Here is a 61,520-nt window from a genome sequence, read left to right as displayed (position 1 = left end):
TTCCATGTCATCCAAGCTTGTGGCTTTGTTTTGTTTTATTTTGCTTTTTATGTGCTATAAAGTTGTTGAAATATTTTGGTCCTTTTTCATCAGAGAACCTGGTAGTGTTCTGTCTGTAGTCTGATCAAAGTGAATATGGCCCATAGATCACCCTGCAGGATCACAGCCTGAGCAGACAGATTTTGAAACTTGGATTTGGAACTTTACCAAACTTTTGAAAAAAACATTTAATCACATACACACGCAGCTTCCACAAAGCAATTTACTTCCAACCGCAATGTGTTCGTTCAAATGAGTTGTTCAGACCTATACGACCACGCTTAGTTTCACTTCCCACCACAGCTCTCTGATAACCTCTGAAAACTCTGTTTTTGTGGTTATACTGTCATTCTTTATTCATCTTTTTAAACTACAATCAGGTCAAAATTACAATTTTTAACTGGGAATGTGGATTGGTGGTTAAAAACAGGAAGCTTGATGTGTAAGTCTGAAAAGCAGTGACAATATGTAAGAAACTCAGAAAAATTCAGAACCTGCCATTATTGATGATTGCTACAGAGTGTTACCACCTGGGGACTCACTGAAAACTTTCCAGTAGAGAAGGATGAGGTTACTAACCAGCCACAAGTGAATGAATATATAAACATGGTTGATCTAAAATCTTGGATTATATTTGCATGTCCACGTGGACGAAAGTTCAAGCAGTATCACAGACTGAACAGTGAAAAGTAAATATTCCTCTGCAGAAGATTGTATTTTCCAGAGAGAAAGGCAATCATATCTCCTCTCCCAAGTGTTATTCTGCAATGTGACCTTGACATTCCAACTGTAGAAAGGAAGAATCTAATTTATTTCCCTTTGTATCTGGGTTGTTTCAGTGACTTGCTTGAGTAATAGAATGAAATGAGAGTGATATTCTGGGACTTCCAAAGCCAGGTCGTAAGATGCCTCACAGCTTCCACCTGGGACCCCAGGAGCACTTGCTCCTAAGACACTTCCTCTTGAAGCCCGGTCCCTTGGCCGGGAGAAACCACATGGAAAGACACAGGTGACTGCTCTGGTTGATGAGCCAGGAGAGCTTCCAGCATCAGCTGTCAGTCACATGAGTGAACCATCTTGACATCCGGCTCAGGTGAGCTTACAGGTGCTGGCAGCCCTAGCTGACTGCCCGACAAAACTCAGCCATGCCACAGAACTGTTTTAAGCCACAAAAGTGTGAGTGGATTGTTATATGGCAGTAGATAACTGGAACACCCTCTCATTTCTTTTGACAAATTTATTTTGTATTCTTTCAGTGACATTTTATGCACACACATTCAATGACGTGTACATCTTCCCCTTTGCAAATAATAGCATAATAAACACACTACAGTACTCACTCTGCTTTCTTTTTTAACCAATAACACAGCTTAGAGATTATTCCATACCTGTTCATGTAGACCTGACTTGCTCCTTGACAGTGGGAGAGTACCTTCTATTTTAGCACCGTAAGTTATTTAAGCAGTCCACTATTAATGGACGTGTAGGGTTACCATCCCTGTACTTTGTTAGTACAGACAGTGATTCATTGTCTATTCTGCTAAAGTATCCTTTTGTACAATGTCTATTGTAAATACATAGGTTACCTTCCTAGAAGATATTTGTAGCTTCTTTAATTCTATTGTATGTGCATTTGATTTTTGGCAGTAAATACTGCCAACTCCCCAAAAAAGAGGTTGTGTCATGTTATACTCTCCCCACTCAGATTTAAGGCTGTTTTCCCAGAGACTTGCCAAAGCAATGCATTCATAAAGCTTTAAAAATTGTTTACCCTGAATTCTTACTCAAATTATGGATTTTATTATTGTGAAGAAAATGAACTTAATTTTTCATATCTGTTTGATATCTTTGTATTGCTTGTTTAAGAAACTTCCAGCTATAATTGCATCACTCATTCTTGTCAAAATATTAAAAACTAAAATTGTATGAATTTGGGAAAGATGACATGAGCTATTAGGTAAAAAGGTGAGTTGAAGAGAAATAACTTTTATTTTATTTTGGAGACAGAGTCTTGCTGTGTTGCCCAGGCTGGAGTGCAGTGGCGCCATCTTGGCTCACTGCAACCTCCACCTCCTGGGTTCAAGCAATTCTCTTGCCTCAGCCTCCCGAGTATCTGGGATTACAAGCGCCTGCCACTACTCTTTTTAGCGGAGACTGGGTTTCACCATGTTGGCCAGGTTGGTCTCGAACTCCTAACCTCAAGTGATCTACCTGCCTTGGCCTTCCAAAGTGCTGAGAATACAGGTGTGAGCCACTCTACCTGGCCAGAAAAATAAAGTTTAATGAGATTCCATTTTTTCCAGATGTGTGAAGCTGCACAAGAAAAAAATGTCTGGAGGTAGATATACAAAGTGTTAGTAAGAAGCACAGTCCTTCTTAATTATAAACCACAATGCATCTAGCAAATGAAACATTGCCTGCAATTTCCTTTAAGGCCAGTGTCACAAATGCTTTGGAAGCATTTATTTGTCTCAATTCTGCGAAAAGAAGCTAATATAATATTTAACTACTGCAGAGGGCATCTGCTTGGATAAAATCTGTCTAGGAAGCGAAGAAGGCTACAGTTATTATTCTGTAGAGGAGGAAACTCATGGGGCTGTTTGGAAGTTCTACAGTCATGAATGACAGATTACGTTATTGAAGATCAAGTTGTCCTCTCTACATCAACTTGGGTTTGGTTGCAAAACATAACAGGCTCCAAAACACAGCTGGTTGTTTCAACTTGGAGACCAGGAACTGTGTGGCTGCCATGGAGGGAGGGTCAGAAGCCTGTGTCACAGTGAGTCAGGTTACACCTGATGTTTATTCAATCCTTGGCAATGATGCAGTGCATAAAAAGGTTTCCTATAATGTTGTTCTTCTCCCAAGGCTGTAATGACTTCCCAAATGCAGAAAGCAAAAGGCATGTAGGGCTGGCTATAAAAAAACAGGATCTCAGAGCTTTGTGAGAACTGTTATTAAAGTATAAGTATCATCACAGCTAGGGGTTCCTAAAGTAGGTAGGAATACACATGCAGTCAATCAATAGGTGTCTGTTGATTCCTAATGAGCTGACCCACTAGGAAAATCAGGTTAGGCTCCTGTGCATGTGTGGATACATTAAGGGGCCCATTCACTGCTGGAGGCCCTGGAGGGAGCTCTACCATTTCTCCAAACCTGTGTTTGGTAGATTAAAAACAGGGTCTTATAGCAGTGTCTTAAATTTCTATAGAAAAGTACCTCCTGGGGCTAAGGTGGGAGGATCGCTTAAGTCCAGGAGTTTGAGACCAGCTTGGTTAACATAGTGAGACCCTATTTCTACAAAAAATTTTCAAAAGTTAGCTGAGCATTGTGGTGCATGCCTGTAGTCCTGACTACTGGAGAGGATGAGGTGGGAGGATCGCTTGAGCCAGGAGGTTGAGGCTGCAGTGAGCCACTGCACTCCAGCTGGGTGACAGAGTGAGACTCAGTCTAAAAAAAAAAAAAAAAAAAAGAAAGAAAAAGAAAAAAAAGCACCTCCTGGAATAAGATGTGTGAATGAATGAATGTGAATAAGAGAGACAGCTTGTCATTGACTTACAAAACAGAGACCTCCACTTGTTGACAATACATGAGAAAACTTCAGGCTTCATTTCTCAGACCTTTATTCTTCTAAACAAGGTCCAGCCCTCTGTGTGTTACGCTCTGTTAAGCACAGAAGCCCTAAGTTCTTCTATAACTAATTTGGACCTGTTATTTCTTGGCTCTCACAATCCTCTCCCCTCTAAGAAGCAGGGTGAGCCCACAAGAAGCAATGGAGCAGGGCAGCGGCCGCTTGGAGGACTTCCCTGTCAATGTGTTTTCCGTCACTCCTTACACACCCAGCACGGCTGACATCCAGGTGTCCGATGATGACAAGGCGGGGGCGACCTTGCTCTTCTCAGGCATCTTTCTGGGACTGGTGGGGATCACATTCACTGTCATGGGCTGGATCAAATACCACGGTGTCTCCCACTTTGAATGGACCCAGCTCCTTGGGCCTATCCTGCTGTCGGTTGGGGTGACATTCATCCTGATTGCTGTGTGCAAGTTCAAAATGCTCTCCTGCCAGTTGTGCAAAGAAAGTGAGGAAAGGGTCCTGGACTCGGAACAGACACCAGGAGGACAATCATTTGTTTTCACTGGCATCAACCAACCCATCACCTTCCATGGGGCCACTGTGGTGCAGTACATCCCTCCTCCTTATGGTTCTCCAGAGCCTATGGGGATAAATACCAGCTACCTGCAGTCTGTGGTGAGCCCCTGCGGCCTCATATCCTCTGGAGGGGTAGCAGCTGCCATGCCGGGTCCTCCTCAATACTACACCATCTACCCTCAAGATAACGCTGCATTTGTGGTTGATGAGGGCTGCCCTTCTTTCATGGATGGTGGAAATGACAGGTATGGCGTGTCTGCTGGGGGAATGCTCTCCTTCTAGCCATCTCTGTTAATAATATGTGGCTGTGTTTGGTCTATGAATAAGGTGTTGGGAGAATGTGAATCTCTGCTTAGCCTGTTGCCCACAATGGCAGCCTTGATTTGTGAGTGGTGCTTTGGACCATAATGTACCTGTGTTTTCTGCTCACATTTCAGGCCCAGTCCTGATGCTGAACAGCTAGAAGAGACACAGCTGGAAGAGGAGGCCTGTGCCTGCTTCTCTCCTCCCCCTTATGAAGAAATATACTCTCTCCCTCGCTAGAGACTATTCTGATACAATAATATAATGCTCAGCTCAGGGAGCAAATGTTTCCATCATTGTTACCTGACAACTGTGGTGCTCTATGTGACCTTCAGAAGTTACAGCAGCGCAGCTCGGGCAGCCTGATAGAGATCATTCAACAAATAGAAAGGGGAAATGGGAGGTGCAGGGTCTCAGATTGGTAAAAATTAGGCTGGGCTGGGGAAATTCTCCTCCGGAACAGTTTCAAATTCCCACGGGTAAGGAATCTCCTGTGTAAGGTTCAGGAGCAGGAATTTCACCTTTTCATCCACCACCTTTCCCCCTCCCCGGTAGGAAGGCACTGGTGGCTCAATTTTAACTCCAGCAGCCAATGGAAAAATCACGACTTCTAAGACTTTTGGAGTTTCCACAGAGGGAAGAGTCGGGTGGGAAGGAAGCAGGGAAGAGAAAGCAGGCTCAGCTGCAGATTTCCCAGTGGCAGTCCTCCAGACCAAAGCAGACTCATTTATCCCAAACAACTTGGCTGCCATCTGGCTTCTCTGAGGACTCTGGATACCTTAAGGCTATAAAACAAAACAAAACAAAACCAGTAAGCCAATGAAATAAAACAAAGCATGTCTTCTGTCAGAATGGTATTGGATAGTTGGCTAAATTATACAAAATAGATCATAATAGGATAAGGCTGTGAATAAATCCTTCCCTGATCACTGAGTCACAGTGATCCTTGGCGGCTGCTGTTCTCTTCTGCAAGGCTGAAGCTTGATGTGTGATGTACGTGGGTGGGCTCTTGGTCCACCCCAGATTGGGGCCTGTGCCAGGGTGCCAGGCATGAACTCACTGGGCCCAGAGGCTGACAGAATACAGGACTTCCCTAAGCACCCGCAGATTGGTGGAGTGAGACAGAGCAGAGCTGCCATGTCAACACATGGGCAATTATATGATGAAAACAATTCCTGTGACTAAAAGAAACTCATCCTCTTCATTAAAAAACTTTGGTGTCCTTAATCTCTCTGAATTTGGCTGTGTAATAAGCAACTGAAACTGACTCACAGACTTCAGAAGAGACAGTTTAAAACCACTAGGTTTTAAAAGAAAATCTTTGCTTTGGGTTTCAAAGGCAAGGCCACTCAAAGTAAGGTTGGCACATCCCAAAAAAGACATAGGATTTAGCAATCCTTTAAACAATGTTGATATCATGTATGTATATGGAGCGACTGTTGCTAACTTTGATCAGAAGTATCTAGCTTTCCAAGGATATGAGTGAAGTAAGCTTGGTATATTATTTTTGTCATTTATGTTATATCTTAGGGAAAAAACCTTTTCCCACCCACTTTCATGTTTGATGATAGGTGACAGGTGAAAATGATTCCATTTACACAAACTAGCTTTACATTCCACAGATCCCTGAGACACTGGGCCCCTAGCCGAGGGTCATTGGGTTTGGAGAAGAAGTTTGGTGACAAGGACCTGACTGAACATCACCAGTGGCATGCTGACCAGCAGATGACACTTCGGACCCCTCATGCCACCCTTACCTTGAGTGCCTCTCTCACCGTCTGCCCCCAACCCCTGCCATCCTCACCCACTCCACAATTTCATGTTCATGGATTTGGGTGACAGTGAACATCAAAAGTAACTCAAAAAAGAAGACACTGCTAGGAAAGGACATCCCCATGTGCAGCTGGGGAGGGAGGGCAGCCAGTTTGACTTGGAGATGACTGGAGTCAGATATGCAGGGAGGTGGCCTGGAGGGTTGGGGTGGTGGTTAGCTCTGGAAACTAACAGTTCTTGTTCCAAGACAGAGGGAAAAGTGCTGATGTAGAGGTCATTTATACTTTCAGAGAGAGGGCTTCAGGGCTAATGGCTTCTAGAGCTTGAGGTAGGAGTTGGGCCCACATCAGTCAGGGATCAGAAAATGGAAATTTGTCCACTAGTGCAACATTTATTTATTGAGCATCTATTCTGTGTCAGGCCCAGGCCCATCAAATGGAAATATAACTGAAAAATTCCACCAACAAGACAACAGACATGGCTTTGTCCTTGCAGAGCCTCTAATCTAGAAGTCTAGTGGGGGAGAAAGATACAGATTCATTATCTGTATTAATTATTTATTGATTATCCTCTGATGCCACTGAGAGGTCCTGTAGCCCTAAGAGAAATTTGGACTCATCAAAGGGTCACGAGGCTTCCTTGGGAAAGTGAAGTCAGGGTCACTGTCTTGCAAAATTCCAGGGAGCACTGTTCACAGAGACATCTAAGTGACAGGTGTCTGTGGACCTGTGGTGTCTGTGCTAAGAGCTAAAGGGAACAGTGGCTGTCTACCAGACAAAGAGGAGAGGGCAGGAGGGAGGGGCCTGGCAGAGCCCCATGTGGGAGGCAGTATTAGGAGGCATTTTGCAGGCTGTGTAAACCTTTTTATTTTTCTACTGCTACGACCCTCAAACAGAGCTGCCTTCCAGTAACCTAGAAATAACACCCACCAATTTTCTTGCTTTGAGACAATCACCCATGCTGTCTTTATTTCTTTATTTGGAAATTTCAGGGGCAAACCTGATGGGAAGCCCACTGAGTGGCTCCTGAACCCTGACTTCCAACCAGGTCCTTGCAATATCTCTGACCAGCAAGATTCATTCCCAACAGAGTTTCTGGTGTGTTGTCCAGATATTTGCCTTTTATCATTTGTTCACTCAGTATCTCAGGGTGAATCATGGGAAACTATGATCTGGGGACACTGATTGGAGTCCAGCTCCTGGCTATGCTCTTCTCCCTTAGATTATCAGAGGAGGCTCTGGGTGGGTACCTGAAGGTTTGGTGTCCAGGCCAGAACCCACGGGGCCTGGTCAACCTTGTCAGATTTGTCAAACATTTTAGGCTTTGTGTGAAGAGCAATTGGGAAGCCATGAAAGTGTTTTTCTGAAGAGGGAGCCGCGATCAGATTTTGCACATTGACTGGTTAGGGCAAGACCCAGAGGACACATACCAGTATGATAGTCACTTTGCTGGTGACATTCAGAGCACAGTGACCAGAATATCAGGAGCCATTCTTCCCCTCCCCTCCATCCTCAGCCTGCAGAGGGGTCATGTGGTGGGCATGCTCTGGGGATCTACACAGAATTAAAAATAAAGCTGAAAGTTCTTGTTGATTACAGGAAATGAATTTCTTAAGAACTTGTTATCTCCCAGGAGCAATTTGGGCTGGGTCTTTTGACTGGGCAACTGAAAATAGCTGATGGTTTTGATGGAGCAGGAAAGGGATCCTCCAGGTTTGAGAAATGAGGCCCAGACACCAAAGGAAAGAAGCTTTCACAATGCTCTTCAGAGATTTCTTTCCCCCTTTTGGGCCACTGGAGGGCCAATTTCTTGTGCAAGGAGGCTCTGGTTTCCCTGCCCTCTGGGAAGTGCCTTCTAGAGGTGGAGGGATTCCCAGATATCCCAGTCACGTTCCCTTCTGCTCTGCAGGCCAGCACAGGTGTAAGTTTCAAATTCACCACGTGGGTCTCTGCTACAAAACCAGCCCTTTGACTGCTCTCCTTACTTTTTTTTTTCTTTTTTAGGTACAGCATAAAAATAAAGCCTCCTTTTTTCTGGAGAGATGGCTTGGGTCTCTGTTTTCAGCTTCAGACCACTGGGGCTCCCCTGGCCTTGATGACTGTTAGATCAGTGGAGTAGATTGCACCAAGCTGAATACTGCTGGGTGGCCAGTCTCCCAAACAGAAGCTCCTCACAGTAACCAACAGGTAGACACCTTCTTACTTACCAAGAGGAGAGAGGCTCCCGCACACATCACAGAGGCTGCTGTGGTCCAGATATCAGTAGTGTCCCCACCTGTCATCACCTGCTCTGTCTGAAGTGACTACAGCTCACATCACTCAACATTCACTAAAGGGTCCCACTCAGAGCCCTTTACACAACCAATGCATGGTTTCTGTTGAATAATAAATGTGATATGAGTATACGAAAAAATGTCCAAATACATAATAAATAACCATTCCAGCTTGTTAGCTGTTTTTGTTGTTTTTTACATTGTAAAAAATTTCAAACAAATGTAAGAGTACAGGAAGACCTCATTTTATTGTGCTTTGCAGATTTTTTTTTTTACAAATGGAAGGTTTGTGGCACTCCCATGTGGAGCAAGTCTCTCAGTGCCATTTCTCCAAGAGCATGAGCTTACTTTGTGTGTCTTCATCACATTTTGGTAATTCTTGCAACATTTCAGACTTTTTCATTGTTATATCAGTCATGGTGATCTGCAATCTGTGATCTTTAATGTTACTGTTGTAAATATTTCGGGGCACTATGAACCTTGCTCATAGAAGATGGGAGCTTGCTTGATAAAGGTGTGCGCTCTGACTGTTCCACCCCCAGGCCATGCTCCCAACTCACTCCCTCTCCTTGGGCCTTCCTATTCTTTGAGACACAACAGTATTGAAATTAGGCCAGCTAATAACGACACAATGGCCTCTAAGTGTTCACGCATAAGAAAGAGTTGCATGCTTCTTACTCAATATCAAAAGCTCACTTGAAATTAAGCTTAGTGAGAAAGGTGTGTTGAAAACCCAGACAGTCTGAAAGCTAGGTTTCTTGTACCAAATAGTCAGCCAAGTTGTGAATGTAAAAGAAATTAAAAGTGCTACTTCAGTGAATACATGAATAACAAGAAATTGAAAAGCCTTATTACTGATGTGGAGAAAGTTTGAGTGGCCTGGACAGAAACCAGCTACAACATTCTCTTAAGCCAAAGCCTAGTCCAGAGCAAGGCCCTATCTCTCTTCAATTCTATGAAGCCTAAGAGAAGTGAGGAAGCTGCAGAAGAAAAGTTGGAAGCCAGCAGAGGTTGCTTCATAAGGTTTAAGGAAAGAAGCCATCTCCATAGCATAAGAGTGCAAGGCGAAGCAGCAAGTGCTGATGTAGAAGATGCAGCACGTCATCCAGAAGATCTGGCTAAGATCATGGATGAAGGTGGCTGCACTAAACAACAGACTTTCACTGTAGATAAAACAGCTTTCTATTGGAAGACCATCTAGTTCTTCCACAGCTGGAGAGGGGAAGTCAGTGCCTGGCTTCAAATCTTCAAAGAATGGGCTGACTTTCTTGTTAGGGGCTATAGCAGCTGGAGACTTGAAGTTGAAGCCAATACTCATTGACCATTCCAAAAATCCCGAGGCCCTTAAGAATAATGCTAAATCTACTCTGCCTGTGCTCTAGAAATGAAACAACAAAGCCTGAGTGAGAGCACATTTGTTGACAGCATGGTTTCCTGAATATTCTGAGTTCACTGTTGACACCTGCTGCTCAGAAGGATCCCATTAAAAATATTACTGCTCATTGGCCCAAGAGTTCTGATAGAGATGTACAAGCAGATTAAAGTTGTTTTCATGGTCACTAAGATAACATTCACTCTGTAGCCCATGGATCAAGGAATGCTTTCTATTTTTAAGTCTTATTACTTAGGAAATGGATTTTATTAGGTTATAGCTGCCATAAATAGTGATTGCTCCGATGGATCTGGGAAAAGTAAATTGAAAACCTTCTGGAAAGAATTCATCATTCTAGATACCATTAAGGACATTTGTGATTCGTGGGAGGAGGTAAAAATGGCAACATTAACAGGTGTTTGGAAGACGTTGCTTCCAGTCCTCTTGGATGACTTTGAAAGGGTCAAGACTTCAGTGGAGGAAGTAACTGCAGACATGAAGGAAACAGCATGAGAACTAGGTTTAGAAGTGGAGCCTAAAGAAGTGATTGAATCTCATGATCAAACTGGAATGAATGAGAAGTAGCTTCTTATGAATGAGCAAAGAAGGCGGTTCCATGAGATGGAAACTACTTCTGATTAAGATGCTGTGAACATTGCTGAGATAACAACAAAGAATTGAGAATATTTCACAAACTTGGTTGATAAAGCAGCAGCAGGGTTTTAGAAGATTGACTCCAATTTTGAAAGTTGAGTTCTGCTGTGGGTAAAATGCCATCAAACATCATCTCATGCTGCAGAGAAATCTTTCATGAAAGGAAGAGTCCATCTAGGCAGCAAGTGTCACTGTTGTCTTACATTAAGAAATGACCGCAGCCGCCTCAACCTTCAGCAAACACCATACTAAGTAGTCAGCTGGCTGCCAGCATCTAGGAAAGACCCTCCACCAGCAAAAAGATTATGACTTGCTGAAGGCTCAGATGATTATTAGCATTTTTAAGCAATCAAGTACTTTAAAATTAAGGTATGTACGTTTTTTTAGACATAATGCTATTGCACCCTTAACAGACAAGTATATCTTTTTTTTTTTCCAAGATGGAATCTTGCTGTGCAGCCTAGGCAGGAGTGCAGTGTATGATCTTGGCTCATTGCAACCTCTGCCTCCCAGGTTCAAAAGACTCTTGTGCCTCAGCCTCCCAAGTAGCTGGGATTATAGACGCCTGCCACCACACCTAGCTAACTTTTGTAATTTTAGTAGAGACAAGGTTTCACCATGTTGGCCAGGCTGGCCTTGAACTCCTGACTTCAAATGATCTACCTGCCTTGGCCTCCCAAAATGTTGGGATTACAGGTGTAAGCCACCATGCCTGACCCCTAAATACACTTTTATATGCATTGGGAAACCAAAAAAAAAATGTGTGTGACTAACTTTATTGCATTATTTGCTTTCTTTCAGTGGTCTAGAACTGAGCCCACAGTATCTCTGAAGTATACCTATATATGAAACGTGTGTCTGTCATCCAGCTTCAATGATTATCTACTTGTGGCCAATCTTGTTTAATTTATACCCCCACTCACAATTCCTCCAACTGGATTTTTAACAAGCAAATTCAAGCCATTAAATAATTTCATCCTAAAATATGTTGTTGTGTATATTTAAAAGATAGACTTGAAAAGATTAGAACACCATTATTATACCTAAAAAATTAACAATGATTTTTGAATGTCATCAAATACCTAATCAGTGTTCAAACTTCCCCAATTTTCTCCCTATCCCACGTTCTCTTATTTTTTTCTTTGTTTGCTTTGAATCACAATCCAAATAAGAATTGCATTTTGCTAATTGCATCTTAAACTTCTGTTTTACACTACATTTTGAGAGGCAGATGGTTGGCAAACTATTCATGGTAGCAGATTCATAATTATTAAATTTCACTTTCCTAAAAAATATATTTTCAAGATTTTTCTCCTTCTCTGTTAGTTCCCTGAAACTCTACTACTCCCCTGGAATTAGAAACTCATATTTTTCCTACTTTTGGCTACTATTAGAGATTTCTCTAAACCCAGACTTAGAAAAAAAGAGAGATCTTTAAATGACTGCTTAGCTGAGAATTATCTGTTGTAGAATAATTTCAAGAGTATCAGGAAACCTTGGCAATCGTCAACATTTTTGGCATGGTCAGTAAAGCTTTTCAGAAAAAAAAATTGTTTTTTTCCTTCAGGGATCATAAAAACCCCTTTGAACATCTCAAAAGTACGAACCAGAGTCTCCTCTTTCAGAAATACAAGAGCAAAGCCTCTTGCTTTGCATTAAAATATTACCTGATATAATTTAACTCTCAGATATTATTGACTGTGGGCCTCTTACCAATGAGCTCCCAATTCTTTTGAATTAAAAACGAATATATTTCCTGGACATACCTACGATTCCTCTTCCAAAGGTGGATATGAATAAGTGTGTGTGTGTGTGTGTGTGTGTATTCACTTACACCCTTATTATAAAATGTGATTTATGAATTTCTTGCCCACTTACTGCTTGTAAATCATCAAGAGTTTTATGTCCCAAGCAGTCAGAAGTGGTTATAAAATCAACAGAGGGCTGTACTAAATAACCCTTTACTGGATTGCTCCTAAGGAATTGATGACAAATCAGAAAGTGCAGACAACTCCACGGGAATGATTCTCACCTGCCTCTGGGAAACCACAAAGGTCTCAGATAGGGAATTTTGTTTGTCTTGAGCTTTTAAGATTCATTACCAGATGATCTGGTAAGGAAATTAGTTTTCTAGGTTCCAGAAGTTTTCTCTAACAAAAAAATTTGCCCTCTATCACAAAGCCTACACACGTGTAAATCATAGATGCAAACAAATATGTGCTCTGGAATCTGTGCTTATATACCAAGTATGAGAAGATAGAGATTTTCCTTTTCCAACCCTGCCATTCACTAGTTTAAAATAACTAATTTAAAATGGGATACACACACACACACATCTTATATCTATACCTCTATATATGTGTATGTGTGTGTATACTCATTTTTTTCAAATACATGAAATATCTCTTGAAGAATGCATAAGAACTGTGATAATTATTTCTGGGGTGGAGGATGAGAGACTCATTTTTAACTTTATTTGATGGTGATTCATGATTTTTTTACCACGTTCATTTATTACCTATTTATAAAATTACTTTTAGAATAAAGGAGGAAAAGAAGGAAATGATCTATCTCCGTGTACTTCTGTTAACCTCATCTTCTTGAGTCCTGAGGTTTTCATTGTGTCATCGTGCTGCCGCTTACATATATCACAGATAAACACATAAGACACATAGATACAAATGTGACATGTATGCAGACATCTATGTGGACACAAATGCATTGTAATATGAATAATACTTTTACATGGACACATATATGCAATGCCTCTTGGGAGGGAGCGGGGATTCATGTACATGAATGATATTTCACGTATATATGTTGTTGCTAAAGTCTTCTGCTAGCTAATGACGGCGTCGCAGCAACACACACACAGAATGTCGGCTCAGATTATCCTGTGAGTCTTTCTTTGAAAGATTTCCCAACCCAGCCCTCACTGCCACACCTAGAAAAAGTGCTCACTCCCGGCAGACAGTAATTCATTTACGGGGAGCCGCCACCTTTGTACCTTGAGAGCTAAAGCTGAAAGTAACCTAAGTAATCTGATTCCTCAGCAGAAGGTGACAGCAGGGAGGAACTCGGAATCAATGGTCACATCAGCTGCACCTGCCCCCTGGCCTCCTGGTTCCTTTGGCTTGGACTCCTCCTCCTCTCTCTGGGGCTGGTTCCATCCCACCTCAGCCATGAGGGGCACCTCAATCTCTCAATAGCCTGAACAGGACTCAAAGAAACATTCTGGGCCTGCCTGTGGAATGCCAGGACCGTGGTGAAGCCTCTTTGTGGGCTCAAGTTGCTCTCATGCTCCCCTGCAGGCTTTCTAGTCCCGATTCTCTTGGGCTCTGTTGGGCCCCAGCTCTTGTTCTCCTTCTTCCTGGAGGGGCCAGAGCTCTTAAAGAACCCAAGGAGAGCTCTGGTTCCTCCCCAGAACTATGCATATCCTCATCATTTTGGGAGCTCTGTGGATCCCAGGTAAAGAAGTCTTGTCAAAACCTCGATTCTAAAGGATGATGTAGTCCCGTGGCTTTATCCATTATTTGAGACAAGGGAGTCTTACATCTCCTTTTTTATTTCCCCCAAAGTGAACCCAGAAAATAATGGGCTCACTTTGAAGGAATGGTAAGGACTAGCCTCCCTTTCAGGCTGCTGAGGCAGAGAATTTTATTTGCATACCTAACATCTATTCCCTGACATCAGCAGTTAGCAACTTGTGGTCCATAAGTCCTTGGGACTCCCTGAGATTTTTCTTGGTTTGTTTTTGGCAGAGGGAATTAGGGTGCATGTTCTGCAAGGTCAAAACAGATTCAATAATAATTCTAAAGCATTATTTACCTTCTTGATTGTGTGGACATCTGCATTGATGGTATAAAAGCAATAGTGGCTGAAACTGCTGGTGTCTTAGCACCAATCACAGCAATAGCACTGTGGCAGACTGAAAAGTGCACACCAACCACCCCCCACCCCAACACCACAAAGATATCAGGACTTAATCTCTGGAACCTGTCAATGTTGCCTTATTTGTAAAAATGGTCTTTGCAGATGTGATTAGTTTAAGAAGATGGGGCGATGATCCTAGATCATCTGGAGGAGGCCCTAAATGCGACCACATGTATACCTAAAAGGAAACAGTAGGAGACTTTACAGACAGAAGAAGAGAGGGCCATGTAAAAACAGAGGCAGAGGTTGGAGTGATGCGGCCACAAGCCAAGGAATGCCGCAGACACCAGAGGCTGGGAGAGGCAAGGAACAGACTCTCCCCTAGGGTCTCCAGTTGGAGTGTGGCCTTGCTTACACTTTGACTTCAGGCTTCTGACCTCCAGAGCTGTGAGAAAATAAATTGCTGTTGTTTTAAGCCACCTAGTTTGTAACAATTTGTTAGAGCAGTCACAGGAAACTAACACAAGCACCAAACTGTCTAGCAATAACTGTTCCTCAGCACCATACACTCACAGTAAACACAACGAGGTACAATACAAACGTCCAGTTTTACTCTGAAATGCTCTTATTGAAGCAGTAAAAAGTTTTGTTAAATCTCAACCCTTGAGTACATAGCTTTTTAACAGTCTGCGTGATGGAATGGGAGGTACACATAACATGCTTCTGCTGTGTGCATGACTATAATGGTTACTGAGAGGGAAAGCAGTTCTGTGAGTTGCAGGGCTGAACTAGCCACATTTCCCATGGAACACCATTTTTACTTGGAAAAATGACTGCCAGATATGCCATAGTTATTCAGATACGTATACTTGGTAGATATTTTTTCAAAACTGAACAAAGTGAGCCTGCCACTTCAAGAGAAATATCTGACAGTATTAGTTGCCAATGATAGCATTCAACCTTTCAAGTAAAAATTAGAATTTTTGAAAACTTATATTTGTCATCATGAGCTTGACAACTTCTCGAAAGTGTTCTTTTCTTTTCAGATCAGTGGTGATATTTTAAAATGTGATTTAAAAAACTATACAATGAAATGTGTCAGCATATGAGAGATCTGCATAATTCATTAAACAAACATTTTCCATATAACTATTATGTAGTATTGCAATATCATGTGTGGCTAAAATCCATTAGCTGTGAAAGATACCCCAATGAATTTTATCATAATAGAGTACAAAATATTCGTTGACAGGTTTCAGATTCTACATTGCAACTAACCTTTAACTACCACATGAATTATGGTGTATTATCAAAGAAAAATATCCACAATTACCTGAAAAAAGTTTTTAAGACACTTTTATATTTTCCAGCTACATATCTGCATGAGACCAGATTTTCTCCATATAATTCAACCAAGATGTTGTATTACAACAGAGTCAATGTAGAAGCAGATATAAAAGTATGGCTGTCTCTTGTTAAGTCAGACATTGAAGAAATTTGCAAAAATGTCAAACAATATCACTCTTCTCACCTTTTTTTTTTTGCTTTGGAAAGTATATATTATTTAACATGTAAAAGGCACATAAATATACTTTTTAAATGAATAAACAAGTATTTTCAGAGTTGTGGGCTTTAATTTCTAATATGGCAAATACTAATAGCTATTACATAAATAAAAGACCTTTGGAGTCTTCGATAATTTTTTAGGGTATAAAAGGCATCAACCTTTTCTGAGACTGAAAAGGTTAAGAACTGCAGGCCTCTGTTATTAAGAAGTGGGGCAATGCACCCATTTGAAAGACTACATTTTCCAGATGTTTTTGCAGCTAAATTTGGCCATGTGGTGAGTTCTGGGTAATCAGATATAAGCAGAAGTTTGTAAAAAGGACTCCCTGAAAGCCTGCATGGAGAATGGATGGGTGAGGAAATTCCTTTTTTGACTTTCTGCTTTTTCTCATTCTCAAAGAGTACACTTGTATATGATTGTGGAAGCCCTAGCAGCTACCTTGAACTATGCAGTGACCTTGAGGACAGAAAGTACTTGTAACCAAGATGAAGGGACAAGATTAAAATAAATAAATAAATAAAGCAGGCTGGATCCCCAATGACAACGATGCTGCCTGATTATCTATTCCAGGCTTCTTTTAAATGAGAGAGAAAAAAATTTTTTACTCCTTGTGTAAGCCTCTATTATTTTCATTTTTCTGTTACATGTAGCAGAACCTAATCCTACTATCTCATTTAAATGTGACAATATGCTAAGACCAACCACAGCAGACCTAGTTTTAGGATGTGTATTATATAACGATTTCTTCTGTATTTTTAAGATCGTGTTTTCTTTCCATGTCTTAATGTGTGATGCTGAAAAACATTATTCTTCAGGATTAGTAATAAAGGCACTCAGAAATTTGTTCAACCCTAAGCAACAAACATTTCGGGAGCCCATGCTATTGTCAGGCAATGAGACAGGCTCTGAGCGCATGTGTCCTCAGAGCCCTATGGGCTGTGGAGAAAAATCACCTCCCTCCAGGGCCCAGCACTGTCCTCTTTCAGCCCTGCTGCAGGCCCCACTATCGGGTAACACACTATTCTCAGCATGGAGAGAGAAGCATATCACTTTGTCACTTAACTGGTGTTTCTGGGGTAGGACTTAAAATTATCTTGAGTAAATCTGTCAACCACACTCCTTGAACCAGAATGGCCCAGGTAAACAAAGAGGCTTCCCTCTCCTGAATTTTGATGGGCTGACATGTCTAATTTCCCTGATGAGCCACGTCAGCTGTTCAGTGTTCTCCCATGCTACCATGATCAATATAGGAACCAAATGAATTTGAAAGTACAGTTGCAGAAAGTCAGCAGACCTTGTCCATGGACCCACCCTGTAACTAAAACCTTCAAAGCAAAGATAATTTTCTTTCTTCTTTTTTTTTTTTAGATCATTCTTTTTTTTTTATTGCATTTTAGGTTTTGGGGTACATGTGAAGAACATGCAAGGCTGTTGCATAGGTACACACGTGGCAGTGTGATTTGCTGCCTTCCTCCCCATCACCTATATCTGGCATTTCTCCCCATGCTACCTCTCCCCAACTCGCCACCCCCCACTGACCCTCCCCTATTTCCCCCCAGTAGACCCCAGTGTGTAGTGCTCCCCTCCCTGTGTTCATGTGTTCTCATTGTTCAACACCCGCCTATGAGTGAGAACATGCAGGGTTTGATCTTCTGCTCTTGTGTCAGTTTTCTGTGAATGATGGTTTCCAGGTTCATCCATGTCCCTACAAAGGACACAAACTCATCTTTTTTGATAGCTGCGTAATATTCCATGGTGTATATGTGCCACATTTTCCCTGTCCAGTCTATCATCGATGGGCATTTGGGTTGGTTCCAGGTCAGCAAAGATAATTTTCTAGAGAACATCGGATGGTCTATTTCCTTGTATTACACAGAATCTATTGCCATTAACTGGGGGCATTATAGGTGAGGGGTAAGTAAATGAGAGATATCCAAAAGCTTCCCTCACAAAAACCAGGCAGATTCTGTAAGGGCAATAGCTTTAGAGTAAGCAAATCTCTACCATATTCCTTGGCTTCAGGATGGATTCAGGCTAGACCTAACCACTGCACAGCCTAGTGAGGCTAAAACTTGATAATATGTGATCAAAAACTGTACAAATTCTGCAGAGCTATAGTTCTTAACTTGTGCTCTCTTGAGAGGGAAATAAAATTCAATTAAAAGCATAGGCTGAATTAGAATACTGGCTTTGTCACTTGTTTGCTGGGTGACTTTAGGCAAGTTGCTTAACCTTGCAGAGCACAAGAAATAAGTATGTACAGTCCAGGGATGTCCACTCTTTTGGCTTCCCTGGGCCACACTGGAAGAAGAAGAATTGTCTTGGGCCACACGTCAAATACACTAACACTATGATAGCTTATGAGCTAAAACACACACACACACACACACACACACACACACACACACAATATCTCATGTTTTAAGAAAGTTTATGAATTCGGGTTGGGCCACATTCAAAGCCATCCTGGACCACATGCAGCCTGTGGGCCACGGGTTGGACAAGCTTGATGTACACCTTTTCAAATAATGATGTTCATTATAGCAGATGGACAAACATGGGTAAAAAGATACTACACAGTTTGAAAAATGACTTTTTTAAAGAAAATCAATTTTACCCTAATATATCATTTAGGATTAGAGTTGTTTTGTTTTTTCACCCTTTTTTTTTTTTTATTTTTAAAAAAATGGAGATGGAGTCTCGCTCTGTCACCCAGGCTGGAGTGCAATGGTGCAATCTCAGCTCACTACTACCTCTGCCTCCCAGGTTCAAGTGATTCTCCTGCCTCAGCCTCTCATGTAACTGACATTGCTGGTGTGTGCCACCATGTCTGACTAATTTTTAGTTAAGACTGGGGTTTCACCATGTTGGTTAGGCTGGTCTTGAACTCCTGACCTCAAGTGATCTGCTCACCTCAGCCTTCCAAAGTGCACGCATTAGAGGCATGTGCCATAGCACCCGACCTAGATTTGTTTTCATATAACTAAAAACTCCACATAACTTTAACTTAAACAAGAACAGTTTACTTTTTTGTCACATAAAGGAAGTCTGGAGGTAGGTATTAAATCACTGCTCCCTCTGTTCCCCATGGCCATGGCTATCTTCCTGCTGTGCCATCTTCCTTCAGCATGTGGCTTTCCTCTTGAAAGTCACTTCATGGTCCGAGATGGCTGCTGAAGCTCCAGGATTATGTCCATGCTCTAAACAGAAGGAAGGAGAAACAGAGAGGAAAAAAAGAGAATACCTCACACCTGATTCAACTCTCTTAAAGCCTTCCTGGAAGTTCAATGCCATACTTAAACTTCCAGCTTCTGACCAGAATTTGGCCAGATGGCCACACTAAGTTGCAAAGGAGTCTGGGAAATGTAGTCTTCTTGGTTGCTGTTGTTCTGTTATAAAGAATAAAGGGTAGAAGAGGTATTAGGTAGGCAACTAGCTGCCTCTTCCATACTTGGTTCTCTCTCTCTGTCTCAGTCGTGCACTCTCTCTCTCTCTCTCTCCCTCCTGTTTGGATTCAAATACCTGCTCAAGAATTTGGAATTTAAGAAAAAATGTTTGTTTTGAATCCCTCTGCTGAACCAAAAATATTAACTTTGAAATGCCAAGTATAAATACACATGCCAGATGCAAGGTTTTGGCTAAAAAAGTTTGACTTGTGACTTTAGAATAACAGATGCACTTATCAGCAGGAGAGCCGTCAATGAGTTCCAGAGCATCTGTGCTTTAAAATAGGCAAGGCTTTAACTAAACCAAGACACCAAGGACTTGTTTGTGTCACATATTTGTCTCATGTGGCTGGATTTTTACAGGATTTTTTTGGTCTCCCCCATCTTCCCACTTGAAGAACATCAGTTGTTATGGACACAGTGACATTAAAATCATATGGCAGGATTTGATGATACTGACATAAAGAAAATAAAATAAGTTCATTCCAGAGGCTGTGATTTAATAAGCTCAGATTTTCCAAAGTTTAACCTGGTCCCTGAGTTTGGTGGGGACAGGGTGCGAGGGAGGAAGAGAAGGAAACCAGACACCTTTGGGAGCTGCCATGAATTCTCTGGGGGCATTAGAACTATATTTGGTGCAATTAAGTTGCTAATTCAGTAAAAACTACACAGTTCCCTGTGGCCTGGGAAAGTAAAATGCAGCTGCTAAAGGTGGCTGATTTACAAGCAGGGAATGGCTGAGGTACCAGGGGAAATGAGCCAGATTCTTCCAAGAGCCTAAATCACTCTTTTAGTCAGGCGATCAAAACAACATGCTCACCCTGGGCAGAGCACCAGAGTTGGGCAGCCTCCAAAACTGGTCTTGAAAAAATTCCCAATTTTTCAGCAGGATTAGACCCTTGCCTCTCTGCATTCCTCAGAAGGATGCAGGAAGTGTAAGGGATTTCTCAAAGGATCAGAGTTCAGTTCCTACACTTTCCTCAACCCCAATCCCGACCCAAGGGAAAACAACATAAAAGGCAGAGAAGTATGTATTTAGTCTATGATCTGTTCCACTAGCAAGTTCAGGTCACTGGGGACTGCATCAGGCCAGTTGGGGTGGGCAGGGCTCTTCTGAAGGGCCATGTGGGTTATCTACCACACATCCCCTGTGGGCACCATTCACAGCATAGTCTAATTTAGTGGTTCTCATATTATTATTCTAATAAGCACAAGCTTATTAGAATCACACAGACAGCTTAAAAAGTCCCAAGCCAGGCTGCAACTCTGAATAATTAAATCAGACAACCTGGAGGAGGGACTAGGACATCAATAATGTTTAAAGTTCCTCCAAATGTTTCCAACATGCAGCTGAGTTTAAGGCCCAGTAGTCTCATTCATGTAGACTTTGATGTGAATGGCACTCCCCGTAGCTGTGCTGAGTATGCTCTGCAAAGACATATTTCATAGCCCTGGGTGGAGGTGGAGATGCAAAGAGTTAGCAGAGGACACTAGTGAGATGAGGATACCTTCTAGGGAAAAAAAAAGACATGTCGAAAGGATCTTTAGAAACTGACCCTCACTTCAGCATCCTGTGACTAGGCTTCCCTGTAGACTTGGTAAAAAAAAATAAGGCATTCTGTTATTTGGGGCTCCTGAAGAGTTTACATGATCCCAGATTTCTCTCCTCTTAATCTACTCTAGTTCCTAGTCTTCATTTCTTGGATATTGTCTAAGACATGTTTTTTATGTAAATAAAACAGCAACTGACAAACACTCAAGCATCACTTCGGAGTTTGCAAAGCAGTTTTTCAATGCCCATTATCCTCACCGGGATAACTCATAAAATCTCTGCCCACTGTCTGTGGAGTCCAAGTCCCTTTCCTTCTCAGATCCAGGGGCCGTTAGAACTGGATGATTGGTTTTTCACGAGCTTCTACGCAGAGGTTTGCCATCTATGGTATCTGCTGGGGATTTTTCTTTCTTTGCTGAAGTTTTAATTACTATGGATCAACCTGAAGGATGAGTTTATGGGCAAAACCAGCATTTGTGATGTGGCCTCATCCTTGCTCAAGGTGGAGGCCCAGGTCAAACAGCCCTCTGATCTCCACCAAATGTCCAGTGTTAGGCACAGGGAGACACTCCGCAGTACTTTGTGGGACAAATGCAGAGTGGATGCTGTGCTGGCAAACCATGCAGGCAGCCACCAGTCCGGAGGAAGGCTCTGGGTGCTGAGAGGGAGACTTATGGACATGGAAAAGAATGGAACATTCTAAGCTTAAGTGGTTTTAAATTTGTTTGAGGATTCTGGTCTTAGCTCATCTTTAGCCTTGTGTAAGGCAATAGTCAAAGGGGCCTCCTGAAACTGTCCTGGTGAGCCAGCATGGAGGCTGAGTTCACAGTCTGGGTCCTCAGGCGGCCTAGCACTCACGTGCAGTCAGCAGGTCTCTGGCCCACAGGCATTCGGAGCAGAGCAGCCAACTTCCTGTAGCCAGAAGACTTGGCCCTTGGTTGGCTGACTTTGAACATGTCCCTAGAAATTGTCACGCCTCTGTCTCTCTGATCTGTCAAGTGGGGTTAATAGTCCCAGCCTCTTAATGTTGCTGTGAGGCTCAGCTGCTGTTTAGCATGGGCCTGGAGCCCTAATAGGCACTTCATTATTGGTGGCAATGATATTATCGCAGGCTCCGGTCTATCTCCGATTTTATTGCCTTTACCAGTGAAAACCGGCAGGGGGAGCCTGGTCTCCTTCCTGTTTCCCAGGCCCTGATCTGATGGGCCCTCTACCACTGGGCCATGATGTGGGTTTGTTTCAAGGATCAAGAGATAACGAACAACACTTTTAGCAGAATACATTTGAACGGTAAGGTTCCTGTGCAGTCCTTTTCTTTAAGGACTAGAATAGTGATTAAGAAAGTAGGTTCTGGAGTCAAAATGGGCTCCAAGTCTTGTTGATATGGTTTGGCTGTGTCCCCCCGCCAATCTTACATTGAATTATCATCCCCTTAATCCCCATGTGTCGTGGGAGGGACCTGGTGGGAGGTAATTGAATCATGGAGGTGGTTTCCCCCATGCTGTTCTGGTGCTAGTGAGTGAGTTCTCACAAGATCTGATGGTTTTATAAGCATCTGGCATTTCCCTGCTGTCACTCATTCTCTCTCCTACTGCCCTGTGAAGTGGTGCCTTCTCCCATGATTTTAAGTTCTCTGAGGCCTCCCTAGTCATGTGAAACTGTGAGTCAATTAAACCTCTTTTCTTTATAAATTACCCAGTCTCAGGTATTTCTTCATAGCAGTAGGAGAATGAACTAATACACTGGGGCAAGGTTCATGCCCTCCCTAAAGACTCAAGGTCCACATTTTTAAGATGAAATTGATGCTTATGACATAGGTTTATTGGGAGAATCAAATGACATAATGTCTGGAACATAATTAGCATCTGATATGGGCAGTCCTGTTTACATAGCCCCTCCCTGTGATCTAGGACTAAAGGCTCTCTTAGTCTATTCTCCCATGGTTTCCCATGGCGGCTTCAGCCAACTTCAGCTCTGTTCAACTCCAAGGATCCCAGGAAAGCCCTATTTTCCAGGAGTTTCCATTTCAAAGTGTCCTCCCTTGATGAAAATTTCTAACCTCCAAAAAGCTCTTGGGGCCAGGCACAGTGGCTCATTCCTATAATCTCAGCATTTTGGGAGGCTGAGGCGGGTGGATCATTTGAGGCCAGAAGTTCAAGACCAGCCTGGCCAACATGGCAAAACCCCATCTCTACTAACAGTACAAAAATTATACAGGCATGGTGGTGCACACCTGTAATCCCAGCTGCTCAGGAGGCTGAGGCCGAGAATTGCTTGAATTCGGGAGGTGGAGGTTGCAGTAAGCCAAGATCACACCACTGTACTCCAGCCTGAGCAATACAGTGAGACTCTGTCTCAAAAACCAAAAACCAACCAAACAAGAAAACCTTACCCGTTCTCACACAGGTACACGCAGGTAGTAAGTAACAGAGCTGGATTTAAATCCAGGCGATCTCCTTATATAATCAGCAGAATGTGGGGTGGGCAGAGGGAGGTGGTATTAAGCCATGTAAGACTTGACTTGATAAGACTGGGGATACCACGCTTAGCCTGTGGTGAAAGTATAGAAAGGGCGTAACTAGTTCTGGAGGATTCTTGCTTTCTAGGGCAATAGCCATCTTTGAAATTATTCTAACATTTGATCATTTGTCTTAGTGTGCCACTTCAAGTCATGTCTATCTTCTTCTCCCATTGTGCCTGCAGGTAGATCATGTCCTGTTTCAGTAGGGATGATATACCTGTTCCAATTCGCCTGTGCTATTTAGAACGGACACTTTCTCCCAAGTGTACCACCTCACATCTTGCCAGACTGCTCCACCCAAAAAGCAGGGCCTAGGGTGGGTAACCCGCACAAGCTGGCAACTCCTAAACCTAATAATAACTCCCACCCTTGAGATGAACTATCTTGTGTCTATTCATGACCCCAAGCTCCAGGCACATCAATTTGACATCACTGTTTCCACAGCAAATAGTAATCTTCAAATGGAATAAAGCAGGAGCTGAAAGTCCCACAAAAGGCAGCCAGATGAGATCAACATGCTCCTTAAACAAAGAGCCCGGTGGTGTGGCGCACTGCAAGCCAGTGCGTTTATGTTCCAGATGACGTCCATATCTCAACCAGTGGTTCCTCCACTAACGAGGAATGAAAAAACCCGCCACTCTGAAAACGTGACAATATACCACAATATCACACGTCCTAAGAAAGTAGGTATTTATATAGAGAGACATGACCTTCATTGTAAAGTTAAGACATATTAATGAAACCCTGCATCTGGAGCATGTGCTCAACCTTAACATTTCAAAGTAAGTATTTGGACTTTAGTTCTCTTTGGAATTTACAATAGACTCTGAGCGTCGCTCTCATTTGTTGTAGGCAGCTCTCACCGAGCACCCAGGATCGGTTTCCTGGGCCACTTACATGTGCGTTGAGATGCCGAATACAAGCTCCTTAAGGTCAGGGGCCCTGTATTGTAACAAGTGCGTAAGTTCTTACACATAGTAGTGCCTATGTGTATGAATGAACAGAATGACATAGTGCTACTTAAGAGAAAAGGGAATCCACAGGATAAGTTCTATCTGAACATTTAAGGGCATTCTGTTCCTGGAAGTCCTAAAAGGACATTAATTCATCCTTGACTTCACATCTCAAAATGTGATCTCCTGACCATCACCAGGAGCCTGTTAGGAATGCAGAATCTGCCTCCACCTCAGGCCTTTTAAGTCAGTGCCTACATTTGAACAAGATCTCCAGGTTGGCTGGGGGGCGGTGGTTCACGCCTGTAATCCCAGCACTTTGGGAGGCCGAGGTGGGCAGATCACCTGAGGTCAGGAGTTCCAGACCAGCCTGGCCAACATGGTGAAAACCTGTCTCCACTAAAAGCACAAAAATTAGCCGGGCGTGGTAGTAGCACATGCCTGTAATCTCAGCTACTCAGGAGACTGAGGCAGGAGAATTGCTTGAACCCGGAGGCAGAGGTTGTGGTGAGCTGAGATCGCACCACTGCACTCCAGCCTGGGTGACAGAGCAAGACTCCATCTCAAAAAAAAAAAAAAAAATCTCCAGGTGATTTGTTTGCACGTTAACATTTGAGAAGCCCTGGGTGGATTATGACAGCACTGTCACATGGATGGCTGAGAGCAGTGTTCAAATAAAGTTTTGGGGAGTGTGAGAGAGAAAGAGAGAGAGAGAACGAGAGAGAGAGAGAGAGAAAGAGAGGTGCCGCTATTAACAGCTGACGTGTGTTGCGTGCTCCCCATGCGGGAGAGGTCTCGCATGCACTATCCCATTGAATTGTCACAGGGAGCCTGAGAGGCAGGTACTACCACTGTTTCATGTGACTAGCTAGCAAGCTGTGGAGACAGAATCAAACCTTCAGTGTATGTGCTCTTAGCCATTCTGTTATATCTACTAGAAGCCGTAGAAATTAACGAAGTTTCAGATATCGCTTCATACCTGAACCGTCTTACACATGAGAGACTTAGAGCAGCCTTATTCCTTATCCTCTAAAAAATGCTGTAGGAATAATAATACATGCTTACTGTAGAACAATTAGAAAATGGAGATGAGCAGAAAGAAAGAATAAAACCACCCTGTAATGACAAGATAGCTAAAATTTTGTTATACAGGTATTGATCGACTTATGACCTATGCAACTTACAACCATTCGACTTTACGACCACAATCGCTAGCCACGACTGCTCCGCGTCTGGCAGGGCAAACGTTGCCCAGCTGGGCGTACGACAGTGCGGACCAGCTTCCGGCAGCACTACCATCTCCGCGTGCATATAGCCTACTCAGCTTACGACCAAATCGTGTTACGACCGGTCTGTCGGAACCAATCGTGGTCGTAAGTTGAGCACTAGCTGTACATTCTTCATTCCATCATTCCCTATATATATAATGTGAGTGTCTGTATGTATATGTATATATTCACATATACTTTTAACAAAAAAGGAATCATAGTAGCAATACTATTTTGTGACTGCCTCTATCTTAAACTACCTTTAGAATTTTACATTTCTCTAGTCTACACCTTCTCCTCTTCTCTGAACCTGTTTTAATTCTCACCTATCCTTGAAGGCTTAGCTCCAGATACACCTCCTCCAAGGAGCCTCTCCTGATCACCCACGGGTGCCTGGCATTGGTGGCCACCTCTGCCTGAGCATTGGTATAACCCATACTCCCCAACCACAACCACTCACAACAGGGTCTGAACAGTGGTCACAGGACATTGGTCTCAGCCTCCAGCTCCTGCTCAAGGTAACGTAGCAATTCCTTCCTCTAGGTTCAAGGGCTCTTTGGGGTAGCTTGCGCATGTGTGCCCTGTCTGTCCTCTGCCCTGATCCAGTGTCTCTGCCCACGCCATGTGGGCTGCTCCCTGCACGTAGCTAAGACCACCGTGTCAACCTGCCTTGTCCGGGCTACAGCTGAACGCTCAGCTGCCCACCAGGGTGAACTAGAATGAACAAATGAAACTGGCAATATTCTACTTTTTGTGACCTATCTCATTGGCATTTTCATAATGTTCACACTCTATCTCCTCTCTTGCAATGGGATGTGACCATTCCTAGGTTTAGCTCCAACAGCTGTTCCAGTCAATTGGAGGCAAGACGCTGTCCTCACCTGCCTTAAACTCCACCATTAGGCATAAAGCAGAGCAAGCTTTACTGGGTGAGGGGTGAGCGATGAACGGTACCGCTAAGAAAATACAGGCAGTGATCCCTGTGTTAAGTATATAGAGAAAGAAGACTGCAGTTGAGGGAGGTGGAGTGAGCGCGTGGGGAAATAGAGTCTGTGTTGGAGGGAGGCTGTGCCCCGGTCTCTTAGCTCCTGGACACATCTATACACGCCAAACCCCACACCCCCTGGGTGCACGTGCAGGCAGCAGGCCTGCGCACTTGGGCACCTGCGGGGAGCTTCTGGAAGCCTCAGGCTGGAGCAGCAAGAGTTTCAGAACCTTGAGAAAAAGTGTCTTCACTCCATAAAGGGGTCTTTTCAAGACCCAGGAAACTGGGAACAAACGGCAGGGACATTATAAAGGTCTCTGCCGACAGCCTCAAAAGCAAATTATTCAGTCCCAAATGTATACAAAGACTCCAAAGTGATTTATAACGTCTGAAGATCTGCGCAAATGAAAGGCCAATGAACATGAGGAGGCTGCCTCTGCAGAAACACTCCAGGCTGTCAGCTAGGAGAGGGCTGGTTGCTCCGAGGAGGCCAGGAGCGATGTGACACGTAACCACTCAGGGCTCTCTGGCACTTTTGAGCCCTCTCCACTGGAATTCACCCAGAAATGTCCCCCTGAGCAGCTTGGTTTCGTTTCAGCTACCCTTTCTATGCACCACCATGGTTTTCATATTTAGCTTTATAATAATACCTATTAAGCTTATATTTGGTTCTATTCTCATGAAATGATGTTTGTAACCAACCCCTTCATCAGAGGAGCATTACAGCAATCGAATCGCACAAGCAAACATGAGGTCATGATGCGTGTGTAGTGGCTTGGCCTGTGGTTGACCTTCTCATCAATTGCTCAAGCTCGCTTGGTGAGGATTTCCCCTAAAGGTTTAAGGCTCTTGAAACTTCTGCCACATGGGGATGCCGGAGGCATGCATTTTAGCAGGACTGGCTACATCATTTGCACATAAGTGCAAAATGAACACATAGGGTTTCTTGTTCAAAAGTTATTAGGAGTTTCAAGGTGGTGACAGCGGGCCAGTAAACCAGTGTGGGGCTCTTCTAAGTGTGGGGCTCTGTGTGATGGTGTAGGTCTTGTGACTATGTAGTCAACCACATCCTTGAAGCCAAAATATCAATTCAAGAAATGTCACATTCCTTTAGCTCCCCGAAACAAAATTTAGCCTCCAAAAAATCAGAGTATTCCTTCTCTCAATCTGGGAGCCTGCAGGAATCCTGCGCTTGGGTGGGGCTAGAACATGGGAGGGGCAGAGGGCACAGCCTTCAACCCTGGGGTTGTTGCCTTTACCATTGTGCCTTTGGCGAACCCCAGGCCTCCCTCCTATCTTTCAGGCACTCCTAGGAGGCTGGGAGAGGCCCTCACAGCTCTCCTCCCCGCACTGGCTGCAGGCTTCTTATCTACTAGCTGCCAAATCTCAACTTCCGCATATTCCCTGGCCCTCTCTTCCCCTCTCTAGGTCTGGGAGAAGACAGATCTGCTCTCGGTATCGGGCCACTCCCCCGGTTCAAAGCATGTTCCCTCCCTCTCCCTTCCATGATGTTTCCATATTAAACCCTCACAGACTTTAGGAAGTCACAGCCTTCAGGAAGATACTGCTGCCCTCTTTCCTCAGGTCGGGGGGGGAAAGCAGATGTCCACCTCAGTAGGGGAGATTTTTTTCTATTCTTGCCCTTTTCAGCATTATCAAGGTAGTGGTGGGACCTGGACCTCACATCTCCTGAGTCTTCCAAACCCTTTCACCCTTTGCATCCCACAGAGGACTGGGTGGGGAGCCCAGCGGGAGATAGGCAGTGGACAGGGGGTAAGGAATGGAGAGTAAGCCAGACACCTTCCCGAATTGACTCAGGGCCCTCATTGCTGTGACCTGAATTTCCTTGTCTGTGCAATGAGCAGTAGCGTTTGCCTCCCATGATGAGTGGGATGAGGAAGTCGGACTGAGAATATAGGGGGTTGGCAAACTGCCTATACAAAAAAAAAAAGGAAACCTAGAAGACAAGAAGAGGTGAGTATATCAGGGTAGGCTGAGTTCTGCTGCAGTAACAAATAACTCTGCAATCTCACTTCTTATGTTTTCATTCATGCAAAGTCCACTGTGATCCAGGTGACCGTCCAGGCAGCTGTCCTTCAGGTAGTGACTTAACCTGTGTTCTTCCTGACTCCACCCTCTCCATACAAGTCCTCCACGTTAGCTGCAGCAGGGGAGGAGGAACCTGGAAAACCGCCCAGTCCAGAAGCAATGCATGACACTTCCACTCACATTACTGAGCAGAACTAGCTGCATGTCTCTGCCCAGCTGCAAGGGATCTGAGAGGTCGACGCTAGTGCACACCCAGGAAGGAGGAGAAAGGAGGATATTGCGAAACACCAGTCATGCTCCCTGCAGGGTGGAACCTTGTCAGCTCTTGCCACGCCACCAGGGTTTAAGACACTCTTCCCATGTTCAATTCTGAGAAGCTCCACCTTGACTTCCTTGTTCTGAACTGGTTTTTCTCACTTCTAAGATGAGGAACTGTTCCTACATTTGATACAGAGTAGATGTTCCTTGAAAGGGCCATATATGCAAACAACCCCCAAATGCTGAAGGAGCCAACAAACCCAAGAATGAGGCAGACAAACCCAGTTTTGCACATATGAGGTGATTTATGAGGGGGCGCTTACACAGAGAAGTGTGGTCTTGGGTAGCCACAAGACAGAGATTGATCTCCACACTGCAATCGTGCACAGACTCAGGGCTTTTATCTTGGGGAAAGTTTGTGCACTCTGGAAGAATATGTAGACGGCTACAGACATCACATCCTATGGTGTCTGCAACAACATCAAGAATTGTTTTGGAGGAAGCTCAGAGTGAACAGGTGTTCCTACATAAAGAGTAATACATCAATGGTACATGTTGGAGGCATTCCTGGAGTCGGGGTTAGGCAGATTAACATTTAAAATAAAGTCACTCTTGTCCCCAAAGTGGACAACCAAGGAAATATAACGAATAAATACCAACTGATTCCTTTCTGAGAAACACAGGGAAGACACAACAGGGAAGTTACATGGGCCTTGAGGCGATTGTCACTTACATACCAGGTGATGGCTTTATTTGCTTTGAGACTCCCACAAACCAAAGAGAAAAATCTGTTGACATTGGGCTTGTGTTGAGATGTTATCAGTTGTAATTCCCAGAGCTCAGAGCCCCTGTGCTCCACCGAACGAAGGGCATTTCTTGAGTTCTGGAATGATAGATGCAATGCTGGAGTACTTAAGAGCAAGAACCTGGGAGTCAGACGGGCTGCATCTCAATCTTGGTTCTGCCGTCTAAAGTCACTGGCTCAGTGACGTTAGGCATTATACTCTTGCCTTATTTTCCTTGTCTCTAAATAGTATAATAGTCTATCTTCTTCAAAGTTTTGTTTTGGGATTAAATCTGTTAATGTATATAGTTTAGAACAGGGCCAACATGCCAGAAACACTCAGCATTGCTCTCACAGTGATTATAGCAGACTCCAGCACATATCCCATTTCTGAGCAAAACTTACAAGAGAAGAGAATTGAAGATGACTGCATCATTTTTTTTTTTTTGAGTTGTTCTAGAGGAGACAGGATGGATGTTTTTTTTTTTTTTTTTTTTTTTTTTTACCAGTTGATACAAAAGCATATAATTAAAACATCATATTTGTGAGGACTAAGGAAGTTCCATGCAAAAAGGAGAATGAAACCCAGGAATAACGTTTTGTTGATTAAAATAACAGCATCTTTTAAAATGAGAATAGAGCTAAATGTACCTTTATATTACTATTGTTCTTCAAAAGTGGTCATATGTAGCTTTGTCTCAACATGGGAAATCAGACATGCAGCATACTTTCAATTGTCTTTTAAAACGGGTTATAGGATCTCACAATAATTTCTGGGTCTGTTTAGTAAGCTCGCTTTTACACAAAGAAATTATATTTGGGGCTGGGCTCATGCCTGTAATCTCAGCACTTTGGGAGGCTGAGACAGGTGGATCACTTGAGGTTAGGAGTTCGAGACCAGCCTGGCCAACATGGTAAAACCCCATTTCTACTCAAAATACAAAATGAGCTGGACATGGTGGCGTGCACCTGTAGTCCCAGCTACTTGGGAGTCTGAGGCAGGAGAATTGCTTGAACATGGGGGGGCAGAGGTTGCAGTGAGCCAAGATCGCGCCATTGCACTCCAGCCTGGGCAAAAAGAGTGAAATTAGGTCTAAAAAACAATTACATTTGGAAATAGAAAATTATTTTATTTACCTAAGAAATAATTTCACTATCCTAGATCGTGGTGATTGGCATTTCTGAAATTCATAGCAAACTGGACCACTATGGGAAATAGACAGCCGATTCCACTCTTCCTTCTACTTCCACACAAACTTCTTTCTATATTAATTACTGCTATTCCTGAAAAGTAAGAGTTCATTTTAGCCAGCACATTTCATATTTCTACCCACACCTAACATTCGCATTACAGATTCACTCTTGGCATTGTCTTCTTATGATTAACTTTCATCTACATTTATCTGCAGCTTGTCCTCGAGTTGCTGAAATACCTTCCCAATTTCAAGAATCCAAGTCTCATATGATGATGTCATGTCCTGGGACCAGAGCAAAATGATTGGGACCTTCCTAGCTGAAAAAAAGCAGGTGCTCCGCAGAATCTGCACACTCTTCAGGGAGAATACAGTGGCAGGCGCTCAGGGGACCCTGCCCCACAGCGCCCATCTTTTTGGGAGCTACCACGGCGCTCGGCAGGAAGCACAGTTGAGACGACCCACGCAGTGAGGCAGGACTCACGCCGAGTTTGTTGCCTTTACCCATCAGACCCGAAGGATTCTTTTCCACCCGAAGGTGGAGCCACCATTGCCCAGACATCCTGCTGCAAAATCAGGGTTCCTCTCGGCCTCGTCTCTCTCTCCCCGGCTCCTAGGGCTGAACAGTCCTCTTCTGTCGGAGTCTGCCCTTTCCTGACCCCTGCCCAGACTCTCCTCGCGCTGGCCTCCTGTGATCGTTTCCTGCCCATCTCCCCTGGCTCCAGCTTCCTCCACGGACCCAGGGCTCTGGCCTCGGCCGCTGGGAGTCAGCGGATATCCGGTGAAACTACAGCGGCTCCCCCTACAGGACAAAGGAGGAAACGCTAGCGGGGCCCCAGAGCCCTCTCCAATCGGACCCAAAGGGACACATCCGGGCACAGACCCTCCGCACACTAAGGCAGAGCCTTTCGCAGGGCCTGTCACAGGGCGAGGGAGGAAGGGCCTCAAACCCCGCTTTCACAAAGAGGCGCACTTCAAGTTAGATGCCATCTACAAATGAAGTTATGCACACAGTCCCAGAGAAGCTGACAGGGGTTTCAGCTTTGGTCCTGTTACTGGACTACATTGCTTGTGGGAAACAGTTAATATTTTTTTGTAAATTCTGTATTTTTTTTTCTGAACAGAACAATTATATAGCATGTTTTGTGTTTCAATACTTTAATTGTTCATCGTAAACATATTTTTTAAAGACTACACGTGGGTGTGGTGGCTCACGTCTGTAATCCAAGCACTTTGGGAGGCTGAGGCTGGTGGATCGCTTTGAACCCAGGAGTTTGATACCAACCTGGCCAACATGGTGAAACCCCCTCTCTATGAAAAATACAAAAATTAGTCATTAGGCTGAGGCAGGAGAATCACCTGAACCTGGGAGGCAGAGGTGGCAGTGAGCCGAGATCACAACACGGCACCCAGCCTGAGTGACAGAGCAAGACTCAGTACAAAAATAGATAAATAAATAAAAAATAAAAAGGCTACAAAAGTTCTCATCCCATTTGAACATTTAAAAAATAATTTTCTTATTCTGCTCTCGCTTCCTTTTAAAAAAACTTCCTAGTATGCAGAATCCCTTAAAACCAAACCAAATGGCAGGATTTTCCCCTTGTGTCTGCCCTGTGGGTGGTTCTTCTGTCCTTTCCCAAACTGTCCTCTCCTTTGAGATGCTGTTCACAGGCCAGGTGTGGTGACTCAAGCTTATAATCCCAGCACTTTGGGAGGCTGAGGTGGGTGGATCACCTGAGGTCGGGAGTTCAAGAGCAGCCTGACCAACATGGCAAAACCCCATCTCTATTAAAAATACCAAAATTAGCCAGGAATGGTGGTGGGCACCTGTAATCTCAGCTACTTGGGAGGCTGAGGCAGGAGATTTGCTTGAACCTGGGAGGCAGAGGTTTCAGCGAGCTGAGATCACGCCATTACACTCCAGCCTGAGCGACAAGAGCAAAACTCCATCTGAAAAAAAAGAGATGCTGTTCTGCAAGCCCCCCACTGCCCAGAATTCTCTCCTGCCGCTGAGCTCAGGCCAGGCCTCACCTCCTGATCTCTCAGCACTCCTACCAAGGCCACAGAGCATGACTCCTCACCAGGGCAGGGGTCTTCCACAATGCCCAGCATTCTCATGCCCTGCCTTTACCCTGAGCTGCAGGGCTGGTTGGCTCCCGTTGTTTAGGACTTGGCATAAACTACCTTGAACTTCATATTATCTCTCTTTCTGTTCACTTGTGTCTTTCCAGCTCATTGCATGTCATCTTCATTTCCTGTGTCTGCAGCATCTCTCAATGTGCGTTGCACACGTGGGTGCTCCTGAAGCCCTTCCTCAGGCTGCTCAGATCAAGCTTACTGTGCCTGTTGGTGGCCTGCCCTGAGAGAATGCCTTCAGGATGACCATTCTTATCAAGCATTCTTGGATGGACTTCAGGGGGCTCCAAGAACCCTCCAACATTGCAAAATCTTCCACACATGTGCAGTTTTATTCTAAGAAGGTTTAAAGCTTTCACTAGAGTCTCAAAAACTTCCATGACCAGTTCAGTACACAACACAGAAATAAATGAAACAGCTCAGTTGCCTCATCTGCAAAATGGTAACCATCATGGGTACCTGTAGGTGAGGAGTGCTCAGAAAATATCAATCATTAGTATCCCTGACCTGGTCCCAGAAATGCCTCACAGAAAGGACTGCTTCCCCTCGCCCCCACTACCATGCCTTAGATCAAGGGTTCCCAAACTTGGGTAAGCATTAGAATTATGTGGGGAGCTTAAAAATACAGATTCCCGGGCTCCACTCCAGAAGCACAGGAATGACGGTTCCTGGGAGATGGACTGGAGCTCTGCATCTTTATCGAGTCTTCCACGGGTGGTTCTGACAATGAGCAAGGTTAGGGCCGGGGTCTTCCACAACGCCTGGCCTTCAGGAGGCATTCTCACGTCCTGCCTTTACTCGTTCTGGGAGGTACATGTGTTAAAGGAAACTGCCCAAGCCTTTGAGGGAATAGTGGGCTGCAAAAATCTTTCAGAACAAAGAATTAAGTATCTTTATAATTATATCCAGGCCTATATTTAGGCCATGGCTCATATGGCCTCTTGAACTTCAAATAAATACCTATTCTGTTCCTTGTTTAAACAGGTGCAACAGTATCAGTGGAGACTAGATTTATCCAGGCAGGAAGACGGCTCCCACAGCTGTCAGAAGCACACAGCCCTTTCATTCCTCACAAGAGGGGGAGCTAATTATACTGTCATAGAGCGAAAGAAATTTACAACGTCTACCCCTGAGCTCAATGAACCACTCAAGGGAAACTTTTCCCTGAGCTGCTCTCTGGCAGGATTCAGGGCCCACTCAGGTGGCACATACCCTCAGAATGTTTAGAGGCCACTGCAGTGGATCGATTCTGGGCTGGCAAGATCTGCACTCTCCAGAGTGTCTGCACTCTCACACTCAGAGACGCACTCTCACATACACACACTCACCGCCACTGTCACACAAGTGCACACACACTCTCAGACATGTACACATTCCCACACGTGAATGCACACTCACACACACATTCATGCAACGCTCACACACTCTCGGATTCATGCCCAAAATCTCTCGTATTCTCATACACATGCACACACTTGCACAAGTTGCACACATACAATCTCACACACATGCACAAATTGGTGCAAATGCACACACATACACCCGCATGTACATATTGGTGCAACACACACACACTCACACTCACACACACACACCCTTCCTCTGATGCCAGAGTGCTACCATCCAACCATAACAGTTTATTCCTGGGGACCTCAGACTTGCAGTTCCCTGTCAAAATGCCTGAGAGTTAAATGATCCCATCCAGGGAGAGGTCTGATGTGCTTTACCAGCCGCTAGCATCCTGTGAATGAGGCTTTCACATTCTCTTCTGTGAGGGGCACTCGGGGACTCTTGTAGGTCCTTCCTGTGGTTTCTGGGCCAGCAGGCTGGCACATCCAGATAAGCACACACTCTGGCAGCAGGCCTCTATCACCTGAGGAGATGGAACAGTCCCTTGGCACCCAGGCCCCACTGTACAGGGTGGAGTTTAACTGGCTGGGGTGGGGCTTGACCACCCACACCTCAGCTTCTGAGGTGACTGCCATGTGCAGCTGGGGTTGAGATTCACTGGATCCAGGCAAAGAGGACATCGGCCAGGTCTTCCCCACTGCCTTTCTTACCCTTCACCAAGGAAAGTGGGACCTCTGTGTAGCCAGCACAGGACTGAGGTGCTGCTGGTCATAGGACAGTGAATCTCCTACATCCTGAGCTTTAAAACTGATATTTTATCATATGAAGCAACACACAGTTCCATGCATTAACTGAACCTAAGTCCAGTTTACCAATAAAGAATTTCTGAAGATGCCACTGAGGAACTTTTAACCCAAATCTTATTTGCAACCAAAAGGAGCTTTCCAACCAGAGGTTTTGACTGTGGTTCACTACCTATGATGGCAGGAGTCCCCCCCATGAAAAGGCAGTCCTCTGACTGAGCCAGCATTGCCATGGCTGCGCTCTGAGAAAGAGTAGAGGAAGCAGTAAGGGCTTTGGAATCCACTGAAGCCGAGTTTGTATCCTTTCTCTCCACCTATCAGCTATTCACGTTTAGCTCTGGGGAATTTACTTACCTTTTCTGAGCCTGTTCCTCCTCTATAAAAAGTGCAAAATGACACTTACCTCAAAACGTTCTTGCTAGTATATCCATAACTAGCACAGGTCCTGGCGTACCATAGGCAGTGGGCAAATGACAAATGACAGCTATTGAATAAAAAATAAATGGGATGCATTTTATTCTTCATGTTGTACCAGAGGGTTCCCATCAGATCCAAAAGGTGTTCTTTTCTCAAGGCACATAAACAAGTTAATGGAAACTGCTAATTTCCTAATGATGTAACCAATTACAACAAATTTTGTGGTTTAAAACAGTGCAAATTCATTATCTTACAGTTCTGGATGTTAGAAGTCTGAAATGCGATTCACTGGACTAAAGTCAAGATGTTGGCAAGGGCTATGCTCTTTCTGTAGGCTCTAGGAAGAATCTATTCAAAGCTCTTGACTCTTCCGACTTCTAGAGGCTTCCTACATTCCTTGATTCACCATCTTGCTTCATCTTCAAAGCCAGCAGTTTAGCATCTTCAAATATTTCTCTGACCCTAACTTTCCTGCCTCCCTCTTCCACTTGTAAAGAGACTTGTGATTACATAGGGCCCATCCAGCTAATCCAGGATAATCTCCCCATCTCAGGATCTGTAACTTAATCACATCTGTAAAGTCCTTCTTGCCTTGTGAGGTAACATGCACGGGTTATGGGGATTAGGAAGTGGACATTTAGGAAGAAGGCCATTATTTTGCCTTCTACATGGGGAGAGCTTTGTTGATTTCAAATTTGTTATCTTCCAAAAGATTTTCTCCAACCTATGACACCTGCTACCACCTGCCTAATAGCAAATGTTGATGGAAGGTGAAAAAGAAGAAAGAAGAGGGCTGGCAAGATGGCTGAATAGGAACAGCTCTGGTCTGCATCTCCCAGAGAGATCACCGCAGAAGGTGGGTGATTTCTGCATTTTCAACTGAGGTACTAGCTCATCTCACTGGGACTGGGTAGACAGTGGGTGCAGCCCATGGAGGGCGTGCCGAAGCAGAGTGCAGTGTTGCCTCATCTGTGAAGTGCAAGGGGTCAGTCGGGGAACTGACCCTGGCTGAAGCCAGGGTGCCAAGCGGTCTGGCTCAGTGGATCCCAACCCCACAGAGCCCAGAGAGCTAAGATCCACTGGCTTGAAATTTTCCCTGCCACCACAGCAGTCTGAAGTCAACCTGGGATGCTTGGTGGGAAGAGGGGCATCTGCCATTACTGAGGCTTGAGTAGGTGGTTTTTCCCTTACAGTGTAAACAAAGCTAGGGAAGTTGAAACTGGGTGGAGCCCACCGCAGCACTGAAAAGCTGCTGTAGCCAGACTGTCTCTCTAGATTCCTCCTCTCTGGGCAGGGCATCTCTGAAAGAAAGGCAGCAGCCCCGGTCAGGGGCTTATAGATAAAACTCCCCTCTTACTGAGAGAGAGCACCTGGGGGAGGGGGCAGCTATGGGCGCAGCTTCAGCAGACTTACCTGTTCCTGCCTGCTGACTGTGAAGAGTGCAGTGGGTCTCCCAGCACAGTGCTTGTGCTCTGCTAAGGGACTGACTACCCAAGTAGGTCCCTGACCTCTGTGCCTCCAGACTAGGAGACACCTCCTAGCAGGTGTCAACAGACACCTCATACAGGAGAGCTCCGGCTGGCATGTGGCAGGTGCCGCTATAGGACAGTTTCCAGAGGAAGAAACAAGCAGCCATCTTTGTGAGGCAATGTGTTCCCTTTCCAGGTCCATGAGGCGGCATAGTTTTAAGGGTAAGAATTTCCCAGCACCATGCCCCCTTCCCATCTCTCTCCATCTGGGAGATTTAACGGTTTATGTTTGAATTTCATGGGCACGGGAAGAAACTAAAAGTCAATCACTCCAACGGAAGTTCTAAGGAACTCCTTTCATTGGCCCAGCGTCTTGGAGAAAGTGGGGGTTCCTCCCAGGATAAAAGTCCGTATCCACACCCCTGGCCGAATTTCCCCTCTGGAATCCCCTTCCACACTCTTCATGGAAGTCTTTCTCTTGTTCTCTTTTCTCTACCTAAATAAAACCACCTTTCTGCAACACTTCTTGGGTCCAATATTTACTTTTATGAGCACACGGTGCACCTGCAGTGGTCCCATCGCTTATTCTTTAAGAGATTGGAAACCAAGAACACACAGCATTCTCTCGGGGGAGCTGCGCCTCACCAGCACCCAAGAAAAAAACCTGGTTACAGGATTGGCACCCAACGTGGGGCGAAGGAGTGACGTGTAAGAACGGTTACTTCGGAGGGATAAGTGAAGATACCGGACGTTTCACACTTGCTTTCTGTACTGTGTCTTTAAGAACACCGGAGAGGCCTGGAGCCACAGGGGTGGGGCCCATCTTGAGCAGCACTGGCCAGCCAGAACTAAAAGCGCACGTTTTCCTCCAAGCTGTATTTCTCTCTCCCCCTCCCTTCCTCCCTCCCTCCCTCCCTCTCTTTCTCTCTTCTCTCCCTCTCTCTCCCTCTCTCCTCTCTCTCTCGGCTGCTTCTCTGGTCAAAAAACCTGTGGGAGGTGGGACAAGCAAACGCTCTCTGTTTGTACCAGGGGTAGAACGGGGCGTGCGCAGGTGCGGCCAGGTGTTGGGCTCATGAAACAGCGAGGTGGAGTGGGTGCACTCCCCCTGCCCCCAGGCCTTTTGCCCCTTGCTGGCCAAATCGGGAACTGGGGCCACCCACAGCCCAGCCCCGCAGTAAGTGGTAGCTGGGCCGGGAAAAGAGCTGTGGGGTGGGGCAAGGTGCGCCCTGGCCGGGTGCGGAGACTCTGAGCAAAGCGGCAGTGCTTAAGGAAGCACCGCAGGGAAAATGCTTTTGCTGGTTTGCTTGCTCACTGGCCAACACGTTCAGATCCCTAGTTGGGGGCAGCATAAAGCCACAGAAAGCCGCTGTTAAAAAACCACAGTCAGGGACAGAACAAGGGAACTTCCCCCAGGGTGCTCGCCTGCTGGCCTAGGGTCCCTGTGTGGGCTGTGGCTAGGGGAGTGGCCCAGGGCACGTACATGGTCTCAGCAACTTGGGGGCTGCGGGTCCCTGTGTGTGCAGCTGCTTGGGGAGTGGCCTAGGGTGTGCCCGTGGTCCAGGCAACATGGTGGGGGCAGGTCCCCGTGCGGGGCTTGGCAAATTTTCTCCTCTGGCAGGAGGCGGTGTAAAAAAGGCACTTGAATGGGCGGGGTGGCTGCATGGCCCAGCATGCTTCTTTGAATTGTGTGTGCTAATGGCCCCTCCCTAGAAGCTTACCCTTCTAGAGCAGTTTTATAAATTGGCCTGCAAAAATTGGACCTTTGCTGGAAATATTGGTACCCATCTTCTGAGCCTCACTGGCCTCGTTGGAGCTCATTGGTACGATTACCACCCAATCCCATAGCTCCTTTCCTTCCATGCCTCTATGGTGGTCACTGGAGGTCATGCAGGCCGTGGGTGTGAGTCCATGACACTGGTGGGTCCTGATTCAAATCCAGTACATGGAAAGCCCTCTGATAGGATGGAGTCTGGTGACAGGGAAGTGTACTTTCTTAAAGCCTCTGGCAATTATTCAAATAACTCTGTTGGGTTTTCTTCCCTTCCTTGAGTTATGGTGGATAACATTGCACAGTTCATGGGCGTTTTCCTAATTTGCCTTAATCTCCCAAGTATACAAGTCAGGAAATACTTATGGCTCCAGTCCCCCTGTTCTGAATCCAGATCCCAAGGAGGGTTCATGCCAGGGACTGCCTGTGTACCTGTGGGATATCTATCCTTTTCCTCTGGCTTCATTAGGTTATGTATGCATCTTGGGCACCCGAAATTTCGGGGTACTGACTGAAAGACGTTTCCTTTCAGTACCCATTTTACCTGGGGGACCCTTCAGGTTGAAGCAGCTGTAATTTTTTAGCCGGGGATGCAGGCATCCCTTTTGTTCAACTTCAGATGGGTGCTTCTATTCCCAAGCTAAAGTCCCCATTAAAATGTATACCGGAAAATTGGGACCAATTTGATACATGACTTTTGAAGAAGTGGCTCATCTTTCTCTGCCGAATAGAGTGGCTGAAATACCTCCTGCTGAGTGGAAAAACCTGGCCTCCAAAGGGAAGTATAGATTATGACACTATTCTACAATTAGACCTGTATTGTAAAAGCGAGAGTAAATTGTTTGAGGTCCCCTAGGTGCAACTTTTCTTTTCCCTAAGGAACAAGCATCAGCTCTGTCAGGCCTGTGCCCCCTACCCTGTTCAGCCCTCCTCAGGACTGCCTCCACATGTGGGATTCCCTGTGGCAACTATCTCCACCAGTGCCAACCAGAGCGCCTCAGCTCCTGTACCCCAACAGGAGCCAGGGAGGGCCAAGACAGCCAGGGCATCTCAGGCTACCCGGATTCCCAAACTCTGCCCCCAACTAGGGTGCACACCTCCTTCTTACTTTCTGACATAAAGCAAATTAAGGTGGACTTAGAAAAGTTTTCAGATGACCCAGACAAGTACATAGGCGTTCTACAGGGCCTGGGTCAGTCCTTCGAATTAGACTGAAAGGATGTCATGCTTTTGCTTAATCAAACCCTAACCAGCAATGAGAGAGAGGCTGCTCTAGCAGCAGCTCAAGAGTTTGGGGACACCTGGTGCCTTTGTCAGGCACATAACCTGATGACACCAGAGGATAAGGATAGATATCCCACAGGTACACAGGCAGTCCCTGGCATGGACCCTTGCTGGAATCTGGATTGAGAACAGGGGGACTGGAGCTGTAAGCATTTCCTGACCTGTACACTTGAGGGATTCAGGTGAATTAGGAAGAAGCCCATGAACTACGCAATGTTGTCCACCGTAACTCAAGGAAGGGAAGAAAACCCAACAGCTTTCCTTGAGCGATTGTGAGAGGCTTTAAGAAAGTACACTCCCCTGTCACCAGACTCTATTGAGGGTCAATTAGCACTAAAGGACAAGTTTATTACTCAGTCAGCAGCAGATATCAGGAGGAAGCTTCAGAAGTTGGCCTTGGGACCAGAACAGAGTCTAGAATCATTGCTGAACCAGGCAACCTCGGTGTTTTATAACAGAGACCAGGAGGAGCAGGCTGAAAGGAACAGGAGAGAGCAGAGAAAGGCTGCGGCCTTAGTCATGGCCCTCAGGCAGCAGACTCCAGGGGCTCAAATGAGGGAAAGGCTTGGGCTAGCTGCCAGGCTGGTAAAGCTTGTTACCAGTGTGGTCTGAAGGGACGTTATAAGAAACTGTCCCCAGAGGAATGGGCCACCACCTCATCCATGCCTGCTGTGCCAAGGAAATCACTAGAAAGCACATTCTCCTGGGGCAAAGATTCTCAGGGCCTGAGGTGTCTAACCAAATGACCCAATGGCAGGACTGAATGTGCCTGGGGCAAGCGCCAGCTCAAATCATCACCCTGAGTGAGCCCTGGGTAATGATGCCCATAGAGGGCCAGGAAGTGGATCTCCTCCTGGACACTGGCACGGCCTTCTCTGTTTCACTCTCCTGTTCTGGACAGTTGTCCTCTGAGTCTGTAACCATCCGAGGAGTCCTAGGACGAGCAGCCTCCCGATATTTCTCCCAGCCCCTAAGCTGTAACTGGGGAGATATACTTTTCTCCCACGCCTTCCTCACTGTGCCAGAAAGACCCACTCCCTTACTAGGGCGGGACCTGCTGGCCAGAGCAGGAGCCATGATCTATACGAACCTCATTAGGGAGGAAATCCCTCTCTGATGCCCATTATTTCAAGAAGGGATTAATCCCAACATTTGGGGAAAGGACGGACAATTTGGATGGGCAAAGAATGCATGCCCAACTCAAATAAGGCTAAAGGATTCTACCTTGTTTCCTTGCCTAAGACAGTACCCCCAAGACCAGACGCCAAAAAGGGACTACAGGATATTGTAAGGGACTTAAAAGCTCAGGGTCTAGTGAAGTCCTGTAACAGCCCTTCTAATACTCCAATGTTCGGAGTGCAGAAACCTAATGGACAATGGAGGCTGGTGCAGGATCTTAGACTTATTAATGAAGCTGTGATTCCTTTATGCTCAGTGGTACCTAATCCTTACACCTTGCTCTCTCAAATACCAGGAGAGGCACAATGGTTTACAGTTCTGGACCTTAAAGATGCCGTTTTCTGTGTACCACTTCATCCTGATTCTCAGTTTCTGTTTGCCTTTCAAGAGCCTTTAGACCAGAGTTCTCAGCTCACCTGGACAGTGTTACCTCAGGGCTTTAGAGGCAGCCCCACCTGTTCAGCCAGGCTGTAGCTCAGGACCTTAGCAGTTTCTCACATCCAGGTGCTGAGGTTCTTCAATATCTGGAAAACTTACTTTTAGCGGCAAGCTCAGAAACCCAGTGTCAGCAGGCCACTCAGGACCTCCTAAACTTCCTTGCCAACTGTGGAGATATATTTTCCAAACTGAAGGCCCAACTTTGTAGGCAGGAGGTAAAATACCTAGGGTTGGTCTTGACTAAGGGCACTCGGGCCCTAGATAAGGGACGTCTTCAACCCATACTGGGCTTCCCCCATCCCAAGACCTTAAAACAGTTACGGGGATTCTTGGGAATAGCTGGTTTTTGCCAATTGTGGATTCCCAGGTACAGTGAAATAGCAAAACCTCTGTACACTCTGATTAAGGAAATACAAAAAGCTAATACCCATTTAGTACTCTGGGGCCCGATAGCTGAGGCACCTTTCAGACCCTGAAGCAGGCACTACTGCAGGCTCCAGCTCTAAGCCTTCTTACAGGAACGACTTCTCCCTATATGTTACAGGGAAGTCAGGAGTGGCACTGAGAGTTCTCACCTAGACTCGGGGAGCCACACCACGACAGGTGGCATACCTAAGTAAGGGAATTGATGCAGTAGCAAAAGGCTGGCCACACTGCTTACAAGTCGTAGCCGCGATGACCATACTGGTCTCAGAAGCAGTTAAAATAGTGCCAGGAAAAGATCTAACTGTATGGACTTCACATAATGTGGATGAATTCTGGCCTCTAACGGAGGATGATGGCTGTCTGACAATCGTCTCCTCAAATATCAGGCCTTAATGCTCAAAGGGCCTGCACTTCAGCTGCGCACATGTGCAGCCCTCTACCCAGCTACTTTCCTCCCTGAGATAGGAGCAGACACACAGCATGATTGTCAGCAGATTATAGCTCAGAACTATGCCGCTCAAGAAGACCTCTTAGGTACTCCTCTATCCAACCCTGACCTTAACCTTTACACTGATGGAAGTTCCTTTATGGAAAATGGAGTTTGAAAAGCAGGATATGCAGTAGTCAGTGATCAAACAGTGCTTGAAAGCAATTCCCTTCCTCCTGGTGCCAGTGCCCAGCTGGCAGAACTGATAGCCCTGACCCAAGCTCTGAAATTAGGAAAAGCAAAGAAAGTAAAAGTATATGCCGATTCCAAATATGCTTATGCTGCTCTAAGGAAGGAAAGAGCGTTCCTAACCTCCGCAGGAACTCCCACTAAATACCACAAGGACATTTTAGACTTATCACAAGCTGTCCAAGAACCAAAAGAGGTAGCAGTCTTACACTGTCGGGGCCACCAGAGAGGGGATGAGAAGGTAGCCGAGGGCAATCACCGAGCCAACCTAGAGGCGAAATGGGCAGCTAGACAAGCATTTATGGAAGGACCTTTAATATGGGAGAACCCACTCCAAGGAACTAGACCTCAATACTCATCAGAAGAAGTAGAGTGGACGATCTCCCAGGGACACAATCCTCTTCCTTCAGGATGGTTAGCCACTGAGGAGGGAAAAGTGCTTCTACCTGCTGCCGGCCAGTGGAAAGTACTTAAAACTCTGCATCAACCCTTCCATGTGGGTATAGAGAATACACATCAGATGGCAAAATCTATATTTACAGACAAAGGTCACTTCAAGGTTGTCCAACAAATAGTCAAAGGATGTGAAGTATTTCAGAAAAATAATCCTTTGGCACATTGCAAAGCTCCCCCTGGGGAACAACGAGCTGGACATTACCCAGGTGGGACTGGCCAATGGACTTCACCCATATGCCTAAGTCTCAGGGGTACCAATATCTGCTAGTCTGTGTGGAAACCTGGGTTGAGGCTTTCCCCTGTAGAACAGTCAAAGCCCAAGAAGCAATAAAAGTCCTGATTAATGAGATAATTCCTAGATTTGGGTTCCCTCACTGTCTTCAAAGCGATAATGGTCCTGCCTTCAAAGCTGCAGTGACCCAAGGAATTTCCAAGGCTCTAGGGATACAGTATCATCTCCACTGTGTTTGGAGGCCTCAGTCCTCAGGGAAAGTAGAAAAGATGAATGACATTCCTAAGAGACACCTAAAGAAACTGGCACAGGAAACCCACCTCTCATGGCCTTCTCTATTACCAATAGCACTCTTGAGAGCTCAAAACTCTCCTCAGAAAATAGGACTCAGTCCTTATGAGACGCTTTATGGACAGCCCTTTCTTACTAATGATCTTGTATCAGACAAGGAAACAGCAGATCTAATAAAAGATAAAACCTCCTTGGCTAAGTACCAACAGGTTCTCAAGACTTTGCCTGAAGGACACCCTAGGGAAACAGGGAAAGAGGTGTTCCGCCCTGGAGACTTGGTGCTTGTTAAGTCTCTCCCCTCGGACTCTCCCTGTCTAGGCCCATCTTGGGAAGGACCATTTTTGGTTATTCTGTTCACCCCAGTGGCAGTTTAAGGCGATGGGGATTGACTCATGGATTCATCACACTCGGCTGAAGCCTTGGACACCTCCTGAGGAAAGTCACAGACGCTCCACTCCGCAGCCTGAAGTTCAAGATGACCCTTTGTACACCTGCGAGCCCTTAGAAGATCTACATCTGCTTTTCCAATAAGATCCTCAGGGGAGTAACTCCTCCTAAGTCTAATTTACCCGGGCATCAATGGGACTATAACCCCCAACTTTGCTATCCCTCAAATAATAGAAAAACTTGGTGCCTGTATTAGGGAAGCTACTACCTGCATTCAGTTACTATAAGCTATCTCAAGAGCTAATAACAAAAAAGTGTTGCTAATTTTCTCTGCAAAAGGCAGCTCTTTCTGCAAACCAGCTTAACTGTTTAGCTGCCATAGCTTTAAAAATAACAGGGCCCTGAATCTGCTAACAACATAGAGGAGGGGAACCTGTTTCTAGGAAAAATGCTGTTATTTTATAAGCCAGTTAAGTGTTGTTTTAAACATAGAACTCAGGAATCAATCAAACACAGGGCTAAAGGCCTTCAGGAACCTGGCTCTGTTCTCTTCTAGGCTCGTTCATAACTCTGGGCCTCTCATCTTTAACTACCTTGTCATATTCATTTCTTATAGAACCATAAGGTCACAATTAATCCTCCCGCTGAACCCTGGATGTCCTTGGCTCATGAGCTCTATTGTGGACCTGTAGATCAACCTGCACCCTTGAAAGTCTCCCCTCTAGAGGAAACCTCAACTGCAGGGACCCTTCTGCACCCTATTTCAGCAGGAAGTAGTTAAAGAGGATCGAAGACCCTATTCCAACAGAAGTTGAATTTTCCTGTTTAGAGTGGGGAATGAGGGAATGTGTTCTCTTTCTGGGTCCATGGAGGGGACATAATTTTTTTTTTTTTTTTTTTTTTGAGACTGAGTTTCTCTCTTGTTACCCAGGCTGGGGTGCAATGGCGCGATCTTGGCTCACTGCAACCTCCGACTCCTGGGTTCAGGCAATTCTGCCTCAGCCTCCTGAGTAGCTGGGATTACAGGCACACGCCACCATGCCCAGCTGATTTTTTGTGTTTTTAGTAGAGACAGGGTTTCACCGTGTTGACCAGGATGGTCTCGATCTCTTGACCTCGTGATCCACCCGCCTCGGCCTCCCAAAGTGCTGGGATTACAGGCGTGAGCCACCGCGCCCGGCAAGGGGGACATAGTTTTAAGGGCAAGAATTTCCCAGCACCATGCCCCCCTCCCATCTCTCTCCCTCTGGGAGTTTTAATGGCTTATGTTTAAATTTCATGGGCAAGGGAAGAAACTAAAAGGCAATCACTCCAGCGGAAGTTCTAAGGAACTCCTTTCATTGGCCTAGGGTCTTGGAGAAGGTGGGGGTTCCTTCCAGGATAAAAGTCCATATCCACACACCTGGCCGGATTTTCCCTCTGGAATCCCCTTCCACTCTTCGTGGAAGTCTTTCTCTTCTTCTCTTTTCTCTACCTAAATAAATCACCTTTCTGTAACACTTCTTGGGTCTGATATTTACTTTTATGAGCATATGGCGCATATGCAGTGGTCCCATCACTTATTTTTTAAGAGATTGGAGACCAAGAACCCACAGCATTCTCTTGGGGGAGCTGTGCCTCACCAGCATCCAAGAAAAAACCCGGTTACATTTGCTGTTCTGCAGCCATCTGCCAGTGACACCCAGGCAAACAGCATCTGGATGTCCAGCAAACTTCAGAAGACCTGCAGCAGAGGGGCCTGTTAGAAGAGAAACTAACAAACAGAAAGGAATAGCATAAACATCAAAAAAAAAAAAAAAAAGAACATCCACACAAAAACCCCATCTGAAGGTCACCAACATCAAAGACCAAAGGTAGATAAATCCACGAAGATGAGGAAAAACCAGTGCAAAAGGCTGAAAATTCCAAAAACCATAACACCTCTTCTCCTCCAAAGAATCACAACTTCTCGCCAGCAAGGAAACAAAACTGGATGGAGAATGAGTTTGGTGAATTGACAGACGTAGACTTCAGAATATGGGTAATAACAAATTCCTACAAGCTAAAGGAGCATGTTCTAACCCTATGCAAGGAAGCTAAGAACCTTGAAAAAAGGTTAGAGGAATTGCTAACTAGAATAACCAGTTTAGAGAAGAACATAAATGATCTGATGGAGCTGAAACACACAGCACAAGAACTTTTTGAAGCATACACAGGTATCAATAGCCGAATTTATCAAGCAGAAGAAAGGATATCAGCGATTGAAGATCAGCTTAATGAAAGAAAGCATGAAGACAAGATTAGAGAAAAAAGAATGAAAAGGAATGAACAAACCTCCAAAAATATGGGACTATGCGAAAAGACCAAACCTATGTTTGATTGGTGTTTCTGAATGTGACTGGGAGAATGGAACCAAGTTGGAAAATACTCTTCAGGATATTATCCATGAGAACTTCCCCAGCTTAGCAAGACAGGCCAACATTCAAATTCAGGAAATACTGAGAACACCACAAAGATATTCCTTGAGAAGAGCAACCCCAAGAAATATAATTGTCAGATACACTGAGGTTGAAATGAAGGAAAAAATGTTAAGTGCAGCCACAGAGAAAGGCTGGGCCACCCACAAAGGGAAGCCCACCAGACTAACAGCAGGCATCTCAGCAGAAGATGAGATCAGGGCAAGCAAGAAGAGAGTGGGGGCCAATATTCAACATTCTTAAAGAAAAGAATTTTCAACCCAGAATTTCATATCCAGCCAAACTAAGCTTCACAAGCGAAGGAGAAATAAAATCCTTTATAGACAAGCAAATACTGAGAGACTTTGTCACCATCAAGCCTGCCTTACAAGAGCTCCTGAAGAAGCACTAAACATGGAAAGGAAAAACTGGTACCAACCACTGCAACAAATACCAAATTGTAAAGACCATTGACACTATGAAGAAACTGCATCAACTAACAGGCAAAATAAACAGCTAGCATCATAATAACAGGATCAAATTCACACATAACAACATTAACCTTAAACGGGCAAAATGCCCCAATTAAAAGACACAGACAGGTAAATTGGATAAGAATCAAGATCCATTGGTGTGCTGTATTCAGGAGACCCATCTCACATGCAAAGACACACACAGGCTCAAAATAAAGGGATGGAGGAAAATCTACCAAACAAATGGAAAGCAAAAAAAAAAAAAAAAAAAAAAGCAAGGGTTGCAATCCTCGTCTCTGATAAAACAGACTTTAAACCAACAAAGATCAAAAAAGACAAAGAAGGGCATTACATAATGATACAGGGATCAATGCAACAAGAAGAGCTAACTATCCTAAATATAAATGCATCCAAGACAGGAGCACTCAGATTCATGAAGCAAGTTCTTAGAGACCTACAAAGAGACTTAGACTCCCACATAATAATAATGGGAGACTTTAACACTTGACTGTCAATATTAAACAGATGAATGAGACAGAAAATTAACAAAGTTATTCAGGGCTTAAACTCAGCTCTGTACCAAGTGGACTTAATAGACATGTACAGAACTCTCCACCCCATATCAATGGAACATACATTCTTCTCTGCACCACATCTCACTTATTCCAAAATTGACCACATAATTGGAAGTAAAACATTCCTCAGCAAATGCAAAAGAATGGAAATCATAACAAACAATCTCTCAGACCACAGTGCAATCAAATTAGAACTCAGGATCAAGAAACTCACTCAAAACTGCACAACTACATGGAAACTGAACAACCTCCTCCTGAATGACTACTTGGTAAATAACGAAATTAAGGCAGAAATCAGTAAGTTCTTTGAAACCAATGAGAACAAAGACACAACGTACCAGAATCTCTGGGACACAGCTAAAGCAGTGTTTAGAGGAAAATTTATAGCACTAAATGCCCACAGGAGGAAAGATCTAAAATTGATACCCTAGCTTCACAATGAAAACAACTAGAGAAGCAAGAGTAAACAAATACAAAAGCTAGCAGAAGACAATAAATGACTAAGATCAGAGAAGAACTGAAGGAGAGAAGAGACATGAAAAATCCTTCAAAAAATCAGTGAAGTCAGGAGCTGGTTTTTTGAAAAGATCAACAAAATAAAACACTATCTAGACTAAAAAAAAAAAAGAAAAGAGAGAAGAATCAAATAGACACAATAAAAAATGATTAAGGCGATATCACCACTGATCCCACAGAAATACAAACTACAGTCAGAGAATACTATAAATATCTCTACACAATAAACTAGAAAATCTAGAAGAAATGGATAAATTCCTGAACACATACACCCTCCCCAGACTAAACCAGGAAGAAGTCAAATCCCTGAATAGGCCAGTAACAAGTTCTAGAATTGAGGCAGTAATAGCTTACCAACCAAAAAAAGCTCAGGACCAGATGGATTCACAGTCGAACTCTACCAGAGGTAAAAAGAGGAGCTGGTACTATTCCTTCTGAAACTATTCCAAGCAATAGAAAAAGAGGGACTCCTCCCTAAGTCATTTTATGAAGCCGGCATCATCCTGATACCAAAACCTGACAGACACAACAAAAAAAGAAAATTTCAGGCCACTATCCCTGATGAACATCAGCAAGAAAATCCTCAATAAAATACTGGCATACTGAATCCAGCAGCACATCAAAAAGCTTAGCCACCACCATCAAACCAGCTGATCCCTGGGATGCAAGGCTGATTCAACATACGCAAATCAATAAACGTAATCCATCACATAAAGAGAACCAATGACAAAAACCACGATTATCTCAATAGATGCAGAAAAGGCCTTTGATAAAATTCTACACCTCTACATGCTAAAAACTCTCAATAAACTAGGTATTGATAGAATGTATCTTAAGATAGTAAGAGCTGTTTGTGACAAACCCACAGCCAACAACATACTGAATGGGCAAAAGCTGGAAGCATTCCCTTTGAAAAGCGGCACAAGACAAGGATGCCCCTTCTCACCACTCCTATTCAAAAAAGTACTGGAAGTTCTGGCCAGGGCAATCAGGCAAGTGAAAGAAATAAAGGGTATTATTCAAATAGGAAGAGAGGAAGTAAAATTGTCTCTGTTGGCAGATGACATGATTGTGTATTTAGAAAACCCCATATTCTCAGCCCCTGGTCTCCTTAAGCTGCTAAGCAACTTTAGCAAAGTCTCAAGATACAAAATCAACGTACAAAAATCACAAGCATTCCTGTACACCATTAACAGACAAACAGAGAGCCAAATCATGAGGGAACTTCGATTCACAATTGCTACAGAGAGATAAAACACGTAGGAATACGACTTACAAGGAATGCGAAGAACTTCTTCAAGGAGAGCTACAAACCACTGCTCAAGGAAATAAGAGAGAACACAAGCAGGTTGATGCATGCAGCAAACCACCACGGCACGCGTATACCTATGTAACAAACCTACACATTCTGCACATGTATCCCAGAACTTAAAGTATAATTTAAAAAAAGAAGAAGAATGAAGAAGAAGGAAGAGGAGGAGGAGGAGGAGGAGGAGGAGGAGGAGGGGGAGGAGGAGGAGGAGATTATTGAACAAATTAGCATCACCAGAACATTCAGAAACTGCCAGTCTGCCAATCAGAGAATTCAGTAGTTTTCCTTGTGTTAGTATTTGTGTGTGAACTTGTCTGTGGTTGTGATTTTACAGTAGATGATGTAACAGGGTCATAGTTTTTGCTTTTAAAATTGTTCCTAGAACATTCAAAGGGGCTAATTGGTTACCGGGTGCCCTGCAGAGATGACTGTGACTTTGCAGGTACTTGATATCTGACTAGTCTGAGATCACCTCTGGGGGCTGCCAGGCTTGGAATTTTACAAGACTCCCCTTCCCCTGAGAGGGGGACCATTGGCAACCTGAGCAAAGAAGAAAAGACTTGAATTTGCAGCAAGTTCAGGGTATGTGACTTCTTAATGTTCTTCAAATGAGTCAAGAACTCAAATCTGGAGTTTGAACAGGAAACTGGAACACAGTGGGAGGTCTGGGAGGGTGGAGGATGGGGGTGTTTCCAGGATTTCAAAACACAAAACAGGTGGTTTTCAGTGGTGTTGGCTGGCTGGGGGAGAGATGGGGAGGGGAGGGGTCAATAGAAAGTAGGCAGGCTTCTGGGAGGATGGGGCCCAGCACCCACAGCCTGGGCTGGCTGCCTGAGAGTACAGAGTGGCAGGTGAGGGCTCTGAACCTTACTTTGTGCTGCCCAAGGAGCGCCTAGGGCTGCCAAGAGGCCCAGGGAGGAGCCTTGAGACCTGACTGGGAAAGGCTTTTCTCCCCCCAGAGGACCACTGCTCAGGCTCAGCGGCCATGGGGTAGAGCACATACAAAAGTGGGCATCCAGCCATGCTCTAAGCCCCCTGAAGAAGAAAACCAGGGAGGAGCTTCCTCCGATGAAGCAGCAGTGATCAGGGGACAGGAGGCTGAAGCTGTGAGCCCAGCCAGAGGCAGGATCAGCCAAGTCTGGGACAGGCTTCACTTATTTTAGGGTAAGAAATCTGTGCTTTATAAATATGCCAGATGTCTTTGCTTTTGTACATTTTAATTTTTTGTTTGTTTTACTTTCTGTTGTTGATGATGTTGTTGGTTTAGTAAAACTCAAAGTAAGAAAAGGGTAATGGGATCCTTGTTCATGTCCGGGAAGGCCCAGTGAGAGAGTCAAGGCATCATCAAGCCGCAGAGGCCCCTAATGAAGTGAATTATGGAAATGTGATAAATCACAACCCCAGAAGTGGCTGCTCTGGAGCCGCGTGGGGAATCTTTAATGATCTCTCTAACACATTGCATGAAGGAAGGAAATGGTGATTTTAGTGACATTTTAGGCATTTGGGACAGAAACGAAAGCATCTTCCTGGCAGACATCAAAATGGACAATTAGCCATACCCCATTCTGTTCATAGAGGATGCTGGACAAAACTACTTTCTAAGCTGCTGGGACATAATGCAAAATGCCTCTTGGCTCACCCAAGGGTCTTAGCTGCCCATGTTCCCTTTACCCTCCCTAGCCCTTACGCAAAGGACAAAATAAATAGAAGTCTACAGTCTTCAGCCTTTGCAGACCTGCCTGATATCAATTAGCACTAACCTCTGACAAGTGGCAATCCTCAGAAAAGCTCCAAGATGTTTTTAACACGAGGATTTTAATGTGTTCTCTAAATGAGGATTCTAATGACCATTTCCTTGACAAAGCCACCAGGCTTGAGATAGTAAATGGCGACACACGTTAAGATAGTAAATGGTGATTCTGTGAGTGAGGGATAAATCTGTGAACGGAATAAAGTCCACAGGCTCCTGTTCCCTGTCTATTCCATTAGCCACTAGAAACCTCCAGTCAGCCACGGCTGCAAATGGGTGTCCCAGGGCTGGCAATTGACTGATAAGTCCCAGAGCCCTCATTCCAAGCTGTTGTTCAGAAAACATCCCCACTGTTCATATTTGAGGAGGGCAGGGGAGTGGCAGCAGAGAGAAGGGGCAGGTAATTTATTCCGGAGGTGGAAGCTGAGAAGCGGCTTTGGTAAGCAAATACTTCAAAGTTCACTAGAGAACTCCATAAAACACAGACCTTCTGCAGCAACCAGGGAGTGATTTAAATCCAGTCGGAATTCCTAGGGAGAAGGAGTAAGACTTATCAACTCTGTTCAGAGCTTCATGAATAATTTCACCTGACACGGGACACTGAACCAGCAGAAATCTGGGATGTCCAAGGAGAAATAGATTTCAAACTAATCTTTGTTCCTCAAGTCGTATTCCTAAGTGGGGAACCAGGGTGGAAGAGGGGACCCCAGACAGGAAGCCCGCCATTTTTAGACATGTTATATTTTGCCCCTGTGTGAGAAATGTTGGATGGGAAACACGTTTCCTGGCAGCTGAAACCTCGCTGTTGGGTTGGCTAAAGGAAAGGCCACGAACCCACGTTATCACCAGGATGTGGAAGTCATTTGTAACTCCCTCTAGGCTAGTACAGGCAGTGAAACGGGGAACTTAAAATGAAATAAACACCCAAGCCGGGATCTGCAAAGCTGGGGCTACGTTAGTTGCTCGTGGTGCCTTAAACCCCAAGCTGTCCCCGCCCCCATCTCCCACCTCCTCACTGCAGATGCCCCGCGCTGCGTCCGTGCAGAGCCACGTTCTCCTTCTCCAAGCGGCCAGCCCCGCGGCGCTGGGGAGAGAAGGTTTCCCCCTTGTCCTCAATTCTGGGTCATCAGGCTTAGATGGGGAGAAGGGGGAACGGTGCGGAGCTGCCGGAACCTTCTCGAAGATCCCACAGAGTCTCGGTCCCGCAGAATCAGCACCATCCTCCTCGAGCGCAGCCTTTCCTCTCTGGATAAGTGGGGTGCCCCCGCACACCACCCAGGTGCCCAGCATCGAGGGCGCGGCAGCTGCGGCCCAGGCGGCCAGGGTCCCTGAGCGTCCGCGCAGCTTCCCCCCGACGGCCACAGGGGGGCAGGAGAGAGGAGCCGTGGCGCGCAGGGCCTGCGGAAAGGGACCCGGAGCGCGGGAGCCAGGAATGCGCAGGCAGCGGGGGAGGCCGCTGGGGTACCCGGCGCGGGGAGAGCCCAGGAATTGGCCGGGGTCGGAGAGGTCCGCGGGAGACGACCCCCGACCTCCAGGAACAGGCCCACTATCGGCCGCCTCGGCACTCGGGCTCTGCCGCCCCCGGTCACTCGGGGACCGAGTCCTGGAAGTGGCCGCAAGGGACGCTCAGGAGAGCAGAACCGGCCGGAAAGTCACTCGGACCCTGGGGAATTCCGCCCTGGGAAGAAAGGTGGCGAGCTTCTCCTTGTGCTCCCCTCCACCCCCCAGCCTCCGAACCCACCTTCCCTGCAGCTGGCGACCCTTTGTCACCCCCATTTTGCAGCTAGTGAGACCTGACATGGTGGGATTCTAAAGGACATCATTTAGAACATAAAGTAATTATGATTCTGAGCTCTGTGGTCAAAGTTTAAATTCAGGAGACAGGTTTTTGGTTTTGTTTTTGTATAGTTGGATCGCCACCTTTCCTTTTCCTTTTTCTATTTTTTCCACGTCAGCTCTTTTATCTTTTAGTACAGACCTCTACACTTTTCTGTCATTCCACTCCAAGTTGTTATGGTGACCTGGTTCTCTTTCCTTCACCAAATCGTCTCTATTTCTCTTCCTCTCTCTCTGAGATAGGTTCTCACATTGTCACCCAAGCTGGTGATCTCAGCTCACCCCAGCCTCGACCACCTTAGCTCAAGTGACCCTCCCGCCTCAGCCTGCAGAGTACCTGGGATTACAAGCGCGCACCACCACACCCAGCTAACTTTTGTATTTTTAGTAGAGGTGTGTTTTTGCCATGTTGCCCAGGCTGGTCTTGAACTTCTGGGCTCACACCATCTGCCTGCATTGACCTCGCAAAGTGCTGGGACTATAGGCGAGAGCTACTATGTCTGGCCCGAATTTAATTCTTAACTCATTTAAACCAAAACTAGCCAAAAGTTCCACTCCAGAGGCATCCAACCCAAATGAAAATGGCCCAGGAAAAGGAGGAGGGGGAACAACTACACGTACACGTACGAAAGATCAAATCACATCTTTGTGGGCAACGCTAAAGCCAAGGCTTGTGGGATTTACAGTCATCCCCCAGACAAAGTCTTTGTCTTCCTTTTTCTTTCCTCATCCTTAGTCAACTGGGGACAGCACTTGGACCATCCCTGGCCTGATCCTTATCTGGTGCTTTGAGACAGGAGAGTGGGCCCCAGGTTACAGTTCTGTGGCACCACCTTCCAAGAATGAAGCTGGTTAAACTGGGCAGAGCACGGTGATGTCAGTGGGACGGTATGGAAAGTTGGGACAGCACTGTGCCTCTGGAAATGGTAGCCCAGCTGCTCAGGTGTGGGCACATGCTTTGCTCCTTTGTGATAGGACTCCTGCCTTCTAGTTCCTCAGCGTCTCCTTTTCTAGCTGGGTAGTGGCCCTGAGCTTCCACTTTCCTTTTAGCTGGATTTTTTTGTTGTTGTCGTTGTAAATTTGGCAATTCATTTACATCTCCTCCAGAGGATGGGCAGGAGAAAGGAAAGGTGGGAGCTCCAGTCCACCTTGCATTTCTTAGTAGTTAGTACTTCTACTGTTAGCTGGGTTTGGTGGGAAAGGAGCTGTGCTGCTGGCTAAAATGAGATTTTGTGATTATCTGTGGATTTAATCTGGTCTCCTCACATCTACCATTTCCACAAATAATTAGAGATTATTAGACACATTCAGAAGTTGCTTTAGCCTCAAAGAATTTAGAGAAAATCTAAATAGGCTTAAATACCATCTTGGAATCCAGAATGTTAAGCTCTATGCTCCAGATAATTAACATTTTTAGGGCCCCTTTTCTCCCCATGGCTCTAAAATCACTCCTGGGTAACAATTAACTGAACACATTCGAAGTATAATATATTTTGCAGAAAGGGATGAGCTGAGTAGAAAAACAGATGACCCACTCCTGTTGCATTAAAAGAGAATAGGCCACGTGGCATTGGAGATTTGGAACTTCTCTGTTCTCTTATGATGTATTCTGATTCTGGAGGCATTGAGAAGAGTCTGCTCTTTTCCCACCAAAGCCAGCTAGTACTAGAAGTACTAAGAAATGCAAGGTAGACTGGTGTTCCCAGCTTTCCTTTCTCCTGCTCACCCTCTGGTGGAGATGTTAATGAATTGCCAAACTTTCAACAAGGCTTTTAAAAAAGCCTTTATGTTTTCAAAATAAATCTCATCAGTTGGCACACGTGAGAGACCCTCAGGCAGAGGGGGATTCGTTGAGAGAGCAAAGCCTGCTACATGAGCATGAGCTTACTGACCCCTTCTCCCGGAGAACATTCTGGACACAGAGTGTCCATCGGGAGCAGGGAATGATGTATAGAGAGGGGCCACAGCCTTTCCTCAATGCCCAGAGGGCTCCTTCCAGAGAGCTTGAGTGGGGTACCACTGTGGGGTTCTTTTGATTACTTTCTTCACAGTGGGAGCCCTATGTTAGCACTGACATGCAGTGGCACTGCAACCTCTGCCTCCTGGGTTCAAGCGATTCTCCTGCCTCAGCCTCCTGAGTTGCTGGGATTATAGGTGCCCACCACCAGTCCTGACTAATTTTTGTATTTTTAATAGAGACAGGGTTTCACCATGTTGGCCAGGCTGGTCTCGAACTCCTGACCTCAAGTGATCCTCCTGCCTCAGCCTCACAAAGTGCTAGGATTACAGACGTGAGCCACCACACCCTGCCTTTCTATATGCTATCTAATTTGATGTTCATAATAGTTGTGAAGTACGCAGTATAGGTATTATCACCATTGCTTCCTGGTAAAGGACTTAGCCACAGTCGGATAGCTAGTAAAAGCAGGGCAGAATTAGAACTGGAGCCTTCTGGTCCCCCTCCTCTGCATGCCATTCAAGTTCTGTAATAAAACATCGTAGTCTCTTATTTGATTACATCGCCAAGTCTGTTATATGTTCTTTAAATGGCCACTACATTCACATATGGTAATTTTACAACATTGTAATTATGCAAAGTCTACTAAAAAATTCAAAGTATCATTATTAACACTATATTTCCTTTGGAATTCCATTATTGCAGTTCCACATATTAGTTGCATTTCCCCTCTTTAATAATCCGCAAGGTTTTAATCTAATTGTGTTGGACAATTTCCCAAAGCCACTTAGAAAATATGACCTAGCATTCACTCTATCCCACAGAGCTTCTTTTTCATTACTAGACAGGTGGTTACTAGGATGTGTCCCAAAGAAATAAGTCAAGATCACAACTTACCAAAAACAAAAACAAAAACAAAAACAAAACTGAAGCACAAATAAAATATTTAGTAGAAACAATAACTGTAAATTATTATAACCATAGATATTTTTAGCAAGATTGATTAAAAAATACCCTGACATACCCCACATGCTAATAGTTCAATCCATGCTTGAAAAAACATTTTAGCCCTTTCCATCAGCACCATTGACGTTTTAGAAGACAGACTTCATAGGGGGCTCCCCAAAGTATTTCCTTAAACCACTGCCAACCCAGGGGGCGGTGGGTGGGGGCAATATTACATCAGTATCTGTATTGGGTTCTTGGATGGAGCTGCACAATGGCCATATATGGTGAAAGGTAGATTTTCCCCTGAGACTTTCTTCTTGGAATATGTTAAAATGCATATGTCTCTATTTCTGCTCCCAAGAAGCTGGTGTACAGATGTTAAGTATTGGGGTGGTAGAAACGCTGCTGTCTACAGTTTACATGATGTCTAATAGGCCTCTAGAATGTGCTTAAAAGGCAGTGTTCAAAATTAGTCCCCTAACCTTCCTTGACGCAATTGTCTTTCTCTGGAGTTACACCTTGAAGGAAAAGATGAAGACTTGGGAAGGGAATTAATTTTCTTGACCGGACTTATTATTTTCCCCCGTACTTTATAGTAATCCTTTAAACACAAAAAAATTCAGCTAATTATGGATTTCTACCTGAATAATGCTGCCATTTGAGCGACTGCATGTCACTGTTTCTGGTTTCTGACCCCCTGTCAGGCCAATTCTGCCTGATTTCACTCATGTGCTGCTGCTTTTTATAATCTCAACATTATTTCCACTCAGATGTCTCCAGCTTTGCACAAAACCTAAGAATCTGAAAAGGGGGGGAAAACTTTCTTCGTAACTAGTATTTGAATAATTATCACTTTGCATTATTCTGACTTTTTGCCAAAGGTAATACTCCAAGAAGAACATTTGAAAAAGTTAGAAGTCTTAGTTGATTTTCTAATTTACATTTAAAAATAGAACACAGGCCGTCTCTCTTGTCATTAAAATATGATTTTTCCTCTATTTTCTATGCTCAATAAAATATGACAATATATTTTTGAAATGAGGGACATTGAATTTAGGACATCAAACAAAGAAATTAAAAGGCTTTGAGGGGAATTTTAAAGATCCAGCTTCCTAATACATAGACTTGAAACTGGAAAGACTTCATGATGTTTAATACGTTTGTTCCTATCTCCTAAATGCGATAATCTTTAAACAACCACTTGATCATTAGAGATTTATATTCACTATAATTTATGTCAACTTATATCTGGGGCTTTTTTTTTTTTCTTACAACATTTGGCAGCCAACTGCTGGTGGAAACTTAGAATGTTTCACATTAGTCAGCCGCCCTCTTAAATTATTTCTATGAAATAATTTACTGTGGATTACAAATTATTATATGGCATTTAAAGTTAATGATTAGGCAGAGAGATGTATCAAAAATATAATTAGTCACATATGTATCTGAGATGCATGGTTCTAGCTCTATGTGTTTTATAAGAATTGTTTTTTAAAAAGATATTTTGAGAACTTACATATTTTTACAATGAAAAACAACACATGTTTAAAGGAAAGGAAAAATGGATGCACACACTCTTATAAACTCTCTTCTCTAATTAAATGTCCATAAAATTATTTTCTATTTCTTGATAGACATTTTTGACATAGGTACTGGTGTGTGGTCTGAAGCTATAAGAACTGACAGTGGTAAAGATCTGTTGCCTCATAATATGAGGTAAAGATGTAGTAATACTAACAAAATATGAGACTGTCAATGAAAAATTTAATGTCTCTTTTTCATGGAAAGGAATTAGTAGTGAAATGACATACTTCTAGCAGAACAAGGAATGAAATGAAACTGAATTCCTCATTCAAATCTCAGAGTGAGCTACTTCCTAACTAATTTTCATTTCTTTACATAGTTACGGTTAAGACTTTTAGACATTTATCATTCAATTTCACTTATCACTCAGGAAAGAAAGACAGAAAAACAGCCACAAAAGTTTCCTTAAAATTTAATTTGCATGAAAGGGACTCCTGGAGCATCTCTTTTGGATCTTAGATACTTCTTTTTTATTCCTTTTCTCCCTCTCCTATTTAACAGTGGTTTTCCTAACTCAACTATTTATGATTCATTTCATGAAAGGCTAGGTTTTCTCAGAGGGTACTAAAATGTCATAAGGTGGTTTTAGAGACTAACAGCAACAAGGATCTATTTTCCTTCATGTTGTAAAATAAAGTCGTTGCCAATAGCCTACAACCTGCAATAAACTATTAAAAAAGGAATTTATGATGCCTGGTCACTATCCCCCTGAAATAATGTTGTTACAAGTCTGCCCTTGTCAGTCATCCACAGGAATCACATGCTGAACTGCAAACAAGGGAGGGTCTGGATCTACACAGAGGCTCATGGCAGATTACCCAGTGATGGTGGGCCTGATAGTCCCTTGTGCCCTTCATCACCTCTTTCAAAGAAACAGAATACTAGCCACACATGCAGATTGCACTAAAAGGCACCTGTTTGCAAGGTGGAGTTTGAATTGTGAATTAGAAAAATATTTGCATGCTAGTAACAGCAAATTATGGGGGAGTGCCCTGAATAGGTTGGGAAAGTAGCAAGCAGGATGCTTTAGAAAGACAACTAGAAGCATCCTCTACACACCTCAAGCTGAATATCAACTCTCCTCTTTGTTTTTAATGTTATTACAAGTCTTAAGAAGTCCTCCCTCTTTCTCTCCTTGCCCTGTAAGCATGTTCCTTTGCTGAAGCCGGGTCTATCTGGAAGGCTTCTTGGGGAATTTTCTCTGGGGTCAGCAGAGAAAAGAGGGAGGGAATGCATCCTACCCTTCTGCTGAGTGTGGTGGGTTGCCAAGGTGAGTGGGAGCCAGTGGAGGAAGGAACATAGTTATTCACCAGTGGCAGAGGAACCAGAAAGCGTTTGCTGATGCTGGAAGATTGCTGAAGTTAGATCTGCCTAGAATAGAGAGCTACAGAGAATGGCTTTCAGGGAAGAATAATGAAATTGTGAATGGTTGGGGAAGGATGTAAGATCCACAAAGAGGAAGATGAGAAGGAGGGTTGAAGACGAGACATAGGCCAAAAATGGCATGATTAGATTCTAAGAGTTGAAGGTATAAAATTTCATGTTCCAAACCTTTACAATGTAAATCATCACTTCCTAAAGAAACTAATATAATTTGTATGCTAGAATAATGGCGTTCTTTATTTTTTAAAAATTATGTTGTACCTGCAAATATGGGAAAAAAGAAAGCTCTCCAAGATTTGGGAGATCTGAGTGATTGTTGCATAATATTAAATGCTAAAGCAGGAAAACTGGCTTTAAAATGAGAATAAAAATTAAGAACCATTACTTCTTGGACATTAATTTAAATAAGCAAGCTCTAACATACTGTGCCATTCACTACTAGTTTCAGAAAGTTATCAGAAGCATATGTTGAGCATGTTTAGAAAGCCAACTTGCTTAGTTCAGTGAAGCAATGTCTGGCGTTAGTGCCTACGAAAAACAGAAGAGCACACACACACTACTTTAATCCCATTGTTTTAAAAACTTGGAATGACTTTAGTATTATCTGAAATGATTGATTAACTTATTTTGTGTACTTAGATGGACACTAAAAATTAGAAAAAAATGATGTTGATTTTAAAAAATTGAAACTCAAAACCCAGTGTTAAAATGGCCATTTAACACAAAGCTCTGATTTGTAATTGTTTTCTCAAAACAGGTGGCGTAGCTTTTATCATTCCCTCAGGGTTATACCTACAGTTTAACAAGAGATTGCTGAAACTCATCTCTACAGGAAATCTAAAATCTACTAAAATATTGTTATAACAATTTAAAAAATTAAAAACAATAGAAATAGATGTAACAAAACATGAAACACTATCTGCCAAAATAATGCAAATTTACATTAACAACATGTCTCACTTTTTTAATACAATATTTCAAAGCAGCTGCAACCCACTAGTTATGGAATGATGGCATGTGTTACATGCTTGCCCCTCACTAAATCACCCAGTATGTCCAAAGCTGGAATGTTTTCAGCCACATTTTTCAGTGGTTGAAACTGTCAATGACAGCCTTTGAATAGACTATCCACTTTTGGTAAAAAATATTGCTAGAAAAGTCATCCCTCTTTAAAGTGTCATGTATTATATCTGCAATCATGTTGTCAAAATAAAATGCATTTAAGACATATAAGGAAGAAAATTTCTTACTTAAATGTAGAAAAAAACCACACAAGACAATGTTCTTTCTTGTAACACAGTCCTATTCCATGATTATCTATAAATAACCAGAGCACTGGAGACTTAAATCAGCTTTCTGGTCAATAATGGAAACTCTGATATGTTTAGCCATTGAAAACTTACGAGAATTTGTCACTGCACTAAAAAAAATACAATTCGATAGAAAATCTAGCATTCTAAAATATTTTTCTAATTATCACCTTGACTTTCTGTGGTTCTGCAAATACAAAGAAATAGAGAGCTAAGTTTTTCATTTCTTCTCAAATTTAGCTACAAACACTCTTAAATGAAAACAGTTTTCTGGAGTTCTGAGATGTCAAGAGTGGTAACGAACAGAGATGCAAGAACTTCCAGGAAGGTCTGTGAATAGCTAGGTTTAGAGAGCAGTTTGAGGTGTGCTGCAGAATGCTCCTTAGTCTCAGATGGTCTCCTCCTCCCCATGATCTTCTCACCACTCTTTGCTAAAAGACTGTTTTAGAGAAGTGAAGCTATTAATGTTGGGTTCATTATTAAAATAAAACACTAAAGCAGCTACTACCAATTCTGCTGTTGCTCCTTGGTTTCAAGTGAATGCTGAAGTGAGCAGTTGTTGAATCATAAAATATTAAGGCTACAAGGAACCCTTAAAAGTTGTCTCCTTGGGTACAATTTTCAGCTGACTGTGGGCTACCCTGGGACTAGAGTAACTCTTGACTCTCCGTCCATGGCTGTTTAGTATTTAATATCAGAAATTGGTTTATCCAAGAAATTATAGATTAGAACATATTTTGTTAAATTTATGCCTAAATATTTCATATTTTTTAATAACATAAATTTGAGTCCAGCTCCCTAGAGTCCCAAATTAAATCTGGATCAGCGTTGTCCCATCTGAACCACAGAGACAGACCAGTGTTGTCCAATAGAAATATAATGGGATCCACACATGTAATTAAAATGTTCTAGTAGCCACATTTTAAAAAGTAAAAGGAAACTGGTGAAATTAATTTATGTAATAGTGAATTTGTTATTTATTGCTGCATAACAAATTGTCCCAAAAATATAGCTTAAAACACACATTTATCGTTCTACCATTGTGTTGGGTCAGCAATGCATGATGGCTTTGAGATAGAAAGAGAGATAGAGACCAGGCAAGTTAATGAGTGAG

General features: G+C 44.2%; 1 protein-coding gene across 1 annotated transcript; it reads left to right on the top strand.

The window, feature by feature from the left end:
* Positions 1-3,676: 3,676 nt before the first annotated feature.
* Positions 3,677-5,722, top strand: TMEM174 (transmembrane protein 174). The gene is made up of 2 exons (XM_032278607.1): positions 3,677-4,437; positions 4,630-5,722. Exons 1-2 carry the CDS (start codon positions 3,812-3,814, stop codon positions 4,733-4,735), a joined length of 732 nt encoding a protein of 243 aa, XP_032134498.1. The 5' UTR covers positions 3,677-3,811; the 3' UTR covers positions 4,736-5,722.
* The last annotated feature ends 55,798 nt before the right edge of the window (positions 5,723-61,520 follow it).

The sequence above is a fragment of the Sapajus apella genome, unplaced genomic scaffold (assembly GCF_009761245.1).
Source record: "Sapajus apella isolate SASKATOON/1434 unplaced genomic scaffold, GSC_monkey_1.0 scaffold1, whole genome shotgun sequence".
In the NCBI taxonomy this organism is placed as follows: Eukaryota; Metazoa; Chordata; class Mammalia; order Primates; family Cebidae; genus Sapajus; species Sapajus apella.
This window is presented reverse-complemented; position numbering and strand designations above follow the sequence as displayed.

Excerpts from the sequence above, each read along its gene's own strand:
- TMEM174 (XM_032278607.1), top strand. The coding sequence starts at position 3,812 with ATGGAGCAGGGCAGCGGCCGCTTGGAGGACTTCCCTGTCAATGTGTTT. Across the intron at positions 4,438-4,629 it reads ATGGATGGTGGAAATGACAG|GCCCAGTCCTGATGCTGAAC; the intron begins GTATGGCGTGTC and ends CTCACATTTCAG.